This window comes from Mastigoproctus giganteus, chromosome 1 (assembly GCF_048544385.1).
Source record: "Mastigoproctus giganteus isolate SK-2022 chromosome 1, ASM4854438v1, whole genome shotgun sequence".
In the NCBI taxonomy this organism is placed as follows: Eukaryota; Metazoa; Arthropoda; class Arachnida; order Uropygi; family Thelyphonidae; genus Mastigoproctus; species Mastigoproctus giganteus.
In genome coordinates, this window is record NC_143575.1 from 232431203 (window position 1) to 232503291 (window position 72089).

Consider the following 72089-nt stretch of genomic DNA (forward strand, 5'->3'; position numbering starts at 1 on the left):
GATAGTATTTCAGAATCTATCATCGGCGGAAAAACCAAGGTAGTTATATGATGACCTGCAGCAAAAGAACTCAGGAACCAGTGGTGATTTCATGGCAAGTAGGGGCTGGTTCGAAAAATTTTAAAAGGCGAACGGGCATTCATAGTGTAGGCATGGAGAGAGGCTTCAAGCACGAATGCAGAAGCTAAAAAGTTTGTTGAAGATTTCAAAAACTATGTAGACACTGAGGGATTTATCCCTCAAGTTTTTGATTCTGATGAGACGGGCCTATTCTGGAAAAAAATGCCTAGAAGAATCTACATCACAAAAGAGGAAAAAGCATTGCCTGGACACAAACCAATGAAAGACAGATTAACGTTCTTGCTGTGTGGTAATGCTAGTGGGGCCTTCAAAATTAAACCATTGCTTGTTTATCATTCAGAAAATCTCAGAGTTTTTAAGAAGAACAATATCATAAAAAGTAAACTAAATGTGATGTGGAGGGCTAATAGTAAGGCTTGGGTAACAAGACAGTTTTTCTTGGAATGGATTCACAAAGTGTTTGCTCCAAGTGTGAAAGCTTATCTAGACAGTTATAATTTACCTGAAAAAGCCCTCTTGGTTTTGGACAATGCTCCTGCTCATCCCCCTGGCTTGGAAGACAATTTGGCAGGGGAATACAACTTTATTCGCATTAAATATCTACCATCAAACACAACTCCTCTAATCCAACACATGGATCAGCAGGTCAATGCTGTTTTAAAAAAACTTTATACAAAAGCTGTTTAAAAGGTGTCATTAATGTGACATCGGAGACAGAACTTACATTGAGAGAATTTTGGAAAAATCACTTCAATATCCTCTATTATTTGAGGATAACTGATAAGACATGGGGGGGGGGAGAAGGTGTCTTCCAGGACAATGAACTTGGCCTGGAGGAAATTTTGACCAGAGTGTGTGTCAGAAACAGACTTTGAAAGTTTTGGGTCAGAGCCTGTTGTTGATGAAACTGTGTCTCTGGACAGGTCCATGGGATTGGAGGTTGATAGTGAGGATGTAGAGGAATTGGTGGAAGACCATAGAAGGGAGCTCACCACAGAACTGTTGGACCTTTATAAAGAACAGGAAGCTGAAGCAGTGGAGAAAATTTCATCAGAGGAGGAAGGGTCAAGTAAAGGCAGCATCCCTACTGCTGACATTAAGGAAATTCTGTCTAATTGGGCCAAAACGCAGAGTATGATTGAGAAGTGGCACCCAAACATTACCGTAGTTAATCAAAATATAAATTCGTTCAATGATAATGTGATTGGCTACTTTTGGAAAATTTTAAAAAACAGACAACACTGGGCAAGTTCTTTGCTAAATCGAGTGCTAGTGAATCGTCAGGAAAGGAACAAAAAAGACATTGATCACCAGAATTGGAGTTACAGTACTTGATGTTTTAATGGAAGGTGAATTCCCTTTCCTCCTCTTCAGCTTCTGCCATCATCGCTCCTCAGTAAAGGTAAAGTTCTGGTTAAATTTTTATTTATTTATGTATCAGATTTGGGGCTGGGAACGGATTATTCCAATTTTAGTTAATTTTTATGGAAAAAATTGATTCTATATTCGTCACTCCCCCGGGAACGGATTAATGACGAATATAGTTCCACTGTATACAGTAACAATGATGTAAGTCTTTGAAATATGTAAAACAGATTGTTTGAAAATATGAACATTTGGTACTTTTAGCATAAGTCCAGCCAGCCTATTTTGCCCTTGTTTTTTTTTTTTTTTTTTTTGTTTGGTAGTTGTTGGCGCATCGGCTTCTGTGGCCATAATGCACCTCCCAAGGTTATTGCAGTACTTTGATCCAAGCCCGAGGCGGGATTCGAACCCGCGACCTTTGGGTTGCCAGACAGGCACTTTACTTGTTTGAATATTTCTCTAATTGTAGTCAACTACAATTAGAGAAATATTCAAAAAGTGCCAGATTCTTGAAGTTTTAATGTATATGTACATTTTCCTTTGGAGAATTTGGTATCCTTTAGATCAGTGGTTCCCAAAGTGGGCGGTACCACTCTTGGGGGCAGTGAGTTTACCTAAGGCGGGGGGGGGGTCAAAGATGCAGGGGGTGTTTGAGGCCGGACTTTTCCGAGTGTAATGACCGCTTATTTACTATTATTCAGGTTAGCACATAGCACAAATATTTGTGCATATTTGTTAAGTAATTACACAGGGTGCCGCATGAATGGTGTGCAGAACTGACAAGATTCCATTCTCAAATTATAAGTGAAAATTGCACACCCTCATCTGAGTACAGCATTTTCAGGAACTATGGTCCTTAGGAACAATGGTCTCTGCAGCAATTTTTTTTTATTTCAAGCATAAAAGATTCTATTACTTTCATTTGTATGCCAAGAATCAGCATATTTAATGAAATGTGACAATAAAATAACCAGAAATAGAAAGAAATATTTTACTGTGGCAATTATATAAATAAGGAAGTACTGTTTTACATAAGTCGCCACATGAAGTAATTAAGATTTCTCTAAGCAAAAATTAAGTTCATAGATGAAATGGCTGAGAATGTGGAAGATATGTTGTGTAGCATACTAAGGACTACAGAACTTGTATTACAGCTAGATGAGTCAACTTTGTCAGGCAATGGATCTTTGCTTCTAGCATGTGTGCTTTATAAAAGATGAAAGTTTAGCTCAAGAGTTGTTTGCAAAAACCTACTTTTTGCATTCTCAACTTATTTAGTAGAAGGTGGTTTTAGTGTGGTCATACAATTTATCTCCAAGCAGAGAAATCAACTCCAGATTACTAAATATGGTGATTTAAGACTCCTTCTAAGCAACTTTAAACCGGACACTGAGACACTGGTATTATGTCATCAAGCCCATCTCTCGCATTAAAAATTTACAGAAAAATTAACTCGTTACTAAAAGTAGTTCTAAGACTTTTGTTAAATAATTGTCAGATTTTGAAAAGCTAGAATCACTAGTCCAGTAATTTCAATATGTTGAATTAAATAAAATAAAACTTTTATTGGATTTGAAATAAATGTGCAATTAATCATTACTGTTTTGAATTATATTTTTTTATTATCTTCCTCAGTGGATTGTGCAGTCTGCCACTCTGAAAAATAATTTTATAAGATAGGACTAGGGAGTGTTTGGGATGCATTTATGGAATAAAGGGGGGCGATGATCCAAAGGTTTGGGAACTACTGCTTTAGATCATGTACCCTGGACAACTGCCCAGTCAGCTGATACCATAAATAACCACAGCCAGCTCAAACCAGCCATTGATTTAAAAGGGAATACCTAACACCTCCGTAGCCGAGTGGTCAGAAGCGGGAGTGCAGTGGCACACGCTCTTTGAGTAGACCGGGGTTCAAGCCCCTGACGGATGAATACGGTTGATCTGCCAACCCGCACTGGACCAGCGTGGCAGATTATGGTCCATTTCCCTCAGCATGAATTGTTGAGGAGGCTTCCATCCTGCAGTGGGTTGATAATGGCTGCACTTTTTTTTACCTAACACCTGATGAGGGATCAGTGAGTTCTCAAACAAGCTGTCAAAGCAGCCTCTCTTTTAAATATATGGTAGATCTTTTGACAATGCAGTTTTTTAAGAGTAAATCGGCCTGTAAAACTGAAATCCATTGCTTAAATAAATATGTATTTCCAGTAAAAAATGTTTAATACACATTTAATTAGAAGCTTTTGAGACCAAACAGGCCTCTTCGTCAGCAAATACTAACAGAATGGAGACGTCAGAGACAAATTTTAAAGGATACAGTTGTGCACGCAATGAGGCAAGCATGCACTACTTATCAGTAGTGATTCTTCATGTAGATAAAGGAACCACTGGGCGACAGTGATCACAATGTATTGATGTGGGAATTATTTAAAGACGTAACTACCATCAAGGCTAAAGGGAAGGGCTTTTGCTTTCGTAAAGATCACTACAGAGATCTCAGACAGTATTTAAATTCTGTACAGTGAATTCTAAATGGGAAGCCTTCAGGGAATTAATTTTGGAGGCTACTGGGCTTTTCATTCCAACTAAGAAATACTGTTCAAGGTTTAGGCCTAAATGGATGTCAGATGAATTAATGGCGCTAGTGGCAGCAGAGAAGAAGAATGTATGGGATGCATATAAAGTATCAGGCGTATAGAAGCCTATGGCAGTATAAACTAGTCTGTAATCAAGTCACAAAGGAGGTTAGGCAGGCAAAGGCAGATAAGAAATCTTTGGCAGAGGATGCAAAGAAAAACAGCAAGAAATTATTTACTTATGTAAACTCTAGAAGGAAAAGGATGAATCAGATTGGACCACTTAACATAGATGGGGTGATTATTGATGATCATACTCAAGTAGCTGACAAACCAAATGAGTATTTTGCATCTACATTCACAAATGAGAGTCATTCAATGAGGGGAGTGCCAGAAGTTTATCAAACACTAACAGGGAGCTAAGTGATTTTGTAATAACTGAGAACAAAGTGGAGGAGAAATTGTTGCAGTTAAACATAAGGAAGGCACCTGGAGTGGATGGGATCTATCCAGGTATATTAAAGGAGGCAGCAAAGGAAGTAAGCAAACCCTTAGCCATAATTATGAGAGTTTCCTTGGACTCTGGAGGTCCCAATGGACTGGAGGTGTGCAAATGTATCACCAATTCACAAAGGGGGTTCCAAAAGGTGACACAAGTAACTACAGACTTTTTAGTTTAACTTGTGTTCTGGGGAAAATAATTGAAAACCCAAGCATTGCAGGATCATCTAGACAAGACTGCAGTAATAGTTAAGGCACAGCATGGGTTTGTTAAAGGGAGATCTTGTCTAACCAATTTGATTGGATATTATAATGTGGTCACAAAGGAACTGAATGCCAAAAATAATTTTGATATCATATACTTGGATTTCAGGAAAGCTTTTGATACTGTTGCACATGGAAGACTGCTGTACAAATTGGAGAGGTATGGCATTAAGGGTAAGTTGCTACAATGGATAAAGGGATAGTTGAGTGGGAGACGACAGAGAGTGGTAATCAATGGACACTGCTCTTTGTGGACAAATGTTGTTAGTGGAGTTCCCCAGGGTTCTGTGTTGTTTTGTATATTTATGAAGTTATGTACATATTGATGAAGGTATATCAGGTTTAATGTCCAAGTTTGCAGATTATACAAAGGTTGGCAGGGTTGCTAACGACAGTAATGATAGTATGCTACTCCAACTGGAGCTAGATAAGTTGGGAAAATAGGCTGAGAAGTGGCAACTGAAGTTTAACATTGACAAATGCAAAGTACTGCATATGGGTAGCGATAACCGAAGAGAAATGTACCAACTCTGTGGTACTACACTCAGGGAAGTGTAAAGTGAAAAAGACCTGGGGGTAATTGTGCAGTCAAATATGAAGTTTGCTGAGCAGTGCAGACGGACTGCCAGGGCAGGTCATGGAGTCCTGTCAATGATATATAGTAATTTTTCTACCAGGGACAGGGAGGCGATTATCCTGTTATACAAAGCATTGGTTATTCCACACCTATAGTATTGTGTACAGGTCTGGAGGCCTCATTTTAGGAAGGATGTAGAGTTGCTAGAACGAGTACAAAGAAGGGCAACAAGACTGATGAGGGGAAAAATGGGGTGTGTTACCAAGAAAGGCTAAGTTCTGCAAATTGCAGTGCCTGGAGAGTAGGCACCTGTGAGATGATCTGATTGAGGTGTATAAGACCTTGAATGGGTTGAGCAAGCTGAATGCTGATGGGATTCTTCATCTTGCTCAAAAGAAACTGAGGGGGCACAGTTTCAAATTGAGGAAAGATAGTTGTAGAATAGATGTGCGTAAATTTGCCTTTAGCTAGCAGGTAGTTGATTGGAACAGGCTTCCATCTTTTGTGGATATAAAATCTAACTTATTTTTTCAAGATTCTTGTCACGTTTCTTTTATTCCAACTTGATTTTTAGCATTAATTTTACCCTAACCTTAGACAATAAAGTCAAAATATGAATAAAGTAATATGTAAAAAGTTATGTACAAAGCATTCATTTTTTATAAAACTTCCAAATTCCACACAGAAATTTTCTAAACAGAGCCCAGGTGCACATTTTGGAAACTCACTCACAAAAGAAAGGGTTAACAATCTATCTTTTATTTAAGGCCAAAAATGGGGTGAGGAAAAAGAAAAACGGGAAGGTAAAGGATGGGAAAGCAAAAATAGTTTTCATATTATCAGCTTATTCTCTACAAAAATTAAGCGTTTAATGGGGAGTAGCTCTTTATGAGCTTAGCATTAGCAGAGGCATATGATGCAAGAAAGCAAGCTTATGCATCATCAGCCAAAAAAAAAGAAAAAAAAAAGAAAAAAGGGGGAAAAAAACCCACTCCCATTTCACCCCTCCGTTCATTCGAAATACCTGTCCAGCTGAGCCTTAAATTTATTTAGGCTATCAACTTCCATAACGGATGGAAGTCTGTTCCACCAACCTGCTGGGTAAAGGCAAATTTCTGCACATCTATCCTACATCTATCTTTCCTCAATTTGAATTTATGCTCTCTCAGGTGATTATTCTGAGTAAGAGGAAGAATCCCATCAGCATTGAGCATGCTCAAACCATTCAAGGCTTTATACACCTCTATCAGATCACCTCGCCGGTTCCTAGTCTCCAGACACGATAATTTGCAAAATTTAAGCCTTTCTTCGTAAGTGCAACCCTTCGTTCCATTCACTAATCTTGTTGCCCTTCTCTGTATTCATTCCAGCAGCTCTACATCCTTCTTGAAATGAGGCCTCCAGACCTGTATACAGTACTCAAGGTCAGGGCCGTGCCGTGCTATGATACAGAGAGGTGGCCGCATCAGGCAGCACCGTAAGGGGCGGGGGATATTTCGAAGACTTGCTTCATACTGAGAAAATCTACCGCACGGCCCTGCTCAAGGTGTGCCTGACCATTGCCTTATACAAGGGAATAATCACCTCCTTATCCCTGCTAGAAAAATTCCTATATATTGACAAGACACCATGAGCAACACTTGCAGCCTGTCTGCATTGCTCAGAAAACTTCATATCTGCCTGCACAATTACCCCCCCAGGTGCTTTTCATTCTCTACCACTGTCAGTGTAGTACCACAGTTGGTACGTTACTCTGGGGTTACTGTTTCCCGTATGTAGTACTTTACATTTGTCAATGTTAAACTTCATTTGCCACCTCTGAGCCCATCTGCTCAACCTTTCCAGATCCTGTTGCAGCAGCATAGTGTCAGTAGTGTCCTTAACCTTTGTATCGTCTGCAAACTTGGACATTAAGCTTGATATACCATCATCAATATCATTTATAAATACAGAAAACAATAATGGACCCAATACTGAACCCCGAGAGACTCCACTAATAACATTAGTCCACGATGAGCAGTGTCCATTGATTACCACTCTGTCTTCTCCCACTCAACCATCCCTTTATCCATAGCAGCAATTTGCCTCCAATGCCACACTGCTCCAATTTGTGCAGCAGTCTTCCATGTGCAACAGTATCAAAAGCCTTTCTAAGATCCAAATATATAATATCGAAGTTATTCCCTGCATCCAGTTCTTTTGTAACTGCATCATAGTATCCAATCAAATTGGTCAGGCAAGATTTTCCCTTAACAAAACCATGCTGTGTCCGAGCTATAACTGAAGTCTTGTCTAGATGATCCTGCAGTGCTTCTTTAACCAGTGCCTCCATTAATTTTCCTGGAACAGAAGTTAATCTCACAGGTCTATAATTACTTGTGTCAGCCTTTGATCCTCCTTTGTGAATTGGGGTCACATTTGCACATCTCCAGTCTATGGGTACTTCCCCTGAGTCCAAAGAAGCTCTCATAATTATGGCTAAGGGTTGCTTACTTCCTTTGCTGCCTCCTTTAATATAACTGATAGATCCCATCCACCCCAGGTGCCTTTTTTATGTTTATCCTCAATTTCTCCTCCATTTTCCTCTCAGTTATTACAAAATCATGTAGCTCACTGCCAGAGTTTACTTCACCTCTGGCATTCCCCTTCCTGAATAACTCCTCACGTGTGAATGTAGATGCAAAATACTCGTTTAGTTTGTTAGCCACCTGAGCAGGATCATCAACAGTTGAATCATCACGATCCGACCAGGCCAAAGCTGCTGTGACCAGGTACTGGCATTTACTAGCCACATTTGAGGACTTCAAGATAAGAAGACCATTGCAGTCTTTGTAGACTTGACATCAGCTTATGACACAGTATGGCGACAAGAAATGATTCTGAAATTTTTGAAGATTACTCTTTGCAAGACCCTTGCGATCCTACTTAACAATATGCTATGCAACAGAGTGTTTGAAGTACATTTAAACGGCAGAGTGAGCAAGCCTTATATATTAAATGATTTACCACAGGAATGAGCTCTTGCTCCATTATTATTTAATATCTATAGTGCAGATCTTCCAGCAACTGCTTCTAGGAAATTCATGTACGCAGATGACATAGCTCTGACTGCCCAGTCTACTGACTTCAAAACAGCCGAAATTGTACTCACAAAGGATCTTCATAACCTGAATAAATATTTTCATATATGGTGACTTAAACCTAACTTAAATAAAACCGAAGTTAGCTGCTTTCATCTGGATAATCAAAGGGCTAATTATATGCCTCAAGTGGAATATAAAGGCCAATGACTGAAACACAACCCCTGTCCAAAATATCTGGGAATCACAATGGACCGAGCACTGATGTATAAACAACACCTTTGTAATATTGCAGCAAAGATAAAAACTAGGAATAACATCGTGCACAAACTCAGTGGATCAGGCTGGGGAGCAAACACGATGGTGCTACGAACATCAGCCCTTGCCTTAGTCTACCCAATTGCAGAATACTGCTGTCCCATATGGCTTAATAGTGCACACAATGTAAAAGTTGATACCCAACTGAACGACACAATGAAGACAATATCAGGCACCATTAAATCGACACCAGTGTTATCTCACATCCAACCCCCTCATATAAGAAGAGAAACAGCTTTGCTGAAAGAATGGCAAAAATGTCACAGAAACCCTCAACTGCCCATACATCAGGATTGCAAACCCCAGAAGCCAGAGATATTGAAATCCAGGAACCCTCCATGGAAGCTAGGTGAGAAACTTAAGTCACATTTTAATGCTGATCAGACCTGGCTTGAAGAATGGACCACTTCAAACCCCAACCACCTGGGTTTCGTCAATGATCCATGCAGAGCTGTACCTGGTCTCAACTTACCAAGAAAGGAATGGACATACCTGAATAGAATCCGAACAAGTCACGGAAGATGCAAGTTCTGGCTGCACAAGTGCGGAAAAACTGAAAACCCATTTTGTGACAGTGATAATGTGCCTCAGACCATCCAGCATGTCGTCTCCGAGTGCCCAAAGAGGATATTTGAAGGACCCATCCAAGATCTGCATAGTGTTACTGACGATGCTATCAACTGGCTGAATAAACTGGACATTACATTTTAATTCATCAAAATGTTATTTATAATTTTCTCTGTAAATATCGTTTTTAGGCCTATTGTAATTTATTTATATTTTTTGATATTGTCAGTTACAAATGTATCCTCATTTTGCCATACGAAATAATAATAATAATAATCAATATCCAGTGGACCAATCTGATTCATCCCTTTCCTTCTAGAGTTTACACAGGTAAAGAACTCTTTTCTGTTTTTCTTTGCATCCTCTGCCAAGGATTTCTCATAATCTGCCTTTGCCTGCCTAATCTCCCTTGTGACTTGGTTACAGACCAGCTTATATCTATCATAGGCTTCCATGTCACCCATTAATTTATATGTATCCCATGCATTTTTCTTCTCTGCCATATGCCTCATTAGTTCATCTGACATCCATTTTGGCCTAAACCTTGAACAATATTTCTTAGTTGGTATGTAAAGCCTAGTAGCTTCCAAGATAAATCCTTTGAATGCTTCCCATTTTGAATTTGCTTTTGGTAACATCATCAGTTGGTCCCACCATACAGAATTTAAATACTGTCTCAGACCATCATAGTCACCTTTACAAAAACCCTTCCCTTTACCCCTGATGGTAGTTACCTCTTTGAGTAAATCCCACTTCAGCACACTGTGATCACTGCCACCTAGTGGTTCTTTTATCTGCAGATTCTTAATGCATGAAGAATCACTACTGATAATCAGATCAGGAGTATTACTCACTCTAGTTGTCTCCCGAACATGCTGATGTAGAAAACAATCATCCAATAAATCCACAAAAGCCTTGCTAGTGTGAGTGACCAACCCACAAATTCCAATCAATATCTGGGAAATTAAAATCTCCCATTATAAGACTCTCTGATTTACTGGCCCACTCTTATTTCCCTGTACAGTTTCTTATTATACTCATCAGAGTTATTAGGCCTATAGCACGCTCCTACTCTCAATTTTGATCTCCCAATGCTTAAAGGTAAAGTGCAGCCATTATCAACCCACTGCAGGATGGAAGCCTCCTCAACAATTCATGCTGAGGGAAATGGACCATAATCTGCCACGCTGGTCCAGTGCGGGTTGGCAGATCAACCGTATTCAGCAGTCAAGGCTTAAACCCCGGTCTACTCAAAGAGTGTGTGCTACTGCACTCCCGCTCCTGACCACTCGGCTAAGGAAGCCGCTCTACCAATGCTTATGTCACACCAAACTGACTCGACACTGCACTGTCCAGCACTGTCGACTGGCTTCACCACCTTGGATTTTGTGTTTCTTAACTAATAGCATAACCCCTTCTCCCTTCCTATCCTGTCTGTACACATTGTACTCCCCAAATTCCAGTTCTGCATTCTTTATATCTGTGTGACACCACGACTCTGATGTCCCAACAATATCTGCCTTTAATGTTTTGAGCAATACCTCAAATTCATCAAATTTATTTACCAAACTCCTAGCATTGGTGTACATGCAAGCATACATGCACCTGTTCCTATTCTTAGCTACCCTAACACAACCCATGTGTTTTCTTGTGCTGCAATGACTCCCAGCAGTCTCTGAAGTACCCTGCATCTTGTTTTACAGGCTACTGCTCATTCCAGTAGCAGTGCAAGAATCACTTTCACCTCTGCCAGTGGCTACCGTTAATCTATTAGTCCTTGTATATCCCCAAGCTAGCAGTTTTCCGACCCACCTAACACTGCCTCGATAGCATCAGCAAATATTCTTGCACCCTTTCTATTTAAGTGTATCCCATCCCTGTAAAAGCAGTCTCTCCTGTTAGCTTGCATGTTACTTGCCTTTGCCCTCTCACTGAATAAAGAGTATTTCAGGTATGATATCACTAAAAATACTAATTTTATTCTTTTCTATAACAGAAAGAAAGAGTAAATCTGCATTTCAATACACTTTATTTATGAATAATATTTAAATTATATACAATTATTCTTCCAAAAAAGTCTGTACTTGTATTAAATACAATCCTTAATGATATAAGCTTGACTTCTTCATTCACATGAAAAATCTAAGAGGTAGCTAAGGAAACAATGAAACATTAGTCACTTAATATAAGTGGGTAATCTGTTAAAAAAAAATTGTAACATTAAGTTGAACACTTATTCTGAAATGCTGACAGTTTAGATTATTCTCATAACAATGACCAGTAGTCAATACCAGCAGTATATGTAAAAATTAGTGAATAGGTAAGATAAAAATGTTTAAAAGAAAATTAAAAATATTTATAGAGTAGACATTCTTGAAATTGTGTAAATCAGCATCTTACAAGACAAGTGAGAACTGTGGGCAAAGCACAAAATCTTCTCACTTTGTATGTGTGTGTGTGTGTGTGGCGCTTCCGTAGCGAGGTGGGAAGGAGCAGCAGTGCATAGCATACGCTTCTTGATTAGACCGGGGTTCGAGCCCGTGACCACCAAATACGGAGGATGTGGAAAGGTCAGGGAATGACGACCGCATATCCCGGAGCAATATGGCCTTAGTTGCTAATGCTCCTAAAAACCAAATAACAAACAAATAAACTTTGTATGTGCCATGGTGAAACTGTAAACAAAAACAATTTTAAAAAAAATTCTTTCAACACTGCTTGCTAAAACATCTATTAATATTTATTTTCAAGCATGTTTGCTATGTATAAAGCACCTGTTTTCTTCACCATGTCTGTCCATCCATATCTAACAACTCAACTCTCGGTGGACAGATTTCTTTTTCTTTCAAAATTTATTTCAAAAATAGTGCACATCATATATAAAACATACAGTATAAGCAGCCTGTTAGCCCCTTATAACCCATTGAACAAATATATATTGCTATTTGTCTATTTTATTAAATCACAAAAAAGCTTTATTAAAAGATCTATTTATTAAATGTACAATAAAGTGAAAAGAATTACTTTTATATATTATTAGTCAATTTGTAATAAGATAATTAGTTATTTACTTTCCATTTCTATTAAGCACAGAAAAATCAGTTAATTTAAGAAATAAAATCAAACATTGGGCATACATTACCCAATTTGTTTTATAATGTCAGAAAATTATAGTCCTTTTTATTAACAAACAAACTTTATATTTGTAATTTGCTGTCTTCATGTGTTAATTATAAATATGTAACTACTGTTTCTTTGACTTTTAAGTTTGTTACTGAAGCAAACATGCAGGGTGTTTTATAACATGTGGACCGATTCAGGGCCTGAAAACAGTGACAACTTCATATAAACATGTGTCCAATTCTGAACTATGGGAGCTATAGCTGTTTAAATTTTAAAAAAAATGGCTGTGGAGTTTTCAGTGGTAAAAATTGTAATTTCAATGGTACTTCATAAGTGAAGAAAAATATAAGCAAACATACCTAGTATGAATAAACATTTTACTAGGTATATGTCTCCTTATTCTTATTTCTGCCATTGAAAACGTCATGGCCATTTAATAAAATTCAAACATGCTTACCTCTAACTGTTCAGAATTGAACATATGTTTATGTGAACGTTTTTCATTGTTTTCAGGTTCCTAAATTGATCCCGAAAGCACGCCCACATGTTATAAAACAATGCACATTAAGAAACTAAATATACACTAAAATATAACCACTTTTTATGTGTAATTTGTTTATTTAAAGAGTATTTTTATTTATTATACTGCTGGTTGGTTGGGTTTTATTGGCGCAATAGCAACTAAGGCTATAATGCACCAAAACCTGGTCATAAAAAAGTAAAACTTTCAGTGGCCTAACGAATTAGGTCACTAAGTCAAGGTATAAAAACAAGTATAAACTGTAAAAGACAAATATCAATAAACAAGTAACAATTTTTTAAATATCAGTGAAAAGGTTTACTGATTTCAAAAAGCTAAAAATAGCAGACACATGGTCATTGTCGGATAAAATCTGACAGTGTATACGGCTCAGTCAGATGGATAAAAGCGGTAAAATGGATATTGCTAAAATCTGGACAATCAATTAAAACAGTTGGCAAACCATGAGGAAGATTATTTGAAGATCTTTATACTAATCACAATCAAAAGCCTTTGAAATATCAAGACAAACTGCTTGAGTTTCATCAAACTTGTCCATTGAATTTGTTCACAGATGGGTAACATAAGCTAGAATTAGTCCATAGTGGTAATCATTGATCACACAGAAGGCTTCTAGGCATTGTAAGAGTTGGCATTTAATAGATTTCTCCATTAGTTTAGAAAGAGAAGAAGTAAGTGTAATGGGGACAATAACTGGATGGGAGGGACCCATCCAGTTATCGTCATTTTATTATTTTCAGATACAATGAAAAAAAAAAAAAAAAAAAAAAAAAAAACATTTTGCCTTTTCTTCTGAGTGTATATATATATATATTATAATAACTATAATTCCTCAGGCTGCAAGAGAATTAGACTAATTCAGCAAGAGAGTAATTCTCTTGCAGCCTGAGGCATAAGCCCTTAATGCATCTTAGTCTTAATTCATCTTATATAGTATAATTCATATTGTGGAGTTCAGAGGAACTCTGAACTTGGACTTCATAACTGCTTTGTCATCATTACATCACTAGGGTATCTACCCACCCACTGAAGAAGGGCCAAATAGCATTGAAACGGTGCCGTCTGAGTGGTGGTATCCGCTGAGAATAAGTAACAACAGTATTGTCCTTTGGTGAAGCGCTACTTATTCAAACTAGTGCAATATCGTGGCAACTAGTTGTGAAGGTATTCACAATATGAGATAACTTAAACGATGCCGCCTTTGCAAAAAAAATTTGCTAATTCAGAGTTTAGCTGTGTACTAATATGATGCATTTGCACTAACTTGTACGTAGTAAATTCAAAACATTATTTACTATATCATTCTTTGTAATTATTAAGGTATCATCCAAGTATCTACCATAAAATGTTGGATTTGGGAGAAACGATATTAAATGTAACTGTTCGATTTTATTAAGGTAAATTTTGCCAACTAGTCAGATATTTAAGACCCATCGGTAATCCAAATATTTGTTTATAAATTCTAGATTGGAAATGAATATAACTGGCTTGAACAAGAAATTTAATTGGGTAAATTAGACTTACTGAATCATTGTTAATTAGATCCCACATTGTGTCTAAATGCATACTCGACATGTACATTCATTCGTGTACAAAGAAACTACATCTAGAAAGAATAATTTATCATCTTTATTTAACTTTTTCTGTTTTAACTGATTAAACAACATATCTAAATTCTTTAAACTGAATATTAGTGTCGAACGTAAAGGTTTGATAATCCCATATAAATTATGTCGCGAGTGATGAAAAAGCTGAATTTCTGTAAGAGACAATGGGTCTGATAGGATGTCTCATTTTGTGCAACTTCACCTGTCCAAAAAGAGTGGGTGCATTATTAGCTCTAGCATTTAGATTTTTTAACAATGCCATAGAAATATAATCTTTTTTTCCTGTATTCAGTTAACGTTCTATTAAACTGTTTAATTAAGTCGACAAACATTGTTTTTTCTACCACTTGGTAAGTGGAACTATCTGATACAATATTTATGAGTTTGTCTATGTAATCACTTTTACTTTTATTTAAAACAACTACTGTATCTCCTTTGTCTGCTTTCTGTATGATAATATTGTTATTCTGTCTTAATTTCTGTAGCCCAATCCCCTTTTCTTTCGATAACCTAGGTATATAAGGGTCCTAGATTGATTAATAACCCCCTTAATCTGCCGTATTAGCCCCTCCCTATTTTTTGCATTTCTTAACCCATATTCAAAATTCAATAACCATTTGTTTTATGGAGAGTCGTCTAGGAGGTAAATTGTAATTAAGGCCCCTACTTAAAAAAGATTTATTTGCAGCGAAGACAAATCATATGAAGATAAATTAACAACACTGTGATCAGTAATGTTATCCTGTGTGTGTATTTCTTTAATTTCAGTTGTATTATCTTGCGTCACTATAAACAAAATAATCCACAAAATAATCCGTTGTATATTGGTGTTCAACTTGCCTTGTTCCATTAACTGTTTGCGATGCCATTTCCATAATGTATTTATTTTTCATAAGGAGTAAAAGGTGTATTTTGTTAGTGTGTCTAGTATTTATATCATTTGATAGTGCTTGTTTCCTAATTTCGATGACTGATTTTAAATAACCCCAATCATTTTCATGTAGGTATCTCTTTACCTTATTGCATAAACTTTATAATTGGTAAAAATACCTTTTCTTTATTGGTCTACTGAAATTAAACAGAATAACACTATCATACAGAAAGCAGACAAAGGAGATATGGTAGTCGTTTTAAATAAAAGTGATTACATAGACAAACTTATAAATATTGCATCAGATAGTTCCACTTACCAACTGGTAGAAAAAACAATGTTTGACGACTTAATAGTTTATGTAAAATGCCCACATTTTTCATATTAATTTACAGATATTTCCCATGCATATCCCCCCCTTCCTTGATGTGCCCCTTGTGCTGAAGAGTTGTTTTTGGTTATTCCAGTGAAAACATATCTAGTAACTCACAGGACAAACTTGACTACCAGTCCGCAATAGCGATAAGAGTCCAAAAGTCGGTAGGGTTGAAATTTCGCATCTTTGGATATCACCCTTGTATAGTACCAATTCCCCTGGTCACTATGGCGATGACTCTAGATAAGCAGCCGCTACGGACACGTTGAGCTCACTAGTCCAGTAAAATACGAGCTTCGCTCTCCCTGACAAATACTGGTCAGTGTGTCTGATATTGACCGCGTGAGAAAAGTGCTCCACCCTAGTTCAAGCTCGGTGTGAGGCGAAAGTTCATGCGATAAGGAGCATATACCCTGGTGGACGATGAGCAAGAGACGAGAGTTGTTTTGTGGTGGTTTTGGTAGAAGCGGTCGGTTAGTTAGTCTGTATGAGAGAGAGTGAGAAAATACAGTGAGTTTTTGGAAACGGGAATTACGTTACAGAATGACTGTACAGAGAGAAGCTTGAAGAACAGCGCAAGAAGATACAGAATGAGCGAGCGAAGATAGCAGAACCCGAAGGAAGACTGCGAAAGCACGGAATCCCCTCGCCGAGTTCCACCCCCCGTAGAGTGAGTCATCCTTATTTAGGTAAGTTATCCCTACAGCTATACATAAACCTTACTCCTCAGTAATATAATTAATTATGTTAGCTGCTATCTTAAATAGCTTACTACATAGTATTTCAGTCTATCATAATTTACTATTGGTAACATGATGTATCACAGGGTAAAACCTATCTTATGGGTGCTATCCTAAATAGCGCGACATTTTAGTAATAACTCCCACTACTTCTTTTGACACTGAATGTAACCAGTATGATTTATTATGTTGGTATTGTTAAGTATAGAATATCCTAATGCTGCTATCTTAAATAGCACATCATTTAGATTGTTGTCTATCACAATTAACGATAGATAAAATAGTGTACAATAAGTTAAAACACATCTTATGCGCAATATTTTAGTATTGACACCTACCATGTTTGTATAACCTTTATGTCATATGTCAGTTCTTGCCTGAGATGAAGTACCCACACGAAGAACACCTATGTGAGGAGCCCATTAATCTCCAAAGATCAATAATGCTAAGAACTCTTAAATCCATGAAAGCAGTTATATTAGTGTAACTAGATGATTTAGGATTTGCTTGTCATTGCCACTAGGGCAGTAGTTATTATACATGTATTAATTCTATAGTAGATTGTATTAAACTATGTTTTGTTTTAAAATATGCCTCAGACCTATCCTCTATTCACACGACGATCAGTAGATATTCAGGATTAGATTAGAATAGAACTGATACCGCGGGTACTCGAATTTCTACCTATAATTGGATAGAATTTGAGTATTAACACAGCGCCTTTGGTCGAAGCTGCAGTTCCTATTCCCTTCCACTGGGTAGGATTACCGAGGGCCGAGACCATTGTCCTAATATGAAAAACCACTAGACAGTCACATGAGTATACTGGGGTTATGACAGAACAAATGATTAAGGAAGGAAAACGTCCCGCCATACAGATGTGGTCCAGAGAAATCCGACCTATAATAGTAAAGTAAGAAAGATAAACACCCCAGTATAACATTTAATAGAATGTTAACTGAATACAGGAAAAAAGATTATATTTCAATGGCACTGTTAAAAAATCTAAAGACTAGAATTAATAATGTACCCACTCTTCTTGGACAGGTGAAGTTGCACAAACCAGGACATCCTATTAGACCCATTGTCAAGCCTTTTAATGGTATAACGAATAACAGGTATAAGCAGAAACATTTTAAAGTTCCATATATACAGTACTGGTATAAACAATTCATTAATGTTTGCAAGCACACTGAATTTAAGATTATTGCCCAACCGACTAGTAAACTCCATGATGTTTTGAAGCATAGAGCGGTCAGCTCAGTTTCAACCATGGATGCACACAATGTTGTTTATAATATTACTTGCAGTAAATGCAATTCTTCATATATTGGTTAAACACAATATTATCTTTTGATGAGGCTAGAAGGGGCACGTGCCTTGGAACTTGCTTTCCATGCTATCAATGATAGCCATGTGTTCCTTTTTAATGAAGTGAAAGTTTTAAATACACAACAAGAATATATTAAGTTATTAATTGCTGAAATGCTGGAAATGAGGTTAAATGCAAATTCCATTAATGTTCGTAGGCCTTACATTATTTTGGACTCGTGGTCTTTTACACGCATGTGTGAACAGTAATTCACATTGGTTAGTATAAATAATCTTGTATCAGGGATTCGATAGGTATACAAAAGGGTGGACATCATTCGCGAAAAATACTTTACTTCTTGTGAGAATGGGATCTACCCAAATAAGTTTGGTCCCTTATAAGAAGTTTAGACAATTTTATGTTTTTAGATATTTTAATTCGACGTACAGTTTTTTCATTTAGAGTCTAAAGTTTGCTGACAGCTCTGCAACTGTTGCCAACAATAGAAAACAGATTCCCATATGGTGGAATATGACAATGGTCTTGCATAAATGAAACTTTTAGATTTAATTATACATTTATCTTTTATTCCTATATGCAGGGTATGACATGCCGAGCCATTTGTCAAAATTTGGAACACTGACTTTCCCACACTGAGGGAGCATAGGGTTTAACTTTCATTACCAAGTTTCAGTGCATTAAATTTAATTTATACCACAATTTCTACAACTGGATAACCTCTAGATTTCTACTCTTTGTTTTTATTCATATACACTGCTACACAAATCCCTAAACTATTGGAAATAATACTGCTTTCATCACTTGGCATTATTTTCTATATTTGAATAGGATAAAAACACAACTCTACATTAAGGGCTACTGGCTGATTTATTAATTTGAATTTCTGTTAAATGTACAGAAAGTCACATATTGAAGCAAATTCTTCAGAGGCCAGAATAACTACTTATTCTAGCCTGTGAAGAAGGTAGCAAAAAATTTGTCCCAAAGTAAGGCTTTCTGTATAATTAGCAAAATTCAAATTAATAGATCAATTTACTAAGTGCATTAATGTTAAACCATTTTAATTGATTTAATGATTACACCATTAATGTATAGCTGTTTTTATCCTGTTCAGTCCAGTACCTGTACTTGTGTAAATGGACCAAGACTACCCCCTCTTCCAGTAGTGGTCTTGGTCCAATAATCATGGCTCAATACTGCACATACAATATGCTATTAAAAATTTAATTTAAAAGAAATACAGTATAATAAAACCATAAGGATACTTGAGAAGAATTATTATCTTCGGGATATATGTCCTGGAGTTTTTCAAAAGGTAATCCAATATCACGCTTTCCTTCTATCCAGCATTCTTTACCAGCAAATCCACCTTGGAATTGTATGTGAATCTCTGTTGGAACAATCTGCTGTGGGAATTCTAAGCAGATCCATTGTGGCAAACCCTTCAAGAAACAAATTAGATATTTGTTTTTATGACAAGATCTTTTTAAATTAACTGCTTAATGGTATAATATAAAAAAAATAAAACCTAACTGTACATCTTTTTCCTCTGATAGTCATTTTCAACACCAGAAAGAATGGTATAAGTTTAAAATACTAAAAAATGGAAAAATATGATGGTAAACAAAATGAGATTATATCATCCCTTAAATGCCTGTATAAAGTATTAGGTGATCAATCATTGAGACATTCCTGAAACTCTTATAGAAATCCATATTAATGGCATCATACAGTACATATGGTTCACTGGAGGCAGGTAAAACCTCTGATGCACATGTTGAAGGGCACTGAAACAGGCCTCAATGTATGTATTTACCCATAAATAGTAAGGCGAGAAAAACTGAAGAGGGTGTTGTGCTATTATAAAATAATTATGAACATATCAACATTTCCCAGCTATAGGGCAACAAAGCAGTCTACTACTTCATTATTTCACCTCCTACCAAGAAGCATCACTCCTCAATAATGATTACACTTACTTTTTTCTGTTTATAGCTGACTGCCTAAAAAAAAATGTTTGCATTGCATGATTTTATCCAACCTACTTGTTCAACAATGCTATTCAACATTCTAAGACTGGAAAAGTCTAGCATTAATCCACTGTGATTCATTCCCTAAATGGAACAAATGTACTCACATGGCATTTGTCAGACTTAATTTTTTATAATTGAAAAAAAAAAAAAAAAAAATTGGCTTGTTGAAGTGTAAAACAATGTTTCATTCATTATGATTTGCAAAATTCATTAATAACATATCAAACAAAAATAAACAAGAAAAACTAATAATATGAATGGGTATCAAAAAGTTCGTACCCTTACCTAGAAATAATAGCCCTAGAAAGATGAAATTTCACAGGAACTTTAATCCTTTTCTATGTACTCTCCATGTATAGTAACACATTTTTCCCATCTATGGATCAGTTGTTTAATGCACTGATCATAGAAGTCCCCACTTTTTTTGCCTGAAACCACAATTCCACTTCATTGATGACTTCTTGAAATGGATCAAAATGGCATCTTCATTTCTCAAAACAAGAAGTCTGATGGTGCTAGGTCAGAAGAACAGCGTGGGTGCTACAGTAGTTCAAAGCCACACACAAATCCAACAGTTGGCGAGAACATTGCATTCGACATTTCTTATGCAAAGGCATCAGCAATCTTGGAACCCATCGTGTGCAGATGGTCATGTAAAATGCTGTGGGTTTCCCACAACTAATTCCCACTGCATTTGCAATGAAATGAATTGTCACACATCTGTCACCCAGCACCAGCTGCTCAACGTTTGCAACAGTCTCAATTGGATGTTGATGGCCTTCCTTCTCTTGGCTTATCAAAGACATTTGTACAACAGTATTAGAACTCCTGTTTCTACTTTTTTACAGTGTCATAGGATGGACAATTCTGCCCATGCACAACACAGCCTCACCAATTTCCAAAGCTTTCTTGCCCTGCAAATGCAGAAACTTGATCACTGCTCGAAACTCCACTTTGTCAACCACATCGTCCTTCCTCAGATTCTGGGCTCCACCTCTGGTGTATGATCACCTATGGGAATGAAATTTCACATTAGTTATTGAATATGTAGACAACTTATATAAAAACGGCATCTTCCTACTGATGTTTTATCTAGGTCAGAGCATGAACTTTTTGATACCCGCTCGTAGAGAATATTTTTATAGTACAGAGAACCTCATATATCCAGATTTTTGAAGGTTGCACATATAGCCTCAGCATTCAGGATAATTTGTTGTTTTTATTAGATAATGTTGGTAGCTCTGATGTCTATAACCTCCACAGAATGATAGTTGCAGCCATTAAACCAAAATGTTAACCTGTACTGACAGACTGGTCCAGTGGGTAACATACCTGCCTAAGAAATATAGGTCATGCTGCCTCCCTTACAAGTATTGTGATTATCCAATTTTTTTTTTTTAATATGAAGTATAAACAGTGCAATATGATTTCAGCAATCAAATCTCCTTAAAAATTAAATCCATACTACTTTATGTATTAAGTACGATACTGAGTACTACAAGGGGTTTCCGAAAAGTAAGGCAACAACATTTTTTTTCTTAATAATGGTGAAAGGGAATGAGATGAAACACGGTGGACATATACACCCGTTAATAATGTTCAAAAAGACTGCCGGTGCAGCGTTGCGGTATTGTCGCCTCACAGCAGACTCCAGTTGCAAAATGGCGGCTACCATGCCAGTGTGATCCAAAACAGGTGTTCTTGAAGTTATTCGCTTTTTGCAAGCAAAAGGGTCTTCACCAAGTGACATTCCCGTGAACTGGTTGCTATGTATGGCAAAAAGGTGATGACAAAGAAGCAAGTTTTATTTGGTGCAATGAATTTAAAGCTGGCTGTGTTGACACTAGGCAGGCAGGCCTTCGTCGAGCAATACAGAAGACAACATTTCGCGCATTAAGGGCACCGTTCTTGAAAACAGGCGAGTGAAACTGTGTGAAATTGTACAAATAGTGAACGTGAGTAAGTAGACTGTTCACGATGTTCTTGGCTTTCGAAAGGTGTGCTGCTGCTGCTGCTGGGTGCCCCGACAATTGTCAGAGGAGGACAAAGCAAAACGCATGGGGATATGCCTGGAGAACCTGTTGGGATACAGCAACGAAGGAGAGGATTTTCTCGCTCGCATAGTAACAGCAGACGAAACGCGGGTTTATTACTTTACCCCGACAGCAAACAAGACTCCATGATCTAGAAACATCCACAATCTCCTGTGCGTAAAAAATTCAAAACTGTTCCCAGTGTCTGAAAAGACATGGCCACCGTGTTCTGGGGTCGCCAAGGCGTTCTCTGTTGGTGGATTTCTTGCCAAAGGGAGGAACAATCAATGCATAGCTTTACTGTGCAACGTTGGAAAAACTGAAAGCCAACATGCAATGCAAATGACCAGGACTCCTGACAAGCAGCGTGATTTTGTTGCATAACAACGCAACTCCATACACTGCCCACACCACTCAGGTAATTGTTGGGAAACTCTGTCACATCCCCCCTACAGCCCAGACTTAATGCCTTCAGACTTCCATTTGTTCGACCCTCTGAAAAAATGCCTTTCAAGAAAGCATTTCACCACGGATGAGGAAGTTCATCAGGCAGTGCAATGTTGGTTACTGCGTGTGGGCACGGACTTCTTCAGTATTGGTATTAATAAAATGATCCATCGTTGTACAAGTGCATCAATAAAACTGGAGACTTTGTGCAGAATTAGTGCATGTTCACTTATTTCTTTGTGTAATTTCAACTTCGTATTATTAAACAAGAGAGGCAACCAGAGAGGGTAATACTCTTGATCTGGTTATCAGCAGTGATCATTCGTGTATTAAGAATTTGCAGATAAAGGAACCACTAGGTGGCAGTGATCACAGTGTACTTACGATTTACTTAAAGATATAATTACCATCAGGGGTAAAGGAAAGGGTTTTTGCTTTCGTAAAGGTGAGTGGTCTCAGACAGTTTTTAAATTCTGTACAGTGGGATCAACTGATAATGTTACCAACAGTAAATTCTAAGTGGGAAGCATTCAAGGAATTAATCGTGGATGCTACTAAAAGTTTCATACCTATTAAGAAATATTGTTCAAGGTTTAGGCCTAAATGGTCGTCAAATGAACTAATGAGACTCATGACAGAGAAGAAATATGCATGGAATGCATATAAATTATCAAGCGACCAGAAGCCTATGGCAGATATAAGCTAGTCTGTAATCAGGTCACAAAGGAGGTTAGGCAGGCGAAGGCAGATTACAAGAAATCTTTGGCAAAAGATGCTAAGAAAAACAGCAAGGATTTCTTTACTTAACAGGAAGGGGATGAATCTGATTGGTCCACTGGATATCGATGGTTCGGCTGTTGATGATCCTTTCAAATAGCAAACAAACTGAATGAGTATTTTGCATCTACATTCACACATGAGGAGTTATTAAGGTTTGAAAATGGCAGAGGGTTATCAAATTGTAGCAGGGTGCTTAATGATTTTGTAATAACTAAGAGAAAAGTGGAGGAGAAATTGTTGAAATTAAACATAAGAAAGGTACCGGGGTGGATGGGATCTATCCAGTAATATTAAAGGAGGCAGCAAAGCAGTTAATCAAACCCTTAGCCATAATTATGAGAGCATCCTTGGACTCAGGGGAAGTCCCCACTCACTGGAGATGTGCAAATGTATCCCCAATTCACAAAGGGGGATCGAAGGGTGACACGAGTAATTACAAACCAATTAGTTTAACTTCTGTTCCGGGTAAAATAATAGAGTCACTGGTTAAAGATGCATTGCAGGATCATCTAGACAAGACTGCAGCAATAATTCAGACACAGCATGGGTTTGTTAAGGGAAAGCCTTGTCTGACAAATTTGATAGGATATTATGATGTGGTTACAAAGGAACTGGATGCAAAAAATTATTTTGATATCGTATATTTGGATTTCAGGAAAGCTTTTGACACTGTTGCGCATGGAAGACTATTGTACAAATTGGAGCAGAATGGTATTAAGGGTAAGTTGCTACAATGGATAAAAGGATGGTTAAGTGGGAAAAGACAGAGGGTGGTAATCAATGGGTGCTGCTCTTCGTGGACTAATGTTATTAGTGGAGTCTCACAGGGTTAATTTTTGGATCCACTGTTGTTTTGTATACTTATCAATGATATTGATGAAGGTATATCAGGCTTAGTGTCTAAGTTTGCAGATGATACGAAGGTTGGCAGGGTTGTTAATGACAGTAATGGCAGTGTGCTACTGCAACAGGATCTAGATAATTTGGGCAGATGGGCTAAGAAGTGGCAACTGAAGTTTAACTTTGACAAATGCAAAGTACTGCATATGGGTAGAAGTAACCCCAGAAAAACGTACCAACTCTGTGGTACTACACTTAAGGTGGTAGAAAATGAAAAAGACCTGGGAGTAATTGTGCAGTCGGATATGAAGTTTTCTGAGCAATGCAGACAGGCTGCCAGGGCAGGTCATGGGGTTTTGTCAATGATATATAGGAATTTTGCTAGCAGGGAGAAGGAGGTGATTGTCCCTCTGTATAAGGCAATGGTCAGGCTGCACCTTGAGTACTGCATACAGGTCTGGAGGCCTCATTTTAGGAAGGATGTAGATTTGCTTGAGCGTATACAGAGAAGGGCAACAAGATTGGTGAGGGGAATGAAGGGATCCTCTTACCAAGAGAGGCTTAAGTTCTGCAAATTGCAGTGGCTGGAGACTAGGCACCTGTGCGGTGATCTGATTGAGGTGTATAAGGCCTTGAATGTGTTGAGCACGCTGAATTGTGATGGGATCCTTCCACTTGTTCAGATTACGAACCTAAGGAGACATTAATTCAAATTAAGAAAAGACAGATGTAGAATAGATGTGCAGAAATTTGCCTTTAGCCAGCTGGTGGTTAATTGCTGGAACAAACTTCCATCTGTCATTGTGGAAGTTGATAGGTTAAATAAATTTAAGGAGGAACTGGACAGGCATTTAGAGGGAATGGTGTGATTTTTTTTTTTTTTTTTTTGGCTGATGCTGCATAAGCTCATACACTTGCTTTCTTGCATCACATGCCACTACTACATCAACGAGAGAAAAAATGTGTTATCTTATTTTTCGGAGACCCCTCGTAGTACTGAATGTCTAGCAAAATGAATTATTTTATATGTTGCAAATATATAGTAACAGTGGCATGTACTCCAGAAAATACGTTAACCAGAAATAAATTGGTGTTTGGAAATTATCAATGGAACATAATGCATAAATCCAGTAGTGGGGTTTTTTTTTTTTTTTTTTTTTGTTCTAAGTCCAGCCAGCTGAGAGGTTGTATGAGGTTCTCTGAGAGGTTGTAATGTATTTCTTAGAATTTTCAATGTTGCTCTTCCCCAAGATTGATGCACATGTGCTGACATGGAATTTGCCCAATACTACAACTGTTTGTATTTTATTTCTTAAAAGCACCAAACCTCTATGGAAGATTTTTAGCTGGTGTCTCATAGATATCATGCAGGGAGCAGAATCGGAACCACTGCATCATAATGTACCACCTGAGGCAAGACCACAAAATGCCACTCTGAATGACATGACCTATACATTGTGTTAATTTTTTTAAATACAGTAGAATTCCAATTATTTGAAATTTCCATTATCCAAAAATCAGTTTTGAAATTTCGGTTTTTATTTTATCCCCTAATTTTACTCAAAGAGATTGACATTTAAACTGTAAGAAACTAAACTAGAACATGTATAGTAAAATCATGATTCCACTTATACAGAGCATTATTAATACAAAAGGAAGAGCAATTTTCATCTACAAAACTTCTATATAACACCAGCCATGCTCATATTGATGCATAAAAACTTGACTGTACAAATAAAACACCCTGCAAATTCCTCATTACATATAATATTGCAAATAAAAGTTAGTATACCATTTATTCTGGCTTATGAGTCTACCTTTGAAACATGGAAGAGACTGTCAAAATTTTAAGGTGTGCTGAGTATAAAAGGCATGTTTAAGGTTAGAAAGACATGAATTAATACCAGTTACATTTACAATTTATTTCATACATATTTTTACACAAGTAAAAATACAAACACATTTTTATACTGTTTTTCACATGTTAAAATCCAAGAATTTTTTCATCAGATGAAGATAGTTCATAGAATTGTTTGGGAGTTAAATAAATATAGTAAAACTAATTTTACTCAATAAAATTCAGTTTTATTGTTTGAAGTAAAACTGCATTTTGCTCTGTAAAATGCAGCTTTACTTCAAAATTCTGTTAAAATCTGAATTTTTAAAAAAGTTGTGTGAATTGTTTCTTAATTTTGTTAAACAATATGGCCATGATAAGCACATAAGTTTTCCATAATTGTTCATTTTCAATACAACACATTACATTACAGCCCAGTGATGAGTCCTCCTCTCAATTTAGAAGATTAATGAAAGAACTTTGAAATTAATGAAAGATTAATGAAAAAGTTTATTAAAAACTAATATACAGTAATTAAAGATTAATTTTTAAGGAAAATAAATTATACATTTTCAGCTCTTAACTTGCATAAAAAATTAAATATTTAATAATTTTATTTGATATTAAATATCAAATATGTAATGCACTCAAAGCAGAAGATGTATGACTTTTTGAATAAATTTGATAAATTGCAGACTTAGTTTGCTGGCCGGCTGACTTTCTGTCATGAATTCCTAAGACCAAAGCATATTCCTTACAGCAGTGAAAAGTCTGCTAGCTCCAAAATCCAAGGAGTTAGAACAAGCAGGTTGCCAACTAAGCTTTCAGAAGCACTAAATTAAATATTACTTAACTTTTAACTTAAATATTTTCATATTTGGAAAATCAGTTCATCGTCCAATAATGCTATTTGGAGAACAAGTTTTTAAACCAAATTGAAAAAACTCTGAATGTCACAAAAAAAAAAAAAGTCCAGTATTTCTGATTATCATTGAAGGTAAAGAAACAAATATTTTTCAGATTGTTTCTATCAAATTATTTCAATATAAGAACATACAGAAGCTATTATGAAACAAGAAAGAATAGTACATAAGGTATGTTCGTGTAAGATGCCACCTGGATGATCCTTTGGGAAAATGACAAGTACACAAGGAAGCATGAAATATAATAAGTTAATCCATTAACACCAGAAATGCTTTTGATGGCCAAGTCTAAACAGCAGTTACTACTGTTATAAACAAAACTCTGACCCAACATTTTTGAAGATGTCAAAGTTGGAGAACAGTATCTTTCTCAAAGAAATCATAACTCATTGACAGTAACAAACAATCATTGTTTACCAAACAAAAAATGTTAGGTAAACAATGTTTAAAAAAATACTATACTGGTAAATAATCCTATAGCTGTATTTTTATATAAAATTTGTATTTTTTTTTAATTAATTTTCTGTAAAATTTAATTTCTAATGGAGCATGAACTTTAAATTTTAAAAAATTCTGCTTTTTTTTGCAAAAAAAAAAGAAAAAGAAAAAATATATATCCCGTATTTTTGCCTATTTGGGCCAAAAAAAACCCTGCTCTTTTTGCCACCTAATCTCCAGCTTTTCAAAAGTCAAAAGTTGGCAGCTGTGCTTATAGCTGCCAATATTATAGTAGACACATATCAAGGCACTGTTTATAGAGAAAGCAATTTGCAGTCCAATACTAAATAGGCAACAAGGACTGGATTAGTTAAATAATGAAATACTCCCACGTACACACAGCATCAATAAATGCAATGTCACAATGTAAACTTGTAAAAGAAAGAGCAGATCAAATTAAAAAATAAACAGCAATTTGTTAGTGCAGATTTTACTATAATACACCTACTAGGTAAGATGAAAAAAAAAAAAAAAAGACTTAAAAATGGGATAAGTGCCAAAAACACACGTCAACTTATATGCCAGAATATTCAGTAACAATCAATTTCTAAACATATCTTTTAGCAGAATTTCAATTTAAGTCATTTTAGTATTAGTATTAAAATGACATATGATGTGAAGTGTAATTTAGCATTATTTGAGGCATATGATGCAAGAAAGCAAGCTTATACAGCATCAGCTAAAAAAAAAAAAAAACCTTCCCATTTCACCCATCTGATCACTCCAAATATTTGTCTAGTTCGATCTTAAATTTATTTAAGCTATCAACTTCCACAACAGATGGAAGTCTGTTCTTTCAGCAATCAACTATATGCTGGCTAAAGGCAAACTTCCGCACATCTATTCTACAACTGTCTTTCTTCAATTTGAATCTATGTCCCCTGTTCTTAGTCTGAGCAAACGGAACTATCCCATCAGCATTGAGCCTGCTCAAACCATTCAAGGCCTTAGATCACTTCGCAAGTGCCTAGTCTCCAGATGCTGCAACTTGCAGAACTTAAGCCTGTACACAATACTCTAGGTATGGCCTAACCAATGCCTTGTATAACAGGATAATCACCTCCTTGTCTCTGATAGCAAAATTCCTATATATCATTGACAAAACTCCATGACCTTTTCTGGCAGCCCATCTGCACTGCTCAAAGAACTTCATATCTGACTGCACAATTACTCCCAGGTCTTTTTCATTCTCCATCTCCCTGAGTGTAGTACCACACAGTTGGTACATTTCTCTTGGGTTACTGCTACCCATATGCATTATTTTGCATTTGTCAATGTTAAACTTCAGTTGCACTTCTCAGCCCATCTGCCTAACTTTTCTAGATCCTGTTGCAGTAGCATACTGTCTTTAGTGTCATTAACAACCCTGCCAAACTTTGTATCATCTGCAAACTTGGACATTTTTCTGCATCTGCAGGGGAATTCTTAATTACGCATACTTTCCACTAAAAAAAGTGACCGTCCTAATCTTTTTTTTTTTTTTTTCCTCTGATAGTTATTGGCGCATCGGCTTCTATGGCCATAATGCACCTCCCAAGGTTTTTGCAGTGCTTTGATCTTAACCAAAATCTCTGTCTCATTTACCTTGGGAGTAATTTATTCAGTAATCAACAACATGCTGCCTAAAAGTAAACTTAATGAGATCAAGAAAATTCTAACATTTGCTTACTGTATGAAGCCTCCACTACAAAAAAAAAAAAAACTAAAGTTTGCCATTGTCTAATATGCACATGGCAAACTTTGGTTTCTTTTTTTTTGTTTTGTTTTTTAAATTTTTATTCACACAGTCCTTCGATTTTACTCATAAACAAGACAAAAACTGAATAAGGAAAATATGCAAACAGGTATTTTCTTTGTGCAGTTTGATGAACTCTGTAATAAATACTTTGAACATTTTAACGTCAATGCAAAACTTGAGAAAGAGTGTAGAGTGTGAACTGCATGTTAGCTACATTATTTTCATAATAATCCATTAACTTTTTTTTTGGTAGAGAATTTAATGATGTCATTAAATACTAATTAACTTGAACCAGACAGAAGTTTAAAATGAAGAAAGTACATTGTGATGAATATTTACAGGGCTATAACTAAATATAGCCAGGGACAAAACAAAAATTTTGTATCCAACAAATCCTCATAAATAAACATTAAAAATTAAGTATGAATAAAAAAATTGATTCTCAAATGATGAAAAAAATAATAATAATAAAAATATTTTAAAAACGAATAAAAACCTAAATTACTATTAAAAAACAAAGGAAGGAAAAGTACTCAAATGATAACATTAATTACTCTATGGGATCCTATTATGGAAACTCATTTCATGCTCAATGGAAAGAATTCAGAATCCTGATAACCTACCCTGCCCAGTGCAATGCAAATAATTTTTAATAAGCTTTAGGTTATTTAAACCTTGCTCTTTGCTGGCCATACTAACTGACAAAGTAAAGTATATTCTAAGTGCAACTACCATATTTGGATATTGGTTCCACAAGTGAGTAGTCATAAAACAATTGTAATAGACCAAGAGATGACACATGAAATATCACTTGAAATTGCAAGGATGAGATAGCTGAAGCATTCGATGTCATTACCTAATTCATAAGCATTAAAGTCAATGTGGTATTTTAAAGTTAATAAGGTAATAAGAAATATATATACACAGAGTTGGCTTTGGCTTTGCATTAGCAACACCTATCATACCTTGTAGGGCCACCTTTTGCCCATAACACAGCCCATACATGGCTATGTTATGGGCAGAAGATGTTCTGTAGTAGTACACTGCACAATGTGGCCAGTAAAGCCTGCACATTGCCAAGTGGATGGTCACAGCATCAAATTCCCTTCTCCAATAGATCCTAAACATGCTCAATTGAATTGAGTTGGGCAACCATGGGGGGTACAGACAATCCATTGTCACATTTCTGAAACAAATTAGCAACCAGAGCTTGCAGCAGGTGCATTGTCTCGAGAGATGGAAAAGTTGGCCAGATACACTCTCATCATGAAGAGATGTACTTGATCGGCAATGATAGATTGGTAGGTGCTTTTAATGAGCCATTGATTAATGGCAATCAGAGGACCCAAGATATGACAAGAAACAGTCTCCAGCCTGCTCAACAACACCAACAATGCATCCAGGTGCTATGACATGTTACTCTCTCCATGTGCAGATTGCCCATCAGTGTTCAAGTATGAGGACCTCATCTGAAAAAAGACTTTAGTTCTTGAAAGTGTCCAAAGATGGGCAACTCAAATGTTGAGATCAGCAGGGGGACGACCATATGAGGAAAGGCTCAGATTATTTGGGTTACAGAGCTTGGCAACCAAGCACCTTAGAGGGGTCTTAACTGAAGTTTATAAGGCTCTGAGAGGGTTTAGTAAAATGAATGAATGTGGAATTCTCACTTATAAAAAATTCCAAAACTACACAGGGATCATAAATTCAAACTACAGGGGTTGAGGTTTAGATTAGATTGTAGGAAGTTTTAGCCACTGAGTCATTGATTGCTGGAACAAGCTGGCCTCGCAGGTAGTTGAGGCTGACAATTTGAATAAATTCAAAGGTCAACTGGATTGTTCCTGTGTGAGGAGCAAAGCACATAATTTGTATTTTCTTATCTACTCGGTTGGATTTTTTTTTTTTTTTGCCAGTATAACAAAAGCCTGTGGCTTCCTTGCACTATATGGCAAATACTATTAACTATTACTTTCAGCATGAGAGAGTTAGAAATAGGATTCATTGAGCCAAATGAGTAATCTGTAGAGGTAAGTGGTACAGTGTTGGTGCTGTTGCATCCATGTAAAGTGCAGTTTCTTGTGTTTCTCAGTGAGCATGGGTACCCATGACAACCATCAACTGCCACAGCCTATGCAAACTAAGGTCTTGTGAATAGTCCACTTGGATATTGGTCTTGCTATGCTTACATTGTACTGGTTGGTTAGCTGGGCCACTGTGCTGCATCACTGCTATGTTACAAGACTCACCGTATGCACTGGCCACATGTGGCTGTCCCATATGGGACCTTTGGTTGGTTGTTCGACTGCTGTTAAGCAAGTCACAGTAGACTCGTGACACCACAGGATGAAAGCACTTAACCATGTGGACTGTTGTCGAGAATGTGCCTGCAAGTCTTATTCCATGCTCGAAGTGGAAAGATCTGAATATCAACCCATTCTTCCTCACAGAGACTCAAAAATTTATCACTACATGTGCAAACTACAATCTGATATCAGCTGCTTCTGACTTTTGAGCCTTCACCAGCATCACAGACCTTTGCATTAGCGATGCACTACAGGGGGGGGGATGTTGCTAATGTAAAAGCCAACTCAGGGTAAAATTAATATACAGTATATTAATTTTAAAATCCTGCATTTATGTGCCCCATTTGACCTACTCTAGGGTTTGGAACATGTACCATGGAAACCAACAATCAGTGAAGTGTTTAATGTCCTTCCAACCAATAGTTTGGGCAAAATTGCAAGAAAAATTAAACAAGAATTAACTGGTATATTGACAAATACACAATTTTGCAGCAGGAAAAAAAATAAAATAAATAGACCATCTTTCAAACAGCAAAATATTATCAACGAGACATGTTTTTTATTTTTTTTTAACAGTGATTTGAAATGCACAATGTATTGCATACTTATCTGTTCATATTAGTTAGACTGCTGAGCATATTCTATTCTATCCCACCTGCTCCGTGCATGTCAGATAGACAAAGCAAAGCATGCAGACAGGTCAATCAGAGTAATAAGGGGGTGTGAGTTAATGTTACATATTAGTAAACTCCTGCTCTTTTCATAAATTTTCATGTCAACTGCAGTCAAATGTGTTTTTAAAATGTCACATTAGTGCATTAATTTACCAGATAGCTTTTGTTATGTGAGTGGTGATTACACAAAGCTTACGGTCTATAAAAATCTTATTAAAGCACATGAGCTTTATTTTGGCTACAAATTTTGTATCGGGACAAGAAGTAGATACCTCATATACACTGCACTAATTGTGTTTCATGTCTCAAAGGCAGGTTAAAAAATAAAAATAAAAAAAAGTATCACTGCAATTTAATGTTCCCATGGTGTGGAGGGAGCTAACCAATCATATCAATGCCTGCTATTTTTGCACAATTCAAAGGATGGAAAGGGAAGGGGAATGTAGTATCCGAAATCTCATCAGCCATTATACCAATTAGTCATGATTATGAACTACCTGTTCCTCTAGAAACCTGGCCATTAGAATATAAATAAGAAGACAAAACATAAATAAACAGGAACAATCCATGTTAGCTCTGAATCAGAATACAAATGCCCAGATGCAAGCCTAATCTTAAGAAAGCTTAGTCAGGGGCAGAAAAGGATACTCTTACCAAGAGTTCAGTTCTGCAAACTGAATCCTCTGCAAGCAAAGCACCTGATAGGAGACATGACCCTGATTGAAGTGTTTAAGGCTTTAAGTGGATTGAGTAAACTAAATGCTGATGGCTTCTTTATGCCTTCTTGACGCATATAATAGGATATAAATTTAAACTGAAAAAGGATGTCTAAAGAATGTGTGCAAAAATCCGCATTCAGCTAGAAAGTAATTGATTGTTGGAACCAAATTCTATCTAGTGTTGTGGAAGTGGGTAGTTTGAATAAATTTAAAGGATCAGGCAAATTATTAGAGGGGATGTACAGATATGGGTATTTTTTCCATGCAAACAAAAATTGTTTTTCTTTAAATGTGTTAATTGAAGCATTTGGTTCCAACCACCAAATCTCTGTTCTCTTTTTGATTATGAATGGAATGATAATGTATTTCAAGAAATGGATTACTTTTAACAGCAATAGAATTCACCTTAAATTGTGGAGATGCTACCTGAAAAATTATTTGTTTATCAAAAGGTAGATACAGTGAAACTTCTCCTAACAGACACCTCTCGTTAAAGGACATCTCTCTACAACGGACATTTTCAAATTCCCCAACTCACCTCTATTGGTTTTAACGTGTTTGCAGCTTCTGTCTAGTGGACATTCTCTGTAATGAATGCGGACAGGCAATCTGCACTGTTTCGTTTAGATTATCACTTAATTTGAGCTCCCCATAACGGACAGTGGGCGAGCTTACGGCCCTTTTTCTAGGAACTTTTCTTCCACGTATTGCCTCAATCGTGTGTTTATTTTCTATTTCCGATTCTCTGAAATTTATCAAGGTTTACGTCGCGGTTCTAAACCCTTTTTCAAGAATTTTAAGGCACGTGTAAAACTTCTGATGAATTCGGTGTGTGCGGGGGGATATGGTTGGCCTTTCGTCTTTTCAGTTTTAGTTTTCAGTTTTGTTCAGTGTCGTGTGAAGTGCACAATGTCTTCTCGTAAACATTTAACTTTAATAGATAAAGTCGAACTCATTAATGCGTATGATCGGCAAAAAAAATAGTGTTCGCAATCTCGCTGCAAAATTCAAAATCGGGAAGACGCAGGTAAGCGACATCCTAAAGGAAAAAAATGAACTGCTCAAACAATTTTGGCAATACGTAAATGATCAGGTTCAAAAATCATTCCCGAAAACTGTTGGACTTCAAATTGACAATGCTACACATGAGTGGTTTTGTCACGCACGTGCTAAAAAATTCCCATTAATGGGCCTATTATTAGGGAAAAGGCTTTGGAGGTTGCGAAATCTATGGGAGTAAATGAGTTCAAAGCTTCTGTGGGATGGCTAGACAAGTTCAACACTCGGCATAAAATTTCTTGGAAAACCGTAAGTGGTGAAGGTGGATCTGTTGATACTGGGGTTGTAACAGAGTGGACCATCAAATTGGAAGATTTATGTCGTGATTTTGAAGCTAAGGATATTTAAAACTGTGACGAAACAGGGTTGGGTTGTTTTTTAAAGCTCTTCCTGAAAAAACAATGAGTCTAAAAAAACGAAAAGTGCCACTTTTCGTGCCAGGGCGAAATTTCTAAGGAACACTTGACTGTACTATTGTGTACAAATATGCTGGGAGACTTTGAACAACCTCGTGTTATAGGAAAACCATAAAATCCTCGTTGTTTCAAGGGCATAAAGTTGAATCTTTTGAATGTTGACTGGAAGTCTAATAAAAAAGCGTGGATGACACGAGATATTATGAGCAAATGGATAAGTCACTTTAACCAAAACATGATTCGTCAAAACAGAAAAATTATTCTTTTCATGGATAATGCTGCATCTCACCCGCACATTGAATTGTATCATTCAAATCGTTTTTCTGCCACCAAACACATCTGCAGAGTATCAGCCCTTGGATCAAGGGATAATAAAAAATTTTAAACTTCACTATGTGTTTTAAGACATCTCATTGCAAACATGAACGATGTAACATGTGCGAGTGACCTTGCAAAGAAAATCAGCATCCTAGATGCAATTCAATGGATTTCCTCTTCAGTAAACGCAATTAGAAAACAAACTCTCGTGAACTGTTTTGTAAAGTCTGGCTTCTCAAACGCAAAAATTGAAGTTGTTTACAGCAATGTGGAGCACCAAGAAGAACAAGAACTTCAACATCTATTGATAATGTACGATACTTCAGCTACAAGTGACCCTGGCTACAAAGATATAGACTCGAACCTCACTACAGAAGATGGTGCTATAGATATCAACGACATTATCATCGACATTTTTCAAGAAGTTCCTCATGAGGATGAAGAAATGGAAGGAGGTCATTCTGTCAAAGAACATATTAAAGATGAACCACCGATGAAAATAGAAGAAGCGCTCATACAAATCAATCGTTTAAAAATGTTTTTCGCCGCTGAAGAAGATACTGAAGGACTTTCGATGGTTTCTTCACTCCAAACAAATGTTGAAAATAAAATTATCAGCCGGAAGAAGGTGCAGAAGAAAATAAGTGATTACTGTATGTATTTTTCTTAGGATAAAGTCATAATATGCATAGCACAATTGTATGTATATTATTTACAAAAATATTGTGCAAAATCTGTAAAAAATTTAATTTAATTTTACATTAAATGTTTAACGATTTTGCTTTATCTCTTATGTATGTAATTGTATATTATTTACAAAAATATTGTTCAAAATCTGTATATATTTTAATTTAATTTTACATTAAATGTTTAACGATTTTTCTTTCTTTCTTTTTTTTTTTTATCCCTCAGACTTCTTGTTAGCGGACACTTCTCTCTAACGGACACATTTTCGTTTCCCATGGCTGTCCGTTAAAGGGAAGTTTCACTGTATTATATTAAATAAATACAAAACTGATTTTAAATTCAAATTAGATGAAAGAAATGTGAATGAATTTTTCTTTGCAACTTAGAAAAGGATTTGATTTTTCACGACTAGTTTTTCCTTTATATGTGAAGGTGTATAATCATCTTTAAAGCATCAATGCACTAAAATACTTTCTCTCTTAATTAGAACATATCACAATATCAGTTAGAAATTGTATTAAGGTAAATCACGTAATAGAATTATAATTCTGTTTACTATGCAAAGAGCATAAAATCCTAAACACAAAGATGATCACTCTCAAAACAATTAACTGACTTACTGGCATGTTAAAAGATTACATTCTTATTGGTGAAAAAATAGCATATTATACATTATTAACAGTAGACAGATTACCCAGCATTAACAGCTGGATTAATTATTCAATCTATAAGTATACATGCAAGAAATTCTACATTATAAAAGGAGAACAATGGTTTAAAAATTACATTAATAGCACCAAAAATTGAATACAATTAAAGATTCACTATACCTGGTCAGAATTCCAACAAGTTTCTTCTTTTCCATCAAACATAAAATTCTTGCCAAATTCTTTCACATTTCTATTTAGTACAGAGCTTACTCTAGAATATCAAAAATAAATATATATATAATAATAATTAAATTAAAATACCTGTGCTTATAAGAGCTCATATAAGTTTTACAAAAACCATAATACTGACAATAAAAAAAAAAAAAGTTTTATTAAATGCAATCCTCAGTCAACTAAAGTAAGCAATTCCACTTTTACTCACATATCAAATAACAAAACATTTTAATAATAAAAATTTACACATCTAGAAGGTGATTCTTTAGTCAAGCGATCCCGAATAATCGTTATAACCACAAAATGAATTTATATATATAATGGGGGACAGGGGATGCTCTTAGTTAAGAAGCATATTAAATTTAAGGCAGTACATCCAGCTGACACAGGTGAGCAGTGCAACATTGAGTCAGTTTGGTAGGACATAAGCACTGGGAAAACAAAAATGAGAGTAGAATTGTGCTATAGGTCTAATGATAGTGATGCATATCGCAAACAACTATACAGAAAAATTGGGTGGTTCAGCAAATCAGAATGTCATATAATGGGAAATTTTTAATTTTCAGATATGGAATTTGTGGAGTGGTCATCGCTCAATGACTAGCAAGACTTTTATAGATTTATTAGATGATTGTTTTCTACAACAGCATGTCAGAGAGGCAACAAGAGGATGCAATACCCTTGATCTGATTATTAGCAACAATTCTTCATTCATTCATTAAAAATCTGCAGATAAAAGACCCACTGGGTGGCAGTGATCACAGTGTACCAATTTGGAATTTAATTAAAGACATAATTACATGTACTGTCAAGGGTAAAGGGAAGGGTCTTTTGCTTTCGCAAGGGTGCCTACAGTGGTCTTATAGACAGTTTTGAAATTCTATGCAGTGGTACCAGCTGATGATGTTACCAACAACAAATTCTAATTGGGAAGTATTCAGAGAAGTATTAGGCTTTTCATAACTAAAAAATACTGTTCAAAGGATTCACCTAAATGGATATCAGATGAACTGATGAGACTTGTGGCAGAAAAATAACGTGTGAGATGCATATAAATTATTAGGTGATACAAAAGCTTATGGTAGATATAAATTAGTCTGTAATGAAGTCACAAAGGAGGTTAGGCATGCTAAGGCAGATTACAAGAAGTCTCTAGCAAAGGATGCAAAGAAGAGTAGCAAATACTTCTATGCTTATATTAACAGTAGAAGGAAAGGGGTTGAATCACAATGAGTCAATGGGTTAACTGTTGATGGCCCTGCTCAGGTTGCTGACAAACTGAATGAGTATTCCACATTCACATATTAGGAATTCTTTAAGGAAGAAGATGCCAGAAGTTTATCAAACTAATGGGGAGCCAAATGGTTGTGATAACTGAAAGAAAAGTAAAAGAGAAATTGTTTAAGCTGGGGGTGGAGGAAGGCACCTGGGGTGAATGGAATTATCAAATTATATTAAGGGAGGCAGCAAACCCTTAGCCATAATTATGAGAGCATCCTTGGATTCAGGAGTGGTCCTTATGGACTGGAGATGTGCAAATGTATCCCCAATTTACAATGGAGGATCAAAAAGTGACATGAGTAATTACAGACCTTTTAGCCTAACATCTGCTCCCAGAAAAATAAGTCACTAGTTAAAAAAGTAATGCATGTCTCACCAATATAATTGTATACTATGATACAGTAACCAACAAACTATATGCAACAAATAATTCTGATATCACATACTTGGATTTCAGGAAGGCTTGTAATACTGATGAACATAAAAGACTGCTGTACAACCTGGAGCAATGTGGCATTAAGGACGGTTTACTGCTATAAAGTAATGGTTGAATGGAAGAAGACAGTATTTATTAATGGACACTGCTCTTTATGGACTAGTTGTTGTTGTTATTTGGTTTTTAGGAGCATCAGCAACTAAGGCCATATTGCTCCGGGAATATGCGGTGGTCATTCCCTGACCTTTCCATATTTGGTGGTTACGGGCTCGAACCCGGTCTAATCAAGAAGCATGTGCTACGCACTGCTGCTCCTGCCCACCAGGCTACAAAGGCGCATTATAGACTAATGTTATTAATGAAGTGCCACAGGGTTCGGTGCTGAACCCACTGTTTTTTTATATTTCTGTATTTATTAATGTTATTTATGAAGGTATATCAAGCTAAACGTCTAAGTTTTCAGATGATAAAAAGGTTGGCAGGGTGGGCTACCACAACAAGATCTAAGAAAATTAGGTCGATGGGCTGAGAAATGGCGACTGAAGTTTAACATATGGGTAGCAGTAATCCTAAATTAACATACCAACTGTTTAGTAATAATAAACTCAGGATAGTGGAAAATAAAAGAAGACCTGGGGTAATTCAGTCAGATATGAAGTTCTCTGAGCAGTGCAGACTGCCAGGACAGCTCATAAGGTTTTGTCAATGATATACAGAAAACTTTGCTAGCAGGGATAAGGAGGTGATTATCCCTTTGTACAAGGCTATGGTCTGGAGGCTTCACTTTAGGAAGGATGTAGATCAGCTGAAACAGGTTCAGAGGAGAGCAACCAGATTGGTGAAGGGAACAAAAGGGTGGTGCGCTTACCAAGAAAAGCTTCGGTTCTACAAATTGCAGCATCTGGAGGTGTTTAAGGCCTTAAATGGGTTGTGTAAGTTAAATGTTGATGGCATTCTTCCTCTTGTTGAGACTACACACATGAGGGGGCATAAATTCAAAGTGAGGAAGGATGGTTACAGGATAGATGTGCAGAAGTTTGCCTTCAGCCAGCAGATGGTTGATTGTTGGAACAAAATTTCCATCTGTTGTTCTGGAAGTAGGTGGTCTGAATAAATTCAAGACAGAACTAGATAAATTCTTGGATGGTACGGATGGGTGAAGTGTAGTTTTTTTTTTTTTTTTTTGCTGATGCAATATAAGTTGTTATTTGGTTTTTAGGAGCATTAGCAACTAAGGCCATATTGCTCCGGGGATATGCGGTAGTCATTTCCTGACCTTTCCGCATCCTCCATATTTGGTGGTCACGGCTCGAACCCCGGTCTGATCAAGAAGCATGTGCTACGCACTGCTGCTCCTGCCCACCTGGCTACGGAGGCGCCATGCAATATAAGCTTGCTTTCTTGCATCACAAACTTCTGGATACATCTATACCCTCTGCCTGTGGCATATACCTATAATGATATAAACTAATGTTTATATCATTATAAAGAACCACACTGTTTCACTGTGGAGAGTTATTTCAAATCGACGCCACATTCATTCAAGCAGAAGCAATTTAAATGTGAATTTCACACCAAAAGGTACCAAGAAAGAAGAGCATTTGGAAGTTTGTACAGAAATATAGGGAGACAGAAAACCTGCTTGGATGTAGCAATAAGTGTAATTTTTTTATGGAACATCTTGAACACATGGAAATGTTTTTCTTCCTCTTTGCAAGGAAGCTTTACAGAATGTTACTAACTCCCACATGTCCTTAGAAAATGCCCAGAAAATTGGTTTTTGATATAGCACTTGCCCAGTGAAGTTTTATATGTATAAAGCAAAATTAAGCTATAAGCCTAAAGAAACTGATAGAGGAAAGAAAGCAGTCCACTGCAATTGGTTTTTCTTTTTGGAAAAGGCACTTTTCTGAGGTTTGATTTTGGTTAACTGGATTTGTCAACAGCCAAAATATGGAAATTTGTACATAGTGCAAGGAGGAGCTGCTGCATTTGGCATCATCTAGCACTGTCATACCACTGAATCATTGGGTTTTTTTTTTTTTTTTATTATGTAAACAGTAACCTCTAAGCACTATACTGCCATTCCTTGAACAGCTAGATGATGAAGAATGTAGCGAAAGCCACTTCTGACAGAACGTTATTAACTCCCACATGTCCACAGTCCAATGCTCGCAAAAATATCTATTCTTACAGATAAATAATTTTAAAGGGACTTTGATTGCCACACACTCAACAAAAGCCACTTCTGACAGAATGTTACTAACTCCCACATGTCCACAGTCCAATGCTAGCAAAAATATCTGTTCTTACAGATAAATAATGTCAAAGGGACTTTGATTGCCACACACTCAACAATCACCAGATCTTTCTCCACTGCCTTCAAAATTACAAGACAACATTACAAGTCCACTAAAGAAAATATCCATTTATGCTTCAGCATATTGCACTGAACATGTCACTATGCATATGTGGCTATGTAAGAATGGAGGACATTTTCAGCATTTTTTTTTTGAATTTCAGATAAATGTATGACGTACTCATATTCCTTATGTCTATTTATTGTTTATAGAAAAAAATCTGAATGACTCAAATAAAGAATCACCATATGTAATGCCATAAAATAAAAATCAGCAGCAATTTTTTCTTCTCAGATCAGCATGAAGCTATACAGTAGTACTCACAGCTTTAACTTCTATTCTTAAATTTCACATCTGATTAAAAATTTTGGCTAACTCAGGTTCAACTGTTTCAATCATATTTTTATTCAAAAAGATAAACAACTTTGCTTGAGATGAAGAGTGGCAAGATGTCTAGCATCTTTTTATAGATGGCATTTTGTTTTCATGTGCCAAAAAAAAAGTTTATTTTTATTGTTGTTGATAATAAATTATTTTTATCATCATTTTTTAAAATGTTACTTTCTGAACAAAAATCTATAAAGTTATGCTTTTTTGTTGAACAAATCATCTTTAGAGAATGCAGAAATGATTGTTAAAGCATATTGTGAAAAAGCTTCATCAAGAAACAGGGTATCTGCATGGTACAAACAATTTAGAGATGGACATGATATCATTGAGGATGATGCATGTGAAAGACCTTGCACATCAGCAAATGACAACCACGTCTCCTGTTAATGTTAGAAGTCTTATTCAAGCCAATCATCAAATAAGAATTGAGGACATAGTCTCCCATGCTACCAAGCCATCATCTCTGATACTTTAACCCTTTGCCTGTCCACATATATTTTGCATATATGTGGACATGTACTAAGCCATACGTTCGTTTGAAATAGTTACTTTTATCATGTTGCGTGGCTCTCTAGAGTAATTTTTTATGTATCTAGTAGGTCAGGGTACATGTAACGGACCAAGGATATGCAAGGATGTGTGCATCCCATATGATGCACAGAGCGTACCCAGAAACATTTATTATCCATGCACTTTGTGCATCACATATGATGCATGTTAGAATAACCACCGCCTCCCACTTCTTTGTATTATATTCGCGCCAAACCGTTAGAACACATGCAAGTGGTCCAGTGTTTGTTATTACCTCGCTGTAATAAGTTCTAAATATGAACCTTGCAATGTTTTACGGGAAAAGAAAACAACCGACTAGCAATAAAGAAAGTAGTTCTGAGGATGAGATTTTTTATGATGGCCAATATTCAGACAATGGCAGTGAAGATGAATATGTACAGTCTAATGAAGAAAGCGACTCAAACAATTCTTTCTCTTCTTCGGAGTCATCTGTAGATGAAAATGTACAGCCCAACCGCAATAATCCACAAAATATGGCTACATGGGGAAGCAATTTTCAAGAATCACCAAGAATTAATTTCACGGGAAATTCTGGTTTGAAAATACGTATTTCTCCAACCAATGGTATTGTGCAACCAATTGATGTTTTTGAGCAGTTTATTGACGAGGAAATTATAAAACTAATGGTGATCGAAACAAATAAGTATGCACAGCAGCATTTAGCAAGATATCCTCTTCAACGTACATCACATATGCAAAGATGGTCCGATGTAACAGAAGAAGAAATAAGATCATTTCTTGGCGTGATTTTTGCCACAGGCCTTATTAGGTATCCAAATCTAGAAGATTACTGGAAGAAAGGAAAGTTATATTATCATCCGTGTTTGCTCAAAACTGGTATGAGCTATAAGATTTACCTTGATTTTGAAAAACTGGCATGTCGCAGACAATCAAGCAGCGGTACCAGGCGACAGGTTATATAAAATTTCCAATTTCATAAAACTCTTTATAAAAAAAATTCAAGAAGTTTATACCCCCGATGAAGAAATTTCTGTTGATGAAACTATGATTTCCCACAGAGGCAGACTTCGGTTTCGTCAATATAATCCAGGAAAAGCCCATAAATACGGGATTAAATTATTCAAACTGTGAAATGACGGGTTATATATGGAATTTCAGTTTACTGCGGCCAAGGAACTTCTGATTTATTACCAGGCCTGGAATCATTCCTGACCTGTAGTCGTATCCTTAGCTGAACCACTGCTAAATGAAGGCAGAATTTTGGTTTCAGACAACTGGTACAGTAGCATACCTTTAGCAATTTACCTGAAGAACAAAAATACAGATTATTGTGGAACTTTAAAATCTAATAGAAAAGGGGGCTGCCCAACGAAGTAAAGTCAAAGAAATTAGAGAAAGGAGAAGTAGTAGGAATGGTAAATAACGACAGAATACGTGTTATGAAATATAAAGACAAGAAAGATATATATATATGATTTCAACTTACCGAAAAGGAGAAACTATTTCAAAACCAGCAGTTATAAAAGAATATAACAGAATAAAAGGAGGAATTGATCTTTCAGATCAAATGATTTCATATTATAATCCGGCCAGAAAGAGTGTAAAATGGTATCAAAAAGTCTTGTTTGGATGCTTAGAAATTGCTGTAGTGAATAGTTGGGTTATCTATAACAAGTTTTACTCAAATAAAACAATCCAGCTAGCAGCATTTTCAAAAGCTGTTACGATGTCTCTGCTGGGTATGGCCAAAAAAATTTCTATAAATAAACTAAAAAGGCCCACACATTATGAAATACACCAATAAGAAAAGACGGAAAACTCGTTCAGAGAAGGTGTCATTGTTGTTACACAAAAATCATATCGAAGGAAAATCGCAAGGAAGCAATGAAAAAATCTAAACAAGTCTCAATAGAATGTGTCAAACCATTTTACCTACCTTGTTTCAATGAATACCATAAATAATATTATGTAGTGTATTGAGAATGAAAAATAAAAGCTACTTTATTTATATTTGTGCATTTTTTATATATTTAGTAACCCTACCATATTATTTCAGATAATTCACATTCTTGTAAATTATCTGAAATAATATGTATTCTTGTAATTCTCAGTGTGCATCACATCTGATTCTTGTGAATCAGATGTGATGCATACTGAGTTGGAAGACAAACTATAACACGTTTAGATCGAAAAACTGAGTAAGTTTCAGACGTTCATCGAAAATTTATCGTATTTAAAACTCCAGTAAGTGTATATCACATGCGATGCACAAGCATACAGAAAATACGTGTATCACGTGATGCACGGGACAGGCAAAGGGTTAAACATAAATAGAACTTTCAAAAGAGCTGGTTGAAATTTGTGATTTAGATCCACAATTTTACAGGAAATAGCGAAACGTCAATCCTCCCCAACCCCAACAAAAAAAATCAGACTGCAAGTCTAAAGATAAAATTATGCAGTCAGGAGGAAGAGACTATCTGTGGGCAGGGGGAAAAAGTAAATACAATGTAAATTACTCCATGATAATGCTCCTGCAATTCACAACATAATTTCAAATGCCACATTAGAACAGACTTTTAGCCATGTCATTTTTATTTTTATTTTATTTATTTATTTTTTTCAAACTAAAAAAATTCATTAAAAGGGACAACAGTTTTTCAGTAAAACAGAAATTATGGCAGCTCCTATAAATAAATCCTATAAATACAATCAAAGAACTTTCCAAAAGAGACTTCAAAGAAGCTTTTTTTTAAAAAATTAATTGTAATTAAATTAAATGGGAAAAATGAACTGGGGATGGGGGAAAAAATGTGCCAAGGTCCTCACTGCAAAAAATTCAATGTGTAATTATCTGTAAATATTATATTTGTTTAAATAAAAATTCATTTCTGGAGCATTTTGATCCTACCTTTTGTATCAATGGAAATAGACACCTTGAAGGTGCAATTTTTATACAAAATCCCTCAACCACATGAATCAAGTACAAGTACAATTACCTGATAATTAGTGCAAAGCATCAATTTTACATAATCACGAGTAATAATCATGAGAGAATATAATTTAAGATTAACAGTTTTGGTTATTGGTAATTGGCTTAACACCCATCGCTAGCATTAAAATAAAAAAATAAAAAAATTTAAAAACTCATGGAAATCCATCGTAATTGTGTATTTTACAACTAATTTCTTGGAATACAGTTCAGAAAGTGTAATGATTTGGGAAGTGATGTCAACTAAACACAATTTTGGACCATACTTCTTTGAAGGTGCTGTGAATCAGCACTCTTATCTGGCCATGTTCGGAGACAGATTACTGCTACAACTGAAACACTTAAATCCTCTTAGTAAGATTTCACTGAAACCAAACTGGCACTGCCCATTATACAATATCAGGATGTATTTACTCAGATGAGCTTTTCCAGCACATAGAGATAGTGTTGCTCGGACACCTTACTGGACTTACTATTGGAATGGCTTCCCAGAAATATTGATCTATCATCATATGATAATTCTTTATGGAGAATCATTAAATAAAATGTGTCACAGAAATTTCATAGAGTAATAGAAAAACAGAGAGAGAGAAGCAGAAGGCAATGCATTTACTGAACTAAAGTGGTTTGTGTAGGAGGTGGAGAAGCAATATTCTACCATGAAGCCCTCACTGACACAATATGTGAACTGGAAAAATGCTAAACAATTTGGTAATTAAATAATCCAGATATTGACAAGTGGAGAGAGAGAGAGACTGAGAGAATACTGGTTCCCATATCAAATAAAAACACTTTTTACTCATAAAAGTTTTCAAAAAATTTCACTGGACAGATAGAAGTATACAAATATAAAATATTTGTATTAATAAAATAGTGCTTAACTGTCTTAACTTCCTAAAGCTCACCTCTGTAACAGAAAATTAAGCCAACTGCTAATTTATTAACAAATTTCTAATATAATCATATCTGATGAAAACTGTCTTAATAATAAGACTGGCTAACATCATTTTATCTCCATTAATATATAAACAGTTTGCAGTTGATTTTTATACGTAGATTTAAGAAAATTCTTAAAATCTTGCAATCATGTTGCAATTTATACATATACAGGTTTTAGTGTTTATTCACAACACATGTTACATATGTACTACAATTTAGGAAGTTATATATGACACTGATCTGTTGGATTACCTGCAAATATTTTTTGCATGTACTTACAGATAACAGTAATGTTTAGGAAGGTAATTTCTGCTATGTGTAGATGGCTTAAAACAAAAACTAAAGATGAAAAAAATTTATAGTATTACTAAATGTGCACATTATTTGTACTTTGATTGCAAGATTGGTGATCAGGCCAAAACTTGGGCTCTACATATGTAAGCAACCATAAATCTGAGGGTGTGGCTAATTGGGAAAATTAAAATTATGCCTCCTGCTGTGCCTGTGATAAGAACTGTGCAACCACACTGATGGTTGCTATTTCTGCGTAACAAAAATATCAGATGTCCAGAACAGGCAAGCAGAACATCAAATATCATCTGCAATAAGACTTGTTTAACATAACAAAAATTTTCCAATACTAAATCTCCCAAAATCAGGTGATAAAGAAAGCAATGATGAATACAGCATTAGGATTTTTGGAACTTTGTGTTGCAGACTGCTGAAATGTCAAATTCAACAGATTTTTAGCATGAGTATTGGCAAATGATGAAAGAAAGCAAGATTATACAGCATCAGCAACAACAACAAAAAAAAAAAAAAAAACACTTAACATTTCACCTATCCATTCCCTCCAATAGTTGGTCTAGTTCTTCCTTTAATTTAAACAAGCTATCTACTTCCACAACAACAGATGGAATTTTGTTCCATCAATCAACCACCCATTGGTTAATGCAAACTTCCGCACATATATTCTGCAGCCATCCTTCCTCAATTTGAATTTATGCCCCCTCGTGTGCAGTCTACAAGAGGCAGAATCCCATCAGCATTGGGCATGCTCAATCCATTCAAAGCCTTAAACATTTCAGTCAGATCAACCTTGCAGGTGCCTAGTCTCCAGATGCTGAAATTTGCAGAACTGAAGCTTTTCTTGGTAAGGGCACCCCATTGTTCCCCCTCACAAATCTTGTTGCCCTTCTATGTACTCACTGCAGGAACTCTACATCATTCCTAAAATGAGGGCTCCAGACTTATATGCAGTACTTAACATGTAGCCAGACCATTACCTTATACAATGATATAATCATCTCATTAACCCTGCCAGCAAAATTCCTGTATATCATTGACAAAAACCCCATGAGTTGTCATGTAAGCCTGTCTGCACTGCTGAGAGAACTTCACATATGACTGCACAATTATCCCCAGATCTTTTTTCATTTTCCACTATTGTGAGTGTAATACCACAGAGTTGGTAGGTTACTCTGGGGTTAACTGCTACCCAAATTATTATTATTATTACTAGCCATATAGTGCAAGGAAGCACAAGGCTTATGCTGCACCAGCTAAAATAAATTTCTGAGTTACCCTGAGAGAGGGGGGGGGGGGTAGAAGGGAATCACCAACAAAAGCATGATGATATCCAGCTCAGGAATGCAGTACTTTGCATTTGTTAATGTTAAAATTCAATTGCCATTTCTCAGCCCTTCTGCCTTACTTATCAAGATCATGTTGCAGTATCATTCCTATAATGATACTGCAATCCACCCTGCCAACCTTTGTATCATCTGAAAACTTGGATATTATGCCAGATATGCCTTCATCAATATGACTGAAAAATATAAAAAACTACAGTGGGCCAAACGCTGAACTCTGGAGAACCCCATTAGTCCACAAAGGGCAGTGTCCATTGATTACCATTCTATCTTCTCCCACTAAACGATCTGTTTAAACACAGCAGCAACTTATCCTCAATGCAACACTGCTCCAATTTATACAGCAGTCTTATGTGCAACAGTATCAAAGGCTTTCCTGAAATCCAAATATATGATATCAAAATAATTTTCTGCATCCAGTTTCTTTGTGACCACATCGTAGTATCCAGTCAAATTGTTCAAACAAGATTAATTGATGCCACTAATATTACGCTTAAAAGCAATTCTGCTGCACAAATGGAATAGCATTCCCATCAGTTCTTCTACATCATGCTGTTAGCTTGAAGGAAACGTATGAAAATATGTTTAAGATCCTGCATGCAATAAAGTACAATGACTTTGCTTGGAATATCAGTCAGATTTGAAGTTTTCTGAGCAGTGCAGACAGTGTAGAATAGATGTACAAAAATTTGCCTTTAACCAGTGGGTAGTTGATTGCTGGAACAAATTAGAGCCTTGCTCTAGCTTAGATGCCCAATTTTTCCAGACAATAAATTTTCAACTTTCTTAGTAAGAATACCAAGATAATGCAAAAAAAAGAAAGAAAAAAAAAACCCCCCAAAAGCTCTCCAAAGTTTTAATGATTTAAAAATATCAAATAGTATTAGTAGTGGCAAAATATGCAAGAAAGAAAACTTATACAGCATCAAGCAAAAAAAAAAGAAGAAAACAAAAAAACCTTCCGACATTACATCACTTGTCTATCCCCTCAATAATTTGTCAAGTTCTTTCCTGAATTAATTTAAACCATTCTTCCACAACAACAAATGGAAGTTTGTTCCAACAATCAACCACCCATTGAATGGAGGCAAATAATTTCAGCACATCTATCCTGCAATCATCCTTCCTCAATTTGAATTTATGTCCCCCTCATGTGTGTAACCTGAGCAAGAGAAGCATGCCATTAGCACTGAGCTTGCTCAATCCATTCAAAGTTTTAAATGCCTCGATCAGATTACTTTGCCAGTGCCTAATCTCCAGATGCTGTAAATTGCAGAACTGAAGCCTTTCTTGACCACCCTTTTGTTTTCTTTGCCAATCTCATAGTCCTCTACACCCATTTCAAGCTGATCTACATCCTTCGTAAAATGAGGCCTCCAGACCTATATACAGTACTCAAGATGGAGCCTAACCATCTCCTTGTACAATGGGATAATTACCTTCATATCCCTGCTAGCAGAGTTCCTGTATATCAGTGATTAACCCCATGAGCTGTCCTGGCAGCCTGTCTACACTGCTCAGAGAATTTCATATCTGACTACAAAAGGTATTTTTCTGACAGAACTCAATCTTTTTCATTTTCCACTATATTGAGTGTAGTACATTAATCTGGGATTACTGCTACCCATATGCAGTATTTTGCATTTGCCAATGTTAAACTTGAACTACCATTTCTCAACCCATCTGCCTACTTTTCTAAATCTTGTTGCAGTAGCTTGATAACTGTTATTAACCACCCTACCAAACTTGTTATCATCTGCAAACTTAGACATTAAGCCTGATATACCTTCATCATGTCATTAATAAATACAAAAATCAACAATGGACCCAGCACTTAACCCATAGGACTCCCTAATAACATCAGTTCACAAAGAGTAGTGTCCACTGATAACCACTCTGTCTTCTACCACTCAATCCACACGTGCCCTTAATGCCAAACTTCTCCAGCTGTCTTTTATGTGTAACAGTATCGAATGTTTTCCTGAAATCCAAGTATATGATATCAAAATTCTTTTTTGCATCCAGTTACTTGTTACTGCATCTTAGTGTCCAATAAGATTGCTAAGAAAAGAACATCCCTTGAAAAAATCCATGCTGTGGCCACAGTATAACTGCATTCCTGTCTAGATACTCCTGCCATTACTTCTTTAACCAGCCACTCCATTACTTTCCCTGAAACAGAAGTTAAGCTAAAGGTCTGTAATTACTCATGTCACCTTTTTATTCCCCCCTATGAATTGGGGATACATTCAAACATCTCCAGTCCATTTGGGCTACCCCTGAAAGCAAAGATACTCTCATAAGTATGGCTAAGGGTTTTCTTACCTCCTTTGCTTCCTCCCTTAATATAATTGGATAGATCCCATCCACCCCAGGTGCCTTTTGTATGTTTTTAGCTTCAACAGTTTCTCTTCCACTTTTCTCTCAGTTAACACAATATCACTTAGCCCCCCTCACTAAACAATTCTTAATGTGTGAATATAGATGCAAAAATCTATTCAGTTTCTCAGCAACCTAAGCAGGATCATCAACAGTTAAACCATCAAGTGGACTGATGCAATTCAACCCCTTTCTTCTACTGTTAACATAAGTAATGAAGTCATTACTAATGTTTTTTGCCAGAGACTTCTAGTAATCTGCCTTAACTTGCCTAACCTCCTTTGTGACTTGATTATAGACTAGTTTATATCTACTATAAGCTTCTGTATCACCTGATATTTTATATGCACTCCATGCATTTTTCTTCTCTGCCACAAGTCTCATCAGTTCATATGAGACATTCATTTAGGCCTAAGCCTTTAACAAAATTTCTTAGTTGGTATGAAAAGCCTAGTAGCTCCTAAATCTGAAAAGTTAAAATCTCACATAAGACATTGAGCCACGATTTCTGTTTAAATTTAATTTAGAGAGAAGTCATAGCTCAAAACAGCTAATTACACTAAAACCAAGAGCAACTAAGGCTCAATATATCCTATGTTATATCCTAAAAATTTATCCTAAAAGTGAGGGGGGCCCATCAAGCTCTCAGCTGCCCACATCAATGCCAGCGCTTGCACTTGGTCATCACGCAACACAGCGGCAGCCCCCAAGGCAGAATGCGCTGGTCCCAAAGGAACTAGTAGTTGTTGGTGACTCTATTGTCGGGGAAACGGGAAACATGCTTTGTAAAAAGGATAGGTGGAACAGGACCAGGGTATGTCTGCCAGGGGCAAAGGTTGATGACGTAGAGTGGATATCATCTTTTCAGGGCACAAAAGGTGATATAGTTGTACACGTTGGCACTAATGATATTCAGAGTAGGAGACTGGCGGAATTACTTAACAAGTACAGGTCACTGTTGAAAAAAAAAAGCCGTGAATTAGGGTCGAATTTGAAAGTGTCTGCAATTCTGCCCAGACACGATAGGAGGGAGTATATGACGAGAGCCCTGTCAATGAATTCGGCCCTGGAAGGATTGTGCAAGGCTCAAGGGATAGAATTTTTTTCAGCCTGGTCTGTACTTGTTAACAGGAGAGACTGCTTCTACAGGGATGGGATACACTTAAATAGAAAGGGTGCAAGAATGTTTGCTGATGCTATCGAGGCAGTGTTAGGTAGATTGGGGGGATACAAGGACTAATAGATTAACAGTAGCCACTGGCAGAGGTGAAAGTGATTCTTGCACTGCTTCTACTGGAATGAGCCGCAGCCTGGAAAATAAGATGCAGGATATTTCAGAGACTGCTGGGAATCATTGGGGTACAAATAAACACATAGGTTGTGTTAGGGTAGCTAAGAATAGAAATAGGTGCATGTATACTTGCATGTACACCAATGCTAGGAGTTTAGTAAATAAATTTGATGAATTTGAGGTATTGCTCAAAACATCAAAGGCAGATATTGTGGGGATATCAGAGACGGGGTGTCACACAGATATAAGGAATGCAGAACTGGAATTTGGGGAGTACAATGTCTACAGAAAGGATAGACAGGGTAGGAAGGGAGGAGGGGTTATGCTATTAGTTAAGAAATACATAAAGTCCAAGGAAGTGAAGCCAGTCGACATTGCTGGACAGTGCAGTGTCGAGTCAGTTTGGTGTGACATAAGCATTGGGAGATCAAAATTGAGAGTAGGAGTGTGCTATAGGCCTAATGATTCTGATGAGTATAATTAGAAACTGTACGGGGAAATAGTTGGCCTGCAAATCAAAGAGTCTTTTAATGGGGGATTTTAATTTCCCAGATATTGACTGGAATTTGGGGGCTGGTCACTCACACACTAGCAAGGCTTTTGTGGACTTACTGGATGATTGTTTTCTACATCAGCATGTTCAGGAGCCAACTAGAGGGAGTAATACTCTTGATTTGATTATCAGTAGTGATTCTTCATGCATTAAGAATCTGCAGGTAAATGAACCACTAGGTGGCAGTGATCACAGTGTGCTGAAGTGGGATTGACTCAAAGAGGTAACTACCATTAGGGGTAAAGGGAAGGGTTATTGCTTTCCTAAAGGCGACTACAATGGACTGAGACAGTATTTAAATTCTATACAGTGGGACCAACTGATGATGTTACCAACAGCAAATTCAAAATGGGAAGCATTCAAAGAACTTATCTTGGAAGCTACTACATACCAACTAAGAAATATTGTTCAAGGTTTAGGCCTAAGTGGATGTCAGATGAACTAATGAGACATATGGCAGAGAAGAAAAATGCATGGGATACATACAAATTAACACATGACACAGAAGCCTATGATAAATACAAGTTGATCTGTAACCAAGTTACAAAGGACGTTAGGCAGGCGAAGGCAGATTACGAGAAATCTTTGGCAAGGGATGCAAAGAAAACAGCAAAGAGTTCTTTATTTATGTAAACTCTAGCAGGAAGGGGATGAATCACATTGGTCCACTTGATATCGATGGGTCAACTGTTGATGATCCTGCTCAAGTAGCTAACGAACAGAATGAATATTTTGCATCGACATTCACACATGAGGAGTTATTCAGCGAGGGGAATGCCAGAGGTGTATTCAACTCTGGCAGTAAGCTAGAGAATCTTGTAATAACTGAGAGTAAAGTGGAGGAGAAATTGTTGAAGATAAACACAAGAAAGGCACCTGGGATGGATGGGATCTATCCAGTTATATTAAAGGAGGCAGTAAAGGAAGTAAGCAAACCTTTAGCCATAATTATGAGAGCTTCCTTGGACTCAGGGGAAGTACCCATGGACTGGAGATGTGCAAATGTGACCCCAATTCACAAAGGAGGATCAAAGGGCGACACAAGTAATTATAGACCTGTTAGTTTAACTTCTGTTCCTGGAAAATTAATGGAGGCACTGGTTAAAGAAGCACTGCAGGATCATCTAGACAAGACTTCAGTTATAGCTCAGACACAGCATGGTTTTGTTAAGGGGAAGTCTTGCCTGACCAATTTGATTGGATACTATGATGCAGTCACAAAGGAACTGGATGCAGGGAATAACTTTGATGTTATATACTTGGATCTTAGAAAGGCTTTTGATACTGTTGCACATGGAAGACTGCTGCACAAATTGGAGCAGTGTGGCATTGGAGGCAAATTGCTGCTATGGATAAAGGGGTGGTTGAGGGGGAGAAGACAGAGTAGTAATCAATGGACACTGCTCATCGTGAACTAATGTTATTAGTGGAGTCCCTCAGGGTTCAGTATTGGGTCCATTATTGTTTTCTGTATTTATAAATGATATTGATGATGGTATATCAAGCTTAATGTCCAAGTTTGCAGACGATACAAAGGTTGGCAGGGTTGTCAAGGACACTACTGACACTATGCTACTGCAACAGGATCTGGAAAGGTTGAGCAGATGGGCTGAGAGGTGGCAAATGAAGTTTAACATTGACAAATGTAAAGTACTACATATGGGAAACAGCAACCCCAGAGCAACGTATCAACTCTGTGGTACTACACTGACAGTGGTAGAGAATGAAAGGGACCTGGGGGTGGTTGTGCAGGCAGATATGAAGTTTTCTGAGCAGTGCAGACAAGCTGCAAGAGTAGCTCATGGTGTATTGTCGATGATATATAGGAATTTTTCTAGCAGGGTTAAGGTGATTATTCCATTGTATAAGGCAATGGTCAGACCACACCTAGAGTACTGTATACAGGTCTGGAGGCCTCATTTCAAGAAGGATGTAGAGATGCTGAAACGAGTACAGAGAAGGGCAACAAGATTAGTGAATGGAACAAAGGGGTGCTCTTACGAAGAAAGGCTTAGGTTTTGCAAATTACAATGTCTGGAGACTAGGCACCAGCGAGGTGATCTGATAGAGGTGTATAAAGCCTTGAATGGTTTGAGCATGCTCAATGCTGATGGGATTCTTCCTCTTGCTCAGAATAATCACCTGAGAGGGCATAAATTCAAATTGAGAAAAGACAGATGTAGGATAGACGTGAGGAAATTTGCCTTTAACCAGCGGGTGGTTGGTTGGTTGGTGGAATAGACTTCCATCCCTTGTTGTGGAAGTTGATAGCCTAAATAAGTTTAAGGCTCAGCTGGACAGGTATTTCGAACGAACAGAGGGGTGAAGTGGAAGTGGTTATTTTATTTTTTATTTATTTGATTGGGTTTTTTTTTTTTTTTTTGGCTGATGCTGCGTAAGCTTGCTTTCTTGCATCAAATGCCTCTACTAATGCTAATGCTTAAATCAGATTTTTAAAAGTTACATAAGAGTTACCTCAACCTTTATCCACAGGATTACTTCTCTTTGAAACTTTCCAGTTCCCACCTTTTATTCTGCACGGTTTAAAATTATTAAAATTATATTCTCTTCATTAAAATACAATTAAATGCATTCAATTCTCTAAGCCCATGAATAACCAGCCACCCCCGGGATCATAGCTGAAGGCCCAACCTGACCCCAAATCTATCCATGGTTATTAGATACTATATGGAATCTATTTAACACTGATTCAGTTAATATAAATAAGACTAAATTTCCAAAAACAGAGATTTTTAATTTAGTAAAATTTTTAGTTCAAGCAAATTATATCGCCTTCCAGGATAAAATTGACAGACAAATATTTGGGTTACCCACGGGGCTTAGTTTCAGTGGTCTTATTGCTGAAATATAAATATATTTCAGCAATAAGATGTTCCTACATTATACGAGTTATCATCCTTTCACTTATAAACTTTCCATTATTTTAAATCAATTCACAAATGCATATAAATATACGACGACTCAGATTGTATTAGATTATGAAATTGAAGAGGTTTTTAAACATAGATTTTTAAACAGGGGTATTCACTAGGTACAATAAACAAAATTAGGTTACAGGCCAAAGAAAAGTTAGATAATACGGGAAATAACAATAGGCTTGGGAAAAAACATTTTATTATGATTCCATATATCTATCAATGGTACAAACAGCTAAATATTCTTTTCAGGGACACTGATTTTAGAATAATAATGAAGCCCACTCAGAAACTACATTCCGTGCTGAAAAGGCATTCCGCACTCTCCTCCTCAGCTATGGAATTACATATTGTAGCATATAACATTCCATGTGGTAACTGTGACTCTTCGTATGTGGGATTGACGAGGTGCCTTTTGGACATGCATCTTAAGCAACGTGCTGTGTCGGTTAGGACAATGAGGGCCACAGCGTCTGAACTGTCATTCCATTCGATAAACGAGCATCACGTCTTCTTGTTTAATTAAGCTACGGTTTTGAAAATACAGCACAATTACACAAGACTTTTAATTACAGAAATCTTAGAAATGAGAATCAAAACTACACAATTAACATACGGAGACCATTTCTCATCTCGGATTCGTCGACCTTTGCACGCATGCATGTTAACGAGTAATCTCTCAGTAATAAATAACATGGTGAAAGTTCACATTAAACAGTTTGATTCCTATACGACAGTATGTCGAAAAGTTTTGTTCCTTAAGGAAGGAAAGTAGTTTTTTAGAGAATATTTATCATCGTATTTTAGTATATTTGTAATAAATTTAACGGTGTTTATTTAAAAATTTTTACACAATGTCTTTAATCTCTCGAGGTTATGTGGTGAATTGGATAGCTCTGGGATCGGGTTGGGGCCTTCAGCTATAATCCTGGGGGTGTCTGGTCATTAATGGACTTAGAGAATTGAACAGATTTAATTGCATTTTAATGAAGAGTATATAATTTTAATCATTTTAAACTGTGCATAATAAAGGTCAGAGTTTGAGAGTTTCAAAGAGAAGTAATCCTATGGATAAAAGATTGAGATAACTCTTATGTCATTTTTAAAAAACTAAACTAACACAAACCTAAATGTAATACATGTATTACACTATCAAATAACCAATCTATAACTGGAGTGAGGGTGCCATCAATGTTTAGCTTACTCAATCCATTCAGTCCTAAACAAATCAATCGGAATTCCTTGCTGGTGCCTAATTTCCAGACGCTGCAATTTCCAACTTATCTCGTAAGGATACCAAGATAATGCAAAAAAAAAAAAAAAAAAAACCCTGAAGTTTTAATGATTTAAAATTATAAAATAGTGCTTTTATTAAGAAAAACATATATATCAAAATATACATGGAGTGCAAGGGAACAGTGATCAATTATAAATTACAAATTAACCATTATTAATAGAAAATTTGCTTCACATATAGATATACATATATGCTAAGATAATAATATATAGGGTGGGCCATATTTCAGTTTACCAAGAAGACATGAGAAGTAATTACCAAAAAGAATTTGAACAATTCATTTACATTTGTTGTTTGGTTTTAAGGGGCATTAGCAACTATGGCCATATTGCTCCGGGGATATGCGGTGGTCATTCGCTCACCTTTCCGCATCCTCCGTATTTGGTGGGCATGGGCTCGAACCCCAGTCTAATCAAGAAGCGTGTGCTACGCACTGCTGCTCCTGTGCGTATGGAGGCACCGTAGCCAGGTGGGCAGGAGCATCAAGTAAATATAATATTATAGTAACATGGACATGAAATTAACTTTAAGATTTAAACTGTACAAATTATTTCTCATAAGTTGACACTAACCAACCCTGAATATTCAGATAAATGTGCACAAGACAGTCTAACAGTAAGGTGAATCAAAAGCTGAAGAAACTTTTAAAGCATATTATCTTACAGGGTATATAGATACGTATACACATTGTACAGGAAAGCAGCATCAAAATTTTATACCAAAATTGATTAACAGTATTTAAATAAAATTAGCTCCAATGAAAATAGAAAGGAAGGATAAGAAAATCTGAAAACAATTATACACAAAAAATTATGCCAAAGGAAGCACTGCAATGCATAAAGTGAAATCGTGACCAACCTCCAAGAAGAAAAACAGGCAAAGTATGCACCCTTCCTATTTTTGAATGCAAAAGAAGGTTAAAATTTAGAGATGGGTGCACCCTCCAAAATGGCAGCAAGAAGAAGAGGAAGAAGGTAGTGATCAACATGCCTAACCCGCTATGGGTAGTGATAGTTAGGGTGTTTATTACCCCCTCCCCCTTTCCGCTGTGTTAAAATCTGTTTTTCTTCAAAAGGATGGACCAGAAAGAGGAAATTACCTTGCTAATTCTGGTCTGATGTGGTACATCAACCTTCCTCATTCCCTCAAGAGGATGGGCCCAAGGAGATAACTAACTTGCTGATCCTGACTGGAACTAGTTGTTGGATGATATTTTCCATGATTGCAGCTTTCTGAGAAGACCTTTAAGTGCTGCTGTTCTTGTGTCGGGATGGAATTTCTCAAGGAAAATTTCTGCTAAACGACGTAGATTTTCCCCCTTACTCCTATGTCTTTTATCTTTGTTCTTCTATAACTTCCATTGTTTTGGCAGATTCCTCTGATCCTCAGCTTTCCTATACTTTCCTTTCATCCCATACTATTTCCACTGTATCTCATTTTCCTTCATTCACTAAATTTGATCTATGCTGGGGTTTTACCCTGGTATGGATCAGCAAGATAATAGTAGATCCTGGTAGCCTCCATGTGGCAGGGATGGGAGGTAAGACGTGGTGACCAGGTGTTTCCACTTCCCGCCTGCTAAGAGCCAGATACTGGCCGACAATATAACAACAGAACACATTTACACACCCAACACACTACATACAAGTGGCCAGTTTTGTCATAAGCTTCAACACAAGATGTACAATAGAGTCTAATGGGGGGGGGGAACCCTGGAGTCCACCACAACAACACATGAATATCCCTGTTTTAAAATCGGGAACTCGTTTTCCTATTTAAAAACAGCGGGTAGGGGGAGATAAACACCCTGAGACTGAGGCACTCTGGAGGGTGCATCCATAAGTAAATTTCAGCCGAATATTTTTATATTGAATACTTGTGTTTTAATTGCCAGCGATGGGCAATTTAATTATTTCTTTCATATTATAAAAAAAAAAAAACATTATAAAACAAACAAATTCAAAAAACGAATTATAATTATTAAAAATGATCAGATTCGAAAACCATAACACGATTTATAAAACAATTCAAATTAAAACACAATTATAAAACAATAACAATATTTGAACATTTATCCCCATTCACACTGTATCACATATTGACTTTACACGTGATTCACTGCTAACGCCTTTCTATATTCTGAGACAATCAATGATTGCTAAACTGAATTAAAATTTCATTTAAAAAAATACTATTCATTTTACCTTACTTTAAAGTCACTATCAACAATCGAAGGAAGCATTGCATGCACACTGCAATCAAACCACCAGCCTCGTAGAGTCAAATGCACTGGCAGTTTGAGAATTTACCATCAGCGTAGTTTCCAATTTTTCCCGCTGGAGGATGTATCTTCGTAGAGCATTTTTCGATAAATATGAAAAATACCATCATTATTACTTGGGCCCGAAGTTCATGCAATCATATTTTTAAAACAAATTTTACAACATACATCATACATTGCAGCATAGGCGCACCCGCTGTGGGGTTCAGGGGGAATCCCCAACAACATTTTGTTTTATATTATTTCTATACAATTGTAACGTAATACTTCAGTAAAAACTACCAATGTGGACGTACGAGCCCCTCCAGCCAAACAAAATTTCTGGATACACCACTCCAAAAACTAAACCAAAACATTATATTTAGGCCACCCGAATAATTAAATTCATCTGCCGTGCTGCGTCTTATGTCTGTTAATTGCGTGTGTTCTATGTCAATTTGTCTGTTTGCTAGACTAAAAACCCCAGTTTCTGAGGGGAAATCTTGGGGAGAAAAATCACGCCTGAGACCGACTAACTCAGCCACGGAGTTAAAAAAAGCCCATTAAAGTTCCTCGCCACTGCATTAGCGGAATAACCTAACTTACAATGCAGGATGTACACTAAGGACCTTTGCACCAAGAACATCAACCTGGTGCGCCAAGTTCAAATTACACTATAAGTGGGAGAATTGATGTTCAGTTTACAGTATTTCACTTCTTCAGTGACCTGGTTGTCTTCAACTGTGATTTAAATAAAATATATAAAGAAAAATTTACGAAAGAGAATTCATATTAAAGAAAATCAATGTTAATACCGGGGAACCGTTACATTTCTGCAGTTAGAAATCTCACAAAATGATGATAAATTTACGGTGGATAACAAACTATGAAATTCCTCAAAATTTTTCTCTATAAATAACCACTCTTACCCCACGTGGACTTTTTAAAGTTAGTTTAATTGGCCTTATTGACTTCGCTCTACTGCTGTTAGTTTCTTGCTGAAGGACTGTCTCTATTCAATCTTTATCTTAGTCAATAAGGATAAATAAACTAACTTTAAAAAACCCATGTGGTATAAAAGCGGTTAGTTAGAAAGAAAATTTAAGGAAAATCACCATGTAACGTCATAACCTAATTATATTACTTAAAAATTTTTATCCAATTTTACATGAAAAGCAATTTTGAGAAAAAACACAATCTCTGGTTACAAAATCGACCTAGGAAACAATTTATCTTAAAGGATTGTCCCTCAATATTGTACAGTTGATTAACTAACTACTTCGAAAACGGCAATAACACCAATGCGCGCGCGCGCGCGCACACACACACACACACACACACACACACACACACACACACACACACACACACACACACACACACACACACACACACACACACACACACCTGACAGTTTGAAATCATAGCGTATGACAACAATTTTCGCTAATTTTTTTGGAATTAGCTAAAACAATGTAAAGTTTAATATAAAAACACACTATAAAGTGAATTTTTTTTTAGGCATTGAAAAATTTACAGCAAAAAATATCGAAATCATTAATATCAACTGTTCTGATTTTTCATCAAAATATCCTCCACGAGATTTTATCATAGCCTTACAAAAAAGTGGCATTCTTGCGATTCATTTTATAACAGTGTCTTCACTTACATTACTTCATCAGATCGGCAAGGTATCCCATAAATTTTGTGAAGATGAACACCCTTCCAAATTATGGTGTGGTGTGTAGTGGTCACACCATAATTTGCAAACCCCCTCCTGTTGTTTAGTTGCTAAATAGCCCCTGCACAGCTTATAGGTGTGCTCCGGATCATTGTCTTGTTGTAATATAAAATTTCTTCCACAGAGTCGAAGTCCAAAGGGCATTACGTTCAAGAATGTTTTTACAGCCATATTTCCTTAAAACTCCTTCAATTCTAACGATACCACCACTCTAAAAAAACCAGAAGCAATCTCAGATTATGATGGAACCATCACCATGCTTGACTGTAGGTACTAAACAACGTGCCACCAGTTGATCGTCTCAAACTCTACGCTTAGATCCAAAAATTTTGCTTCATCCGTCCACAGTAGATTTTATCACTCTTTGTCCATCAATTGTTCATTGCTCTTAGCCCAAATCGACTGGTTTTTTTGCGGTTTTCGTAAGGAATTTGGACTGTTACATGATCATGAAGTCCTGCTTATTTAAGACGAAGTTTTACTGTTCCTATTCAACTCACCTGGGATTTCATATACAGTAAGTCATCGACTGCGTTTAGAAATCAGTGCTATGATCTTATCTTTTTCACTCGATTATTATGCGCAGTCGTGCTGATCCCGGTTTGTCCTTTAAACCGCCGGTCTCCTTGAATATCGAATGGTAGTTTGTACTCCTTTAAATGAAACACCTAGTTTTTTGCCAATACGTCTCTTAGAAAACTTCCTTGATGCATAGTTATAATAGCACTTCTTTTTTCAACACTCGGTTTCTCATTTCTTGCTATGCGTATCACGAAACAAAACTTACACCAAACGCTCTTTCTGAATGAGGAGTATTCGATTTTATAATCTTATAATCTCTTACAGATTTTCTTAATGATTTTATAATCTCTTACTCCTCAATTTATATTATTGCAAAACAATCTAGACTCATCTTGCAGAACTTAAGCCTTTCTTCGTAAGCGCACCCCTTTGTTACTCTCACCAATCTTGTTGCCCTTCTCTGTACTCGTTCCAGCTACTCTACATCCTTCCTAAAATGATGCCTCCAGACCTGTATACAGTACTCAAGGTGTGGCCTGACCATTGCCTTATACAAAGGAATAATCACCTCCTTGTCTCTGCTAGCAAAATTTCTATATACCTTTGACAAAACTCCATGACCTACTCTGGCAGCCTCTTGCACTACTCAGATAACTTTATATCTGACTGCACAATTACTCCCAGGTCTTTTTCATTCTCCATCTCCCTGAGCGTAGTACCACACAGTTGGTACATTTCTCTTGGGTTACTGCTACTCATATGCTACCGACAGTGCGCTTGCGCACTGTCGATGATTCATGTCGTGTCCATTTATGCTCTTCATAGATAGCAAGTTTTATATACTTCTCCTTGACCATACAGCATGATTCAAGTACCAATGGATTACTCTTCTTCCGCCAAACACGGATGAGCCATTATCTCCGTCATCAAACAAACAGGTATTTCATGTTTTTCTATTTCTGCTAATGCTTCCATTACACGAGCTACTCTTGCAGACGGGCTGCAAGAGTAGCTCATGGTGTATTGTCAATGATATATAGAAATTTTTCTAGCATGGATAAGGAGGTGATTATTCCCTTGTATAAGGCAATGGTTAGGCCACACCTAGAGTACTGTATACAGGCCTGGAGGCCTCATTTCAAGAAGGATGTAGAGCTGCTGGAACGAGTACAGAGAAGGGCAACAAGATTGGTGAATGGGACAAAGGGGTGCTCTTACGAAGAAAGGCTTAAGTTTTGCGAATTACAGTGTCTGGAAACTAGGCACCAGCGAGGTGATCTGATAGAGGTGTACAAAGCCTTGAATGGTTTGAGCATGCTCAATGCTGATGGGATTCTTCCTCTTGCTCAGAATAATCACCTGAGAGGGCATAAATTCAAATTGAGGAAAGACAGATGTAGGATAGATGTGCGGAAATTTGCCTTTAGCCAGCAGGTGGTTGGTAGGTGGAACAGACTTCCATCCCTTGTCGTGGAAGTTGATAGCCTAAATAAGTTTAAGGCTCAGCTGGACAGGTATTTCGAACGAACAGAGGGGTGAAGTGGAAGTTGTTATTTTTTATTTATTTATGTTACTTTTTTTTTTTTTTTTTTTTTGGCTGATGCTGCATAAGCTTGCTTTCTTGCATCAAATGCCTCTACTAATGCTAATGCTAATTACCTTGAACCCGTGTACAGCTAGCTAACAATATTGCGCTAAAGGCGTATGGTGACATCGTGGTCAACCTTGAGAAGTCACAAAGCCCTGCGCTCCTGAACCCCCCCCCCCAGAGTACGTCAAACTTCCCTACTCCTTCAGCTTTAAATATTCCCCTCTCAGCAGAAAATACAATGTCTGTATCAATACTAATCCTCAGAAGCGCACATAAAGGTACTGTATAACCCTTCTTATTTCGACTCCCACAGGCAAACCATCGTCAAAAGAACACCTAAAATACAAGCGGTTTTAATTCTTGTAAACGGTTTTAATTATTCGCATAAAAGTAATTAGTCGGCGGACAAATTTCAACCTAAAGGCAGAATCAGAAATTCCGACAAGCCATCCCACGTGCTTCCGTTGTAAAGTAGATCAGGAAGCAGTAATCCAATGTGCGTCTTTTTTTATATATATATATTTATTTATTATTATTTTTTTAATTTATTTTTTTTTCTCTGCCCACAGGAGTAGGAAGTCTTGATTCCTGAATACTTGTGGCAGTATTTGTTTTTTTTTTTTTTTTTTATTTATTTTTATTTTTTTTGTAAATATTACTTAGTATTAGTATTTTTTTATTATATATTTTTTATTTTATTTATTATTGTTATTTTTTATGTATTTATTTTATTTTATTTTAATTTTTATTATTTATTTTTTTTATTACACTGTATTTATTTCTTTTTTTTTATTTATTTATATATATATATTTTTTTTTTTTTTTTTTTTTTTTTGCTGGCTCCCAGGCTTGGGCAACTTGGGGGCAGGATTGCTGGCACCCTCTGGTCTAGCACTTCTACCAGAGGGTGCGGGAATTTTGTGCGGTTAGCACAGACAGTACAGTAGACCTAGGCTCAGCTCCACGTTCATAATGACGAGCATCAGTAGCAGTTATCCTAGGTGATGACTGTTCTCTGGTGACTGGGTAATCCTGTAAAGGATAATAAAGTCAGTGATATCAGGTGGATTTGGACAAATGTCTAGGGGCCACCAAAGACAATATTAATAATAAAATAATAATAATAATCCAATGTAGGTCATGTCAGCAATTTTACTGTGCGACCTATACCAAATGCGATATAAAGCGGTTCAACAAGCAGCGACTTCAAAAGTATATTTGCCCATTCTGCAAAGAAAGTAAAGAACAAATGACAAATGCAGTGGAATGTGTGGATATCCAGGATGACTCGGAGGTAGAAAACAAACAAACAGACGTCCAAACATCAAACTTTAGTCAGACGCACGCTGCAAGTCAAACTGACGCAGTAGCGAATAGCCTGGAGTATGAAATGGGCCCAGAGATTTGCAGTCAACCACCAATCATCACGACACACGAAAACCCTGTGGAATGCAGGAAAGAAAGCCAAGCGGAAAGTGCCTTCCTTAATGATGAGCAAAAGAGGACTGAAAAACATTGATGCCATTTGTGCAGAATACATGAAATTTTTCTCCATGCAAACTGCAGAATTTCTTGAAAACATAATGTGAAAATTCACATCGATCTCTGACAGTCTGCAGAATTTATGTGCAGGGAACCGGCAGCTTCGTGTACAGAACAATGACATGAAACAAAAAATAGGTCTCCTAACCAATCAAGTGCGTCAACTAGCAACCTTATTTATGCCCAATGAAAACAGTATACCCAGCAACGACGCACTCAATGTGTCTCAGGGAACCTCGGAAAACAAGCCACAAGAAGTAGAACTGATACATGATTCCAATGTTCAAAGGAATTATATTCCCCAAATTATTTATAATGCAATTGCCACATGCCTGTCGCCCTTAATCCAATGGCAGCTGCAACCCAACGAGATAAAAATCAGCTCAATAGCAGAGATGCAGGACTCAATGACGGTAACTCTCCAAACCTTGCATCTAACAACACCGGACATAGCCACTCAAAGACCTCTCCGGTGGCCCGCCCCAAAATAATACCAAACCTAAAAGGTTAAAGGATACAATCCATGGAAAGGGTGCATCAAGACCCACATTTGCAGAAGTAGTTACCGGCCAAAAAAGATGCTGAGAATAACCAAAAGATCCCACCAGCAAGTCCTATAAGCAGCCTCTACTCCCTGCCCAAGGCATCTCTCACCGATCAACAGGTTCATTCAAAAGAAACCAGGATATATTCAACATATCAAAAAGTGGAACATGGAAGACAACAGGGCAATATAGATGCCACAGAACTTTCCTCGAAGGGGACTGATTCTAATTCGTACAACATCACAGCGGTTCAGACTCGTGGGCAAATCTTTGTATCTCGACTGGAACCGACTACTAAACCAGACACCATTAAGGCCATGTTTGCAGAAGTATACGGGATGAATATTGATGTGAGACAGAAGAACCAGGTATCCAACTTACGCCTCTTTCATCCTTACCTGTCACCCAGAGAAGATGAGCTTCGTGCTGGATCCAAGGCTATGACCCCCTGGAACCCTCGTCAAGCCATTTCTAGATCAGAAGCCAAGAAACGCAATAAACCACCGGCATCGACATCAAACGCAATAGCAATTAAAGCTACCAAGGTCCCAACCAACAAAGCGCATGAGAAATCAGATAACTTCACTAAGAACAAACTTTTCATAGGAAGCAAATTGTCCACATATCATTCAATCCAACTCTCAGTAGATTATAATGACAATCCGCAGAGCCTCAGACCTGAAGGATATCCCTATACACATCACAATGCACAGTAGACCAGTGCAAACCTTAAAACGAGACTAGCCACCTGTACGAACTCCAGTTATTGTGGCTACCACCATTCGAATTGTCTATCAAAATGCAAGGAGTATTTATAACAAGCTATACACTGTCGAACAGCTTCTCCTCTCTAAAACCTTTGATATTCTATGCATTGCCGAAACGTGGCTTGGGAATGGGCGGGACTCCCTTGCTTGCGCTCCTCAGGCCGGGTACAAGTGCTCTGTTCTGTTCAAGTTATGGTGCTACAAAGACTGGCTGCATCACTCCTCATTCCTCTAGAAAGGCTCGTAGAGGGGGTATTCGCAATATTCTATAATACCACTATCTTCTCATTGGCACATTCTGTGGTAACCCAATCCCTTGCATTTGAAGCTGCCATGGTGTCCCTCAAGCTTAACGCCAACCTAATAGACATAGCAACAGTATACATTCCACCAGGCCCAAACAGTGACATCTTTGAAGATGTGATCCACTGGCTGGTAAATCACTAAATTAGTTGTGGAGATTTCAATCTTTCACCTTCTCTCACTCATCTTAGTAGGAAACTCATTAGCAGTATGGATTCATTGGGTATCAGCCTACTTAACTGCCACTCCACAAGAGGATCTAATCTCTTGGATGTGATATTCTCTTCAGCACCATGCCACCTCGAAGACAGTCCTCACAATCTATTTCAATCCGATCACGAACCAATTGCCATACTCCTGCCCTTAGCCGCACCTAACATCGATATCCAAGGCCCAAAAAAGAAAAAAGACATCACAGCACCCAAATTCATTGATCCACCACGATGTTTCGAAGCCACATCCTCGTTACCTTAGGAGGCTCTCAATAATTGTGGTCTGGAGCTAGCTGTGGACCTCATGACCAGATGGAACCATTGCAAGTTATGGTGCTACAAAGACTGTCTGCATCACTCCCCATTCGAGAGCTTGGTGGACACCAACATTGAACAACAGCTTTCAAAAAAAAACAAAAGCTGCATAAGAAAGGGAAGGAGTCAGGAACTATACAAAATCGTATTGCCTTCTCCAGAGCCCGGGCAGTGTTCAACCACCAGAAATCATTTGCAATTAAAAAGCATTCAAATGCAACCCTATGAAAAGGCAAATCGTTTAATGACTCTCAACACGCAGGAATTCCTAAAACACTGGTCCTTGAACTGTGGATGGACCACATTGCACGGTTCTCAAACACTGTGGCCCCAATGTACCTAGGCAACTTACCTATCAACAACTTTCCTACTGATATGCTCGCCACCGTTTGCATCATCAGGAAGCAGCTTATAACTGCTATAAATGGATTACCGCCCATTGCAACTGCAGGCACAATTCATAATCAAATGTCTTAGCTCGTTTACCATCGATCCTCCACTATCAATTTTTAACAATGTCTTAACACAGCACTACTTTTCCCCCCTCTGGAACAGATATGCTGTGAGGCTACACCCTAATTGCCAATCTGCAACCCTCATTAAACAGTTCAGGCCAATCTCTCATTCTTCCAGCCTCTTGAAGCTCATGGAGAAGACATTACTTTCAACCATCACCAATTAAATCATGCCTCACAAACCTCCACGGATTCACTATGCCATTCCAGGAAGATCCAGTCACCAATTTAACATCCATAACCAACACCATTCTCAGTGCACTAGAAGCTAATGCAGAGCTTCCCGTCACGTACATTGACCTGGAAGCTGTCTTCGACTCCATTAGTATCCCCTCGCTTGTTCACCTCCTAGAAAATTACTTCTACATAAAAGGTGACATCTGTAGTTTATCAGAACCCTGCTCTCTGACAGAACCATTCTTCTCAAAGTGGATCAAGACACAATCTGAGAAAGATCACTGTGGGAATTCTTCAAGGTGGAGTCCTCTCTGGAGCATTATTCACTGCAGTTATTATTCCGTTAGTGGAACAGAGAGAAGACATACTCTGCTATGCCGATGATATTGATATATATACTCAGATTAACCGCGGTGAACATCTCTCAAACATCAATAAAAAGATCAATGAAAAGTTACACGACTTAGGATCCTATTTCCATCAATTTGGCCTTCTGATCGACTCTGCCAAATCAGCCCAAATTGTCTTTTCTCTCAAGCGCCAACCCATTGAAATCCAAGGTTCTCTAAATGCCATTCCCTTTCCGATGCATACAGACTTGGGAGTCGTCTTCGATTATACACTGAGCTTCAACCCCAACATTGACAAGTTCAGAGAAAATTCTGTCAAATGCGCTGGACCACAAAACAACAACTGCTCCAGGTTAGGGATTTGGATGTGACTCATCGGTACGTATACACCTCAGTATACTCCGTCGTATTATATGCCTCGGAAATTTGGGGGTCCGTAGCCCCTACCAACATCTAGCGCGTGTACTCTGCCGAATACTGGCCCCTTCGCTGGATCACGCATAAACATCGTCGTCCACCCCAGCAAAGGAGAACTGCGATGGCGATCTCACTAAATTTTGCCCGACTTCCAGATCTTGTATTGTAAAAACGCCTTGTTCTCACTGCCAAAATGACAACCGGAAATCTTGGAGCCAAGTATCTGGGAACTGTGCGGCTGGAGAGTCCCTCTACCCGGACTGAGAGCGGCTCCCACGCTCACAGTTCACTATAACAGACTAGCCCTTAGTGACCGTTTTCTCCACAGGCAGCTGCTCCCCATAATCCAATCAAATGACGGCGACCTCTTCACGTTTGCGAAGGATCGGAGGTACCGAAGACAGTTCCTTAAGAGCCTGACTTTGGCTAGGCAAACTGCATATTGATATGGGCACCGCAATAATGCCCAATATATCGTAAATAATGTTCAAAGTACGATGTCTTTATGAATGTGTTGTGAATAAAGTCAAGAATATATGAATATAAATATAGATATAAATATGAATATATTTATAATTATCTTTATTAATACATTGCAAAACTGTACTATAAAAAGCATAATCTTCTGTAAATAATCTGACACTGATTCTACTGTTGGCTCTGGGGGATGATTAGCCCGGACCTCGATGTGGGCCCATCCCCCCAAGGCTATTGTCCACCAGCCCATTCTATTGGAATGAGCAGCAGCCTGGAAACCAAGATGCAGTGTTCTTCAGAGACTGCTGAGAGTCATTGCGGTACAAGTAAACACATGGGTTGTGTTAGGGTAGCTAAGAATAGGAACAGGTGCATGTATACTTGCGTATACACGAGTTTGGTATATAGATTCGATAAATTTGAGGTATTGCTCAAAACACCAAAGGCAGATTTGTTGGGACAGCAGAGACGTGGTGTCACACAGATATAAGGAATGCAGAACTAGAATTTGGAGAGTACAATGTGTACAGAAAGGATAGACAGGATAGGGATGAGGGGTTATGCTATTAGTTAAGAAACATAAAATCCAAGGAAGTGAAGCCAGTCGACATCGCTGGACAGTGCAGGTGGGAGATCAAAATTGAGAGTAGGAGTGTGCTATAGGCCTAATGACTCTGATGAGTATAATAAGAAACTGTACAGGGAAATAGAGTGGGCCAGTAAATCAGAGAGGGTTATAATGGGGGATTTTAATTTCCCAGATATTGACTGGTATTTGTAGGTTGGGCATTCACACACTAGCAAGGTTTTTGTGGATTTATTGGATGATTGTTTTCTACATCAGCATGTTCGGGAGGCAACTAGAGGGAGTAATACCCTTGATCTGGTTATCAGTAGTGATTCTTCATGCATTAAGAATCTGCAGATAAAGGAACCACTAGGTGGCAGTGATCACAGTGTGCTGAAGTTGGATTTACTCAAAGAGGTAACTACCATCAGGGGTAAAGGGAAGGGTTTTTGCTTTCGTAAAGGCGATGATCTGAGACAGTATTTAAATTATATACAGTGGGACCAACTGACGATGTTACCAACAGCAAATTCAAAATGGAAAGCATTCAAAGAACTTATCTTGGAAGCTACTAAACTTTACATACCAACTAAGAAATATTGTTCAAGGTTTAGGCCAAAATGGATGTCAGATAAACTGATGAGGCATATGGCAGAGAAGAAAAATGCATGGGATACATATAAATTAATGGGCGACATGGAAGTCTGTGATAGATATAAGCTGGTCTGTAACAAAGTCACAAAGCAGATTAGGCAGGCAAAGCAGATTATGATAAATCTTTGGCAAAGGATGCAAAGAAAAACAGAAAAGAGTTCTTTACCTATGTAAACTCTAGAAGGAAAGGGATGAATTAGATTGGTCCACTGGATATTGATGATTCAACAGTTGAGGATCCTGCTCAGGTGGCTAACAAACTAAACGAGTATTTTGCATCTACATTCACACATGAGGAGTTATTCAGGAAGGGGAATGACAGAGGTGAAGTAAACTCTGGCAGTGAGCTAGATGATTTTGTAATAACTGAGAGGAAAGTGGAGGAAAAATTATTGAGGCTAAACATAAAAAAGGCACACGATGTGGATGGGATCTATCCAGTTATATTAAAGGAGGCAGCAACGGAAGTAAGGAAACCCTTAGCCGTAATTATGACAGCTTCTTTGGACTCAGGGGAAGTACCCATAGACTGGAGATGTGCAAATGTGACTCCAATTTATAAAGGAGGATCAAAGGCTGACACAAGTAATTATAGACCTGTGAGTTTAACTTCTGTTCCAGGAAAATTAATGGAGGCACTAGTTAAAGAAGCACTGCAGGATCATCTAGACAAGACTTCAGTTATAGCTCAGACACAGCATGGTTTTGTTAAGGGAAAGTCTTGCCTGACAAATTTGATTGGATGCTATGATGCAGTCACAAAAGAACTGGACGCAGGGTATAACTTTGATATTATATACTTGGATCTTTGAAAAGCTTTTGATACTCTTGCACATGGAAGACTGCTGCATAAACTGGAGCAGCGTGGCATTGGAGGCAAATTGCTGGTATGGATAAAGGGATGGTTGAGTGGGAGAAGACAGAGAGTGGTAATCAATGGACACTGCTCATCGTGGACTAATGTTATTAGCGGAGTCTCTCGGGGTTCAGTATTGGGTCCATTATTGTTTTCTGTATTTATAAATGATATTGATGATGGTATATCAAGCTTAATGTCCAAGTTTGCAGACGAGACAAAGGTTGGCACGGTTGTTAAGGACACTACTGACGCTATGCTGCTGCAACAGGATCTGGAAAGGTTGAGCATATGGGCTGAGAGGTGGTAAATGAAGTTTAACATTGACAAATGTAAAGCACTACATATGGGAAACAGTAACCCCAGAGCAACGTATCAACTCTGTGGTACTACACTGACAGTGGTAGAAAATTAAAGGGACCTGGGGGGGGGGGTTTGTGCAGGCAGATATGACGTTTTCTGAGCAGTGCAGACGGGCTGCAAGAGTAGCTCATGGTGTCTTGTCAATGATATACAGTAATTGTTCTAGCAGGGATAAGGAGGTGATTATTCCCTTGTGTAAGGCAATGGTCAGGTCTGGAGGCCTCATTTGAAGAAGGATGTAGAGCTGCTGGAACGAGTACAGAGAAGGGCAACAAGATTAGTGAATGCAACAAAGGGTTGCTCCTACGAAGAAAGGCTTAAGTTTTGCAAATTACAGTGTCTGGAGACTAGGCACCGGCGAGGTAATATGATAGAGGTGTATAAAACCTTGAATGGTTTGAGTATGCTCAATGCTGATGGGATTCTTCCTCTTGCTCAGAATAATCACCTGAGAGGGCATAAATTCAAATTGAGGAAAGACAGATGTAGGATAGATTTGCGGAAATTTGCCTTCAGCCAGCGGGATAGTTGGTTGGTAGAACAGACTTACATCCGTTGTGGAAGTTGATAGCCTAAATAAATTTAAGGCTCAGCTGGACAGGTATTTCGAACGATCGGAGGGGTGAAATGGGGGGGGGTTGGCTGATGCTGCATAAGCTTGCTTTCTTGCATCATATGCCTCTACTAATGCTAATGCTAATCTGCAATCTTGAACATTAAGCCTGATATATCTCCATCGATATCATTGATAAATACAGTAAACAACGATGGGCCCAGCACCGAACCCTTGGGGACTCCGCTGATAATTATTAACGGAGTCCCCCTTGAATTATTCTCGAATATTGTAGACATTTCTTAAATATTACCATCACTCCGCATGGTTTCGATGTTTCTAATGTATTAGTTTTTTGAACAGTTTTTTTGTACTGATTTCAGATACGTTATACTTTTGTTTTTCAATCACGTATCGTTTTTTCACAAATCACTTCAGTCTGGGTCATGAGTTGTGTAATTGAATGTACTGTATTAAGTTAAGCAGAAATACTGGGGATTTCAGAACTAAATCTTCGCAGCAAAACTACGTTCAGTCATTTGTTTCTTGACTTTCAGGGCTCCATGCAGCAGTGTTTATTAGTGTGAGCTCAGTTTATTTTTGAGTTTATCCTGTCAAGCTTGTATAATACACTGAGTGGACAGAAATCATGGGATAATAACGGGTAAGCCTACCTTTCGCTCGGATAAGGGCAGTCAAACGGCGAGGCATTGAATCCACTAGTTCATGAAAGTGTTCCACATGTATTTTCATTCATGGTTGCTACACTGCTGTCCATAAAATCGTCGAATTCCTGGGTGGAGGATCCAAACTTCAAGCGAACCTATCCACAGCATCCCAACGATGCCCCACAGGGTTCATCCGGTGAACAGGCAGGCCACTCCATGGTGGTAAAATCTGCGGAATACCCTTCGAACCATGTCCTGCTGGAAAAGTCCATTGTCCTGTGGGTGCATGATGATTATCAAGGGATGCAGATGGTTTTCAAGGATGGACACCTAACCTAGACCGTTCAGAGATGCTCCTAGACGTACCAGAGGTCCCAACGTGTGCCAGTTGAACACGCCCAAAAACAATTACCGACCGTCCACCTGCTTGAACAGTTCCTTGTTGACATGAAGGGTGCATAGCTTCGTGCGGTTTTCGTCAGATATGCACCCTCCCGTCGGCTCGAAATAACTGGAAATGGGACTCGTCGGACCAGGAGACCCGTCCAGTGCCAATGTTCTTTCGCCCAGTTGAGGTGTAGAGTCCTGTGTCGTGGTGTTAGCAATGGGACTCTGGTGGATCAGCGGCTCCCATAACCTATTGCGACTAATGATCGCCTGATGGTTTTGGTGGAGACGTTCCTGACACCTCCCTCGTTGAAGTCGGCGGTAATCTGTGCCACTGTCGCTCTCCGGTTGGCTGAAACAATGCGAGACAGACGACGACGGCCACGGTCATCCACCACCTTTCTCTGCCCACAGTGCTGTCCACGATGAAATGTTATTCGGGAAATGGCGTATTCCCGATACACTCTTCATACTGTCGAACGGGGACAGTGCAATTTCTGTACGATCTCCGCAATAGAGTGACCCATGCGTCGGGCACCCGCTATCGTCCCACTTTCAAAGTCCGTCAACTCACGACGCTTATACATACCGACATAGAATTATCGTCTACGTGAATGCAGTGATGCTGTGTACCTGTATTCCTGCCAAGCGGTGGGTTCGTCCACTAGCGAGAGGGGTGATAGCGTCGCGTTGCCCAGGAACCAGGTATCTCATGAATTCTGTCCTTTCGGTGTATGTGTGCAAAGAAAAGTGAATAAAATGCCTTCACGCACGTATTTGAACGATCCGAACTTATTTTGTTATATTTGTTGAAGTTATATAGTCCTCAAGCAAAGACAAGATATCACAGAATTTCTAAAAAATATATATTGTACTTATTTTGGAGTGAAACGCGGTGTACAAGACGAACTATGGACTCCACATAAAGTTTGCCGAACCTGTGCTGCAGCATTGAGATTGTTGGAAAATGGTAAAAAGAAAGCAATGCATTTTGCAATTTCGTCGTTTGGCAGAAGCCTACTGTGATCACGGCTTTGCTTAGTTAATGTATAAGGATACAGTGCAAAGAGTAAGAAGGGCACTCTGTATCCTAATATTCCACCTGTTATTAGACCAGTCCCACATGGAGATAACCTGCTGACCAATTCTGC

At 37.4% G+C, this 72089-nt stretch overlaps 1 protein-coding gene across 1 annotated transcript; it reads right to left on the reverse strand.

Moving 5' to 3' along the window:
* Positions 1-11360: 11360 nt before the first annotated feature.
* LOC150091605 (nuclear receptor 2C2-associated protein) lies at positions 11361-57458 on the reverse strand. The gene is made up of 4 exons (XM_090369104.1): positions 57360-57458; positions 36062-36152; positions 19189-19365; positions 11361-11474 (listed from the first exon to the last, which is right to left on the reverse strand). Exons 1-4 carry the CDS (start codon positions 57395-57397, stop codon positions 11361-11363), a joined length of 420 nt encoding a protein of 139 aa, XP_090225230.1. The 5' UTR covers positions 57398-57458.
* Between the last annotated feature and the right edge of the window lie 14631 nt (positions 57459-72089).

Coding starts and splice junctions, on each gene's coding strand:
- LOC150091605 (XM_090369104.1), bottom strand. CDS start 57,397: ATGCTTCCTTCGATTGTTGATAGTGACTTTAAAGTAAG. Junction 36,153..57,359: donor GATAGTGACTTTAAAGTAAG/GTAAAATGAATA, acceptor TTGATATTCTAG/AGTAAGCTCTGTACTAAATA. Junction 11,475..19,188: donor AAGATAATAATTCTTCTCAA/GTATCCTTATGG, acceptor GCTACCTCTTAG/ATTTTTCATGTGAATGAAGA.